Below are 72089 nucleotides of genomic sequence, written 5' to 3'. Positions count from 1 at the left end.
TTAGTCTTTCAATAATATATTGCAACTTTCATATTATGTTATATTGATTTTGCATGCAACTTTAAATATTTTTTACATTATTATTTTTAAACATGTTTTTCTTTAATCTGCCACATTTTTCTATAATCCCCCCAAATTCTGGGTATCTTAATTTAAATTTGCCAATTTTTTATGATTGATTATTGAATTAGACAGCATTTCTCAGTGAAAGAGAACAAAAACACCAACATATAGTGATACAGATAGTATCACAGATTCAAACATAAAAGAGGGACATTTGTTGTAGAATTGGTTCACACCATGATATAGACCAAAAGTTTCATGATATTTGATCTTCAATCTGGAGAAACAGAGGATTGTGCTACTTTTCCGTCCAAATCTGGCCTGAGAATTGATGGCCAAGAGCAGGAGGTACATACTAAAGTTAAGGAAAGAGAATTATCACTTCTCCATGTTTTTGTTTTATTTGATCCCTCAGTGGAGTGGATGATGCCTGCCAACATGTTGGAGGATAGATCTTCTTTAGTTAGTGCACTAATTGAAATGTTAACCTCTTCTAGAACCGGGCCTACAGACACATCCATAAATAATGTTTTTTTTTACCCACTTTCTGCGGATCCCTCAGCCCAGTCAAGGGGACACAAAGAGTAATAATCACAGCTGGTTTTAATTATTATTTATCATTTAAAATATTATAGTTACATTTATTTACATCATAGGAGTTATTTTGCCAATGAAAAGAATCAGAACTGAAATAATCTCTATTATTTATTCTTAGATTCAGTGTTTTAGTGACTAACGTGACTCTGTTGCAATTTGCTCAACATTTTCCTCTCATCTATGTCCCATGGATTTTCATTACTCTACTACCCATCCTATCACTTCACACTACATCTGATTTTAAAATGTTTTGTAAATGTTTGTTTCTCATTCTCTAGAATTGTAATTACTTTATTTTAACAATAAATTCGTTTTAAAATAGATATTTATAGTTTATAACTATTTAAATTTTGAAGTATTAAATTAAAAAATAGAAATATATTTATTATATCTATTCTATTAATTTTAATAAACTTTGAAGCACTATTCCAACAAGATTATTTTAAAGTATTTTTTATTTTTTTACTCAACCAAATTTTTTCATTGTTATAAGTAACATTACATATTAGATAACACATGTTATACTACAAATGCAAAAATTGTGGATACAGGGTTCCTGCCTTTCTGGAGCCCAGAGTCTTGTACAGAAGCATTGAATTTTTGTCTCTCTAAGGCTTCTATTCACTTTTTTTAATGAACACAAGGGATAATTTGAATCTGTTAGAACTCTCTGTGAGTACCTTGGATATACCTTTCTAATGCAGCTGTGTATGTACCATGAAGTCATTTTGTAATTTTTCTATTTTCTTAGGCTGTGTATGCAGTTAAAGTGATTATTTCATCCAGAGGAGTAAATCAATTCTTGTATAAAAATTTAAATGATTTATGTTGTATTTGGCTTCAGAAGCAAATCAAATACAGCAAAATGTTTTTTTATAGAAAATTAAAAATAAATCCTGAAACAATTCAATATTTATTCACAAAACATACATATATTTTACTATATACCATGTGTCAAACAGAATTCCAGCCACTGAGAATAAAGCACCTAATAGGACCAACAGCTTTCTGCTCTTCTGAAGCTTGTGTTAAAAGTAAACAAGAGCAAGAACCTGTAATACTACCGATTGTAATGAATGACACACAAAAAAGCAGGGCACCGGATGCTGAGAAAGAGAATGGAGCATTACTTTGACCAAGCTGGCTTTAACAGTGACTTGAGAAGATCTATTTATAAAGTGATATTTTAGCACATAAACAAACCACTGCACCATGTTAAAAAACTTTTGCAAGCAGAAAGAAAAGCACGTGTAGAAAGTCCGAGGAAGGAGAAAATCTGGTATATTTCTTAAATAGTCAGTGGAGCAGTATGACTGGGTTAGAAAAATATTAGGAAAGAAGAAGTTAAAAAAAAAAAAAAAGCTTAGCAGTGTAGGAGGGATGGGCAATGTAAGCCATTATAAACTTGGACTTTTTGCTGGGTGTATGACATGTCATGTTACCCCAGTGATTTGGGAGGCTAAGGCAAGATAATTGCAAATTGAGGCCAGCCTCAGCAATTTAGGGAGTGAGACAGAGATTCAACAAAAAAAAAGGGAACTGGGGAAATAAATCAGAGGTAGAGTATCCCTGAGTTTGATTCCTAGTATCAAAAATAAAAAATAAAAAAGAAATAATTGTAAGAAGAGAGAAAAGAACAAAAAGCTCAGACTTTGTCTAAAAGTGATATCTAAGGACACTGGATGGAAAAAGAGAAGAAAAATGCTCTGAAATTCACTTTGAAAACATGACGTGGAAATCAGACCTATAATAGACTTCAGAGAAACGGGAGTTTCTCTTCTTTTAAGAGACATCATTATACTTGAGGAAAATGACAAAGGTTCCAGGACTAAAATAGTGATGGTGGAGGTTATGGGAAGGACTTAAATTCTGAATTCCTTTCAAGGTAGACATCACGAGATTTGCGAATGGACTCAATGGCCTGTGAAACAGAAAGAACAAGTACAAGAATGACTCTAAGATTTTGCTGCAGGTAAAAAGAGCAATGAAGTTGTTATTAAAACAGGAATAGCTTTACAGGAGTGTTAGGATCTGTAAACAAGTCAGGATGGCGCCTGGCATTTTGCCAGAGGGAGTGGTTTGTGAAGTAATGCCAGGGAGCCATTAAGTGTGGAGATTCCTTATTGGTTGACTGCTGTATCTAGTTTATGTTAATTAAGATAAGCTGTGTGGAATGTATATATACCCCTCCGGTCCTACAATAAACGGCTCCCAGTCCTGCTGTATCAATCTACACAAGTTGTTCGTCACCCCCAGGTTATTTTGCTGCAGCCAGACTGCATCACAGGAGATAGGTTTGTGATGGATGGTGGGAGGAGTGGTAGAACAGAGGTTTCAAAAGTCCAGTATGGAAAATGTGAAGCATGAGAACCCTGGGAGATTTTCAAGAGGATATTTCACTTCGTCAGATGAATTGAGGGTTTAGAGTTGAGAGGAGATATTATGACTAGTAATAATTTTTTTCTTCGTCCACACATAACAAATCTGTATACTCACATGCATTCCTATGTAGACAAGCATGTAATATGATACATGACATGATAGTTATTATTCATCAAATGTCACTTCGTATGCCATAATTTTAATTTACAAACATAATCAGAATGAGAAGCAAATTTTAAAGAACATTGCACTCAGTTAATAAAAAAAAACAAGATTATAGTGTATTTCTTCTATTAAAATTGTGTGTTTGTGTATATGTATGTGCAAATGTGTTTTGAGGAGAGTGCTAAGAAAATGAAAACATTTGTGTTAATAAAACACTTTAATAAATATAGCCATCTAAAATCTGTTAACTAATGCTCTGTTGGACTTTGTCATTCTACACATACATTACCTGATTTTTTTCATGTCTATAAAGAATTTATATAAATATAAAATCTGTATTAGTTTTATTTTCTTTACATTTTTAAATAAATGAGTACATTTGATGTAATAAATTTAGTCAGTTCATTATATACAATATTTCTGCAACAATTTGAGCTTTCTGCTAAGTTCTAGGAAAGCACTTCCTCAGTTCAGTTCAATATTTAATTTTAAAGTTTGGTTGAAGCTTGGTAACTCTTTTTTTCATGAAACAGACAATTTAACCTAGATTATTATAAATTCCTCATACTTTTGAAATATAGAAACCCTATTATTTTTCCTGGAATTTTGCATAGGTGAATAGCAGTGTGGGTGATGTGTTTGTGTGTGTGTGTATATGTGTGTGTGACAAGCACAAGCACTTGTGCATATTTGCATGTCCCCAGACTTTACTAAAAAGGAAACAAGAATAAAACTTCAGTAATATTATGTATTTTACTATAAAGCTTCTAGATGAATCGCCATAACACCCAATTTCATGACTTCTGACATATTGAAATGCATACTTAAATAAGCAATGAGTAATTATAATATTGAAGTTCTTATCAGTCTAAAAAAGGCATATCAGTACTTCCTTAGTTTAAAATGATCTATAATCTTTTGATATCAAATGGATCCATAAAAATCCAATTTTAAAAATGGAGCCCAACATTTTTGCCAAGTACAGATTCATGCAGCCTGTGAAACAAGAGAAAATTCTTTGACTCAATAGGTCCCAGATTGAGGACTTTAGTGTTGTTATTCTATAATTTCTTTGAAGTTATTATATTAGCAGTTTTAGTATATATTATCCCACATAGAGACACAGAGACAGGGATTTGATGACAGGAGTGGTGTCTGGATCGCTATTACTCCCTAAATTTACAGAATAATTCTGGTTTTTGATAAATTCTTAAAAGAAAAAATAAAGAAAACAAATGCTTATTCTATTAGTGATTAGCATTGTGGGTTCTTTGTTTCAAACACTTTTAAATTCAGCCTGCTAATACACCTACCACTTACAGTTTGTTTTTAGGATTATGTAGTTTAAAATGTGTTTATTTGTAAGGCCTAAGTATATTTTTCTTAACTGTTTTTGGTAAAATTAAATGCAAATAAGAATAAATTTTTCATTTTAAGACATATCTACCTTTTAAAGAATGATAATTTTAATATTAAGATACAGTGAAAAAATATAAAGGAATTGTCAAGTTTTGTGTGTGAAAATAGCATGACTTAATGACAAAAAATAAATGAAATACACTCCTAGTTTTAAATCACTCTAATATCTGTAAATAAAAACCAAATATTAGAAGTTAAGATTGAGAAAATAGTATTTGAAAGAAAAATAGACTCTCACTGACAATGGTTCATTGTACACATAAAATGTGATTTCATATCAACAAATGTAATGCACATAATTCACTTTATTATCAATTAGGAAACAGGAATATAACTACGTCTTTACCTCATAAAGAGTTTTTTAACACTCCTAAGGCAATTTTTTCCAACCAAAGATGCATATCATAAAAGGACTTTTAATATATAGATGTCCTTTCCCACAGAGGAATAATTCCTTAAGGTTGTACACATGATATGTCCCCTAAAGATTCAATATAAGAAGTTTTAAGAAATTATTGGATAAAAAGATTACTAATTTTCCTAAAAGATTCATCTATCAATCTATCATTGCTGAATGGACTGTGTGAAGATAGAGAGCATCTTAAGAGGTGGGACCTACTTGGAGGAAGACTACTTGGAGGGTATCCCATTGTAGGCATACCCTTGAAGACTATATCTGTTCTGCATCCCTTCTCTCTCTCTCTCTCTCTCTCTCTCTCTCTCTCTCTCTCTCTCTCTCTCTCTCTCCTGCTTCACAGTTTTCATGAATTGAGCAGTTTTCCTCTGTCACACCCATCTCCCATTATATTTATGCCTTGGAGCCAGCTGACCTGGGCTGAATCCTCTGAAACCATAAGCCAAAATATATGTTTCCTACTCAAAGTTGTTCTTGTCAAGTATTTTCATCAAAGTGACAAAAAAGGTAACACAAAAATTGGCACTGAGATTGGGGCCATTGCTGTTACTATAACTGAATATGTTGTTTGGAAGTTTTGGATCTGGTTTATGGGAGGAGTTTGAAAAAATTGGGAATGCTGACTAGAAAAGCCTTAAAATGTTGTAAGCAGAGTTTAATGGGCAGTTTTGGAGAAAGCATGGAAAACCAAAATGCTGATAGAAATGCAGACATTGTACACTGTGCTCATAAGGTTTCAGGTGTAAATGAGACCTCCACAAAGAATTGAACTATAGAACCTTCATTTTTCATTTTGTGAAAGAATTTATTTACATTTTGTCCATCTCCTGAGACTTTCTGGGAAGCTGAATTTAAAGATGATCTACTAATTAATCTAGTGGAGGAAATTTCAAGGCAGCAAAGCATTCAGGCAGTGGTGTTGGTGTTGCTGGCACCTTCTAGACAGGCTTACTGTTAGAATCAGGACCAAAGAACAGTATAGAAAGACTAAAAATCTGGAAATTTGGTCAAAGCATCTTGTTAAAAATTGGGGCCCGGAAAATTGTGTTTGCTGAAGTTTCTATTCCTCCCTTTTGGAATGGGAATATTCACTATGTGCCACTGCATGGTGGAATCAAGTGCTTTTAACAGTGGCTCACATCTAAGAATTTGTCTTGACTCTCAAAGGAACGTTGGTAATGGGATTTTTGAGTAATGCCCAAACTCTTTTGATTATGGGGACACTTAGGACGAAAAATCTTTTGAATTATGAGATGGACACTATCCTTTTGGAGTTAGGGTTTGAATAGTTTGGATAGGAAGCATCCACCAAAGTCTCATGGTGGGATTTTTAGGAAATGATTGGATCATGAGGGTGCTGACTTAATCAAAGGATGAATCCAACATAGTTGAATGGACTTCGCAGAGTTAGCATTGTAGGAGGTGAGACATAATCTGGGGAAGTGGTTAGCTTAGGGCATATTCTTGGGCACCATATTTTCCCCATCTTTGTCTCCTCCCCATTTCTGTTTCTTTTTCTCTTTCCCAGCTGCTGGAGTTAAGCACTCTTTCTCCACCATAGCCTTCCACCATGATGTTTCTGCCTTGGAACCAGCTGATCAAGGACTGAAAAGGTGGTCCAAAATGAATATTTTTTCTTCACATTGTACTTGTGAGATAATTTGGTCATAGCAATGAAAAGCTTACTAATACCAGTAACTTAAATGACAAAACAATTGATTATAAACATGAGAAGGATACTCAAGAACTAACTTGTTCGTTTTGTTCATGTATAGTGTGGGTAATCTGATAAATTCTAGAACAAAAGAATACCTGTGGAAAAATTATGTGATTATTGTAATTTATCTATGATATAATTTCCATTGAAAATCTGACTCATGTTAAAAAATCTATTTTGGAAAAAGTGAATGGAGTAAGGCACATTGGACAAAAATAAAAGTACTTACTATTAGCAATACAAAGAAATAAAACAAAAAGCAGTCAAAATGATAAAATATGAAACTATTTTATGCTTTTAATGAAAATATAATATATTTTATGCAAATCTATGAGTTCAATTTTTGTCACTATATCAAATAATAGTGTATTAATATGTCCATGAAAATAACATATACACAATAGAAAGCAATTCAGTCATAAAATGATCACATCATATAATTTGCAACAATGTACACTGAACTGAAGATCATTATGTGAAATAAACCAGGAACAAAAAGACTAAGTACTAAATGATATCACTCATAGGCAGTTTCCAAAAATGTGATTCTCTTGCAATTTGAGAGCGGAATGATGATCACTAGAGGGCAGCGAGAGCAGTGTCCTACAAGGAATGGTAAATATTGGCCAATGGGTACAGAGTTATAATTAGAGAACAGTAAGAAGTTAGGGTATTGTGTTGATTGGTAGGGTGGTAACATGACCAGTACTCTTCACAGAGCTAGAGAAAAGAATTTTGAATGTTTCTACCATGACAAAATGGTAACTTATGTGGAGATAGATACATTTAACCTGATTTAATTAAAAAAAATATATGCATGTACCAAACATTATATCATACTCAATGAATACATTATTTATGTTTTGTTTGTTAGCTAAACATGTTTAATGTAAAAATTCATCTAAAACAATAAGTATCTTTGAATAGAATAATAAAGATCTGAAAAAGAAATGCTGAGTTTTTTTGCCAGAATAAATAAATAACTAAATATACTCCCAATACTAAAAAAAAAAAAAAAAAAAAAAAAAATCAATTTTGATATTGGGCTAAGAATAATAAATAATTTAACAAAATAGAAGAGAGAATTCAGGGATATAATTATCAGCTTAAATGTAGACTGGGAATATGTGTGTGCTATATATATGTCTACTCATGTGTGTGTGTATGTGTAAAAAAGTATATATACATACATTTTTATATATATATAATTTATATTTTAAATGTGAATTTCTGTGTGAAAATGCTGTTTTGATTTGATTTGTTAAGAAGAATCTAATAATAAATATAATGCTGGCACAATTGACTACATATAAGAAAAAAATAAAGTGAACATAAGCACATTATAAAAATTAGTTTCAAGTGGATTAAAATATTTAATGTGGCAGGGCATGGTGTTGAACACCTTTAATCCCAGTGGCTCAGGAGGTTGAAGCAGAAGGATCACAAATTCAAAGCCAGTCTTAGCCAAAGAAAGGTGCTATGCAACTTAGTTAAACCCTGTTTCTAAATAAAATACAAAATAGGGCTAAGGATGTGGCTCAATGGTCGAGTACCCCTGAGTTCAATCCCCTGTTTTGCCCAAAAATAAAACACTTAATGTAAAATCAGGGCTGTATCTTTAAACTATGTAGAGGCTTCAAAAAAAAAAAAAAAGAATTAAGGGACATTCTTAAGAATACATAAATACTAATGATATATAAAACAAATGTGAGACATATATATTTAATTTAAATGTCAAACTTTCAACAGAAAAAGGGAACCAGATGACAAGTAAATGAATAATTTTGGGGGAAACACTTTAAGTAGAAAATAGAGGTTAATGTCTATAAATAAATATCAAAATTTAGCAAAAAGGTACATATATATATATATATATATATATATAGAGAGAGAGAGAGAGAGAGAGAGAGAGAGAGAGGCAAGCAAAAAAATCATGCAAATGTATATCAACAAATTAGATGTAATTCATATTCAACAGAAGTATAACTCTAAGGAATAAATGAGCTAAAAAGGCTATCACTATAGAGTAGTGGTACTATAATATTTATAGAAAGCATAAAATTTAATATTAAGTTTCCACATGACATTAACTTAATGTTATGGTTCGGATCTTGTCCTCAAGATCTCATATTGTGAAACTATGATCCCAATGCACCAAGGCTCTGAGGTGGGGCTTTTAAGCAATAATTAGAACTCTTATCTCATCATTGAATTAACCTATTAGCTGAATGTACTTTAAGGTGGTAATTGTAGGTAGATGAAATATAAGTAGAGGAAGTAAGTCACTGGAGGGACAAGTATCTGTCATTTGGATGCATCTGTCATTTGCTCCTTCCTCCCTTTTTCTCCTCTACGAGACAGCTGTGAGCTGCACAGCTAACCTCTGTCAGGTTCTTCTGCCATCATATCCTGCTTCACCTCAGATCACAGCAATGGAGTTGGCCTACCATGAATCAAATCTCTGCAACCATGAGCCAAAATAAACTTATCTTCTTCTAAATTGTTCTTGACAAGCATTTTAGTCACAGCAATGAAAATATAACAAACACAGAAACTAATACTATAAAATGCTGTCATTCTTCTGACATATCTCATCATGTGGTTCAAAAACCTTTCAAACTCTTCTTTTGGGAGGAGTTTGAAAACAAGTTGGTGATCCAGTCTAGAGAAGCCTTAGAATAATGTAATTAGTGCTAAGTGGGCTATTCTGGTTGGAGCTCAGAAGACCAGAAGGTCAATAAGAATAGGAGATAAAGACTGTGCTGATGATGTTTGAGATAGAAATGAGGATTCTATTGGAAATTGCCAAAGACTCATTACATTCTGGTAAAGAACTTGTACACCTTTCATCATTGCCCTGAGATTTCCTGTGAGGATGAATTTAAAGGTGATTGGCTAATAAATCTGTCTTAGAAAATTTCAAGACAGCAGAGTATTCCAGCAGTGGCATGGGTATTGATGGGTCAGTTTTAAACAAGCTTATTGAGAATTGGGAGCAAAAGGAACAGAAAGACAAAACAAAACAAAACAAAAACTAGTAGTTTGACCTGAAAAGCCCATGTAAAATTGGGGCCAAGAAAGTTGTGGCCACTAAAGGGAAAATGATTACTTTTATGAAAGGGAAGCTTAGTACTTTGCACTCTAAAAATAGGAAGGAGGCCTTGATAGAATCTCAGGAATCAGCAAGGCCACACCTGTGGCTGTCACAAAAGTGCAAAAAGCAAAGTACCTTTGAAAGACTTTATTGTGAGGAGCAAGTGCAGCAGCACACTGCTCATAAACAGAATCCCAGGAATTTGTTTCCCAGAATTTGTTTCACCATGGTCAGCTGCCTAGCAACTCAGAGGTCACTGCAGCCATGGTTCAAGAAAGCCTGACTGCATCTCAAAACTATCAAAAAGTCCTTTGCTTTATATTTGTGGAGATGGTCTTGCAGGAATGCAGAATGTTGGAGTTAAGTGGTCATGAAGACTTCCATTGAGATTTTAAATGAAGGTCTGAGAATTCAGATAAAACATAACAGGGTCACAATTCATGCAGGCAAGTCCTCAGAGAGCAATGAGTGAACCTGTGAGAGAGTATCTGAAGTTAGAATGTAGAGGTCAGGGACTAAAGATGTCAATAATGTGGACCATCCGTCAAGGAAAGCTGCCTCTTGTAGACATAACCAGCCTAATAGGGAGACCATATGGGCTGCAATCTGCACAACCATAGCAGTGGAGCTTCTCAAGCCCTTTAAGGGTCCACTTTTCACCACCATAGGCCCCAGATGGTGGATTTGGAGCTATAACACTTAGTATTTGCCCAGCCAGGTTTTGGACTTGCTTTGGTCACAGCCCTTTTTTTAATGCCCCTTTGGGAGTGGGCATATTTACTCTTGCTATTGTATATTAAAAACATATAACTTACTTCTTTAAAATTTTTACACAGACTTTGCGGTAAGTGTTTGCCTTGGGTCTTGGGAGAGATGTTGAATTTGGACTTTTGAGCATTGCTGGAAATGTGTGAACTATGGGAACTCTTGGAAATGGACCGAATGAATTTTGCATTGTGAGATGGTCATGGTCATTTTGAACCAGGGAAAGATCTGGTTTGGATTTCTAATTGTGCCCAAACCTCATATATTGAAAGCATGATCCCCAGGGCAGTCACTTTCAGAGGTTAGGCTTTTAGACAAAGACAAGACTAATTTGCTTGATTAATCAATTGATAATGGAAGGTACTACTGGGTCATAACTGTAGGCGTGTTGGACATAGAGGAAGAAGTAGGTCACTGAGGATACTATCTTGAACTACGTTTGCCCATTCCTCTCTTTCTCTGCCTCCAGGCTTCCATGATCTGTACAGTTTTCCTCCATTGGGCCCCTCCACCATGATTTTCATCCTTACATCTGAGCAGAACAATGAAGTCATGAACTGAATCTCTAAAACAATGTGCTTAATATAAACTTTTCCTCTTCTAGTCTTGTTAGATATTTAGGTCACAACAATAAAAAGGTGATTAATTCATTCAATAAAACCATGCTTGGAAACTTTAAAAATAAAAGAGCAATTGCTGCTACACATATCATGGTAGGAAAAAGAGAAAAAAAATAACTGGTAACTCAGCGTATACCAAATAATAGAGGAGTAGTTGAAAAAATATAAATACTATTCACCTGTAAGAAATAATGTACAAAATTTATGGAGATTATGATGGCAGAGTAGAAAACAAGCTTTAAGTACTCCCTCTTCTGCAGTTCAGAAAGAGAAACATCTGGAGAATGGTGAGGTGGGTGACTCAAGGAATAAAATGAAGTCCAATGTTAGACTGAAAAAGACTTGGAGAGACTCAGAGATTATGGTTACTGAAATATGGAGCCAAAACACAGTTCTTTTAACAAATAGTGCTAAGGAAACTAGACACCTATGTTTAGAATAAGGAATTTACACTCCTAAGCCTTAAGTTGTACAAAAGTCAACTCAAATTATATCAAAAACTTAGATAACATATATTGCCAGTTGGACTGCAAATTGATGCAACCACTAAGGAAAGCAAGAAGGAAATTCCTCAGAAAACTTGGAATCGAACCACCATTTGACCCAGTTATCTCACGCCTGAACACATACCCAATGGACTAAAATCAGCATCCTATGGTGACACAGCTACATCAATGTTTATAGCAGCTCAATTCACAACAGGTAAACTATGGAACCAAACTAGGTGCCCTTCAACAGATGAATGGATGAAAAAAATGTAGGAGATACACACACACACACACACACACACAATGGCATATTACTCATGCATAAATAATGAAATTATGGCTTTTGCCAGTAAATGAATGGAACTGGAGTTTTCATGCTAAGTGAAATAAGCCAACCCCAAAATACCAAAGGCCAAATGTTCTCTCTGATATGATGTTGCTAATAGACAATAAGAGGATGGGTAGAAACGAAGTTCATTATATTAGACAAATGGAAATGAAGGAAAGGGAAGGGGGATAGAAATAGGAAAAACAATAGAATGAATTGGATATAACTTACCTGTGTTCAAATATGAATAAATGACCAGTGTAACTTCATATCATATATAACCACAAGAATGGAAAGTTATATTCCATGCATATATAATGTGTCAAAATACATTCTATTGTCATGTATATATAAAAAAACCAAAAAAATTAAAAAGACTTAAATAAAATAAAATATCAGAAATAAAATAAAATACCAAAAATTTTGCAACCTGTAGAAGAAAACTGTGGAATCATCTCAATATATGGGTATAATGATTTCCAGAATTAAACTCCTATATCTCAGGAAATAATAGCAAGAATTGATTAATGGAATGGAATCTAATTAAAAAGTTTTGACACAGAACAATACAATTATAGTTTGAAGAGTGAACAAACAGGATTGGAGAAAATATTTGTCAGCTACTCTTCTGACTGAGGATAAATATCCAGAATATACAGTGAACTCAAAAGACTTAACACTGAAAAAATATAATCTATTGAGTAAATAGATTAACTGAACAAACACTTCTCAAGAGAAAAATGACAAATGACCAACAAGTATATGAAAAATGTTCAACATCTTAGCCATCTGGGAAACACTAATCAAAATTATATTGAAAAACATCTTGTATTTTAGAGGGAATGTTATTTGGCATAGCAACTATGGAAATCAGTATGGAAATTTCTCAAGAATCTAGAAATTGAACTACCATAGGATGCCATTCCACAACTCCTCTGTTTTGATTTGAAATCACTGAAGGAAATCAGCATAATTTAGAGATGAATGCATACTATTGATTATTGCAGAACAATTCTCAATATCCAAGTTATGGGGTCAGCCTAGATGTTTGTAAACAAATGAATGGATACAGAATATGTAATATATAAACAATAAATTTTATTTAGCTGTAAAGATAAAAAAATATTATACCATTTGCAGTAAAATATATAGAAATGGAATGCATCATATTAGTCAAAGTAAGTTGAACTCAGAAACACAAGTATTGTGTTTTTTCTCTCATATGTGGAAGCTAAAAGTAAAATAAAAATTAAAAAGGATATCATAAGTGTAGAAGGGAGATTATTAGGATAGAGAATTGAGACAATGGAGAGGGAGGTTTGAAGAGTGTGGGAATTATTGTGGAATGAGATCAATCAAATCATGATCTACAATTATATGGATAGGCCATGATGAAGTCAATTATTCCAAATAATTAATAAGTACAATTTTAAATAACAAAATTTATATTTCTAAGCCAATCTTCTTTAATCTGCAATCTGTTGTTAAATCTGTAGTAATCAGAATTGAACAACATACATGTAACTTTATAAGATCCACTGTCATTATTAATAATCTCTTGAATCTTAGCAGATGAACATTTCTAGCTTACTTTAGTTTTTTATATACTTAAACACCAAAAAATGTAAATAAATTCATCTGAAGCTAGATTTCTCACACCTTGAACTTTCTTTTTTTAAATTAATTTCTTTAAATTTATATATGAAAGTGGAATTCATTACAATTCATATTACACATATAGAGAACAATTTTTCATATCTCTGGTTGTATACAAAGTATATTCACACCAATTTGTATCTTCATACATGTACTTTGGATAATGATGACCAACACATTCCACCCTCATTGCTAACCCCATGCCCACCCTTCTCTCCCAACTCATCTGCCCTATCTAGAGTTCTTCTATTTCTCCCATGCCCCTTCTCCCTACCCCACTATGAATCAGCCTCCTTATATCAGAGAAAACATTTGGCATTTGGTTTTTTGGGATTGGCCAACTTCACTTGGCATTATCTCTTTCAACTCCATCCATTTACTGCAAATGCCATGATTTTATTGTCTTTTATTCCTGAGTAATATTCCATTGTATATAAATGCCACATTTTTATTTTATTCATTTGACTGAAGGGCATCTAGTTTGGTTCCACAATTTAGCTACTGTGAATTGTGCTGCAATAATATTGATGTGGCTGTGTTTCTATACTATGCTAATTTTAAGTCCTTTGGGTATAGACCAAGGAGAGGGATGACCGGGTCAAATGGTGGTTCCAAGTTTTTCAAGTTTTTCTCAGGAATCTCCATACTGCTTTCCAGATCGGTTGCACCAATTTACAGTCCCACCAGCATTTTATGAGTGTGCCTTTTCCCCTATATCCTTATCAACATTTATTGTCGTCTTTATTCTTGATAGCTGGCATTCTGACTGATGTGAGATAAAATCTTAGAGTAGTTTTGATTTAAATTTCTCTAATCATTAGAGATGTTGAACTGTTTTTCATATATTTGTTGATACTTACAATAATTGCTTATCTATTGCTATTTGGTATGGATATTGAGCTACCATTTTTTACATTTGCTATCCTGAAAACCATTGTAAAATCTTTATATATCTTGCTTTCAATACATTTTTATGTAGTACCTGCCAGGTGACAGATAGTAAAATGGGCATCAGAAACTCATGAAATAGAAAATTTGAACTATAAATGAATAAAGTATTTGACAAATAATATAATGCTGTCTCCCAAACGTAAATTAAATTCTTTCATATAGAACTGTGTTCAAAATCTCTGAAGCTTTATTTTATTTAATATCCATTCCAGCCTATTAAGTAGGAATTATCAACATAGCTATTTAAAAATGAAAACCATGATTCTGTCTGCCTGAATCTAAAACTCTCTCTCCTAATTAGGAAATCTACAGAAGAGAGTTTAAATTTCCACTGTTTTATGTAAGATAAATGGTATTTGTGGCATATGCTTGGAGTACCAACTTCACAACTGGATTAAATTCGTCTTACTTTGTTTCAAATCAATTTTCTTGATCTAAATGATATTCTCTTGGTTTATTATAGATGTGATAATAAATTGCATTGAGTTTCTACTTGGAACAAGAGAAAAAATAAATAACATGCATCTGACAAAATAATAATATGTAGTTTTCAAGCCATAAATTTGACTTTTTTCTAATTTATTTAGAATTATAAGCACTTTTGGGGGGAGGTCAGGCTATCAGGAATGTTGCTGAGAGTGATGGAAAAAAAGTTTGCTCATAAAGTATACTATTGCAATATTATATTAATACATTTACATAAATTTTAAATATATGCATATAATTTGTAACACACTTTTAAAGCAGTATTAAGTTCATCGAAAAATTGAACACAAACTACAGAGAGTTCTCACATATTTCCGTCACTGATGGTCAACACACACAGCCTTTCATCAGCATCCTCAAACAGAGTGGTATACTTATCACAATTGATAAATTAACATTGACACATCATCCTGCACAGTCCATTTTTCATATTAGAGTCCATTCTTGGTGGTGCGCATTGAATGGAATTGAGTGAATGCTTAATGGCATTTATTCACCATTACAGCACCAAACCAAGTAGGTGCATTGCCCTCAAACTTCTTGCCTCTTCATCCTTCTCTCCAGTTCAACCAATAGTCTTTTTACTTTCTCCATAGTTCTGCTGTTTTGAGCGTGTAATATAGTTGCAACATTATAGTTTACAGCATTTTTTGAAATGCTTCTTTTATTTACATACATGCATTTAAATTTCTTCATATATTTCCATGACTTCATTGCTCATTTCTTTTTAGTGCTGAATAACATTCCATTGTCTGTGTACTAGCCAGGTTTTGTCTCTGTGACAAAAATACATGACAACAATAAAGGGTTAAACTTTTATTTTACTTCACAGTTTCTGAGGTTTTAGTCCATAACCTGCTGGGTCCATTGCTTTAGGCCTGATGTGAGGCACAGCATTACATTGGAAGGCATTGCCAGAGAAATCTCATAGTGGCCAGAAAGCAGGGAGAGAGGAAGGGCCTGGGGACAAAATAGAGACCCCAAGTGAACTCCATCAAGTAATCATCACTCTAACAATGTTCCATCTCCTACAATTTCAACCAGCTCCAACTTTCATTATCAAATTATTAATCTGTCAATGGATTAATCCACTGGTAAAGTCAGATCCATCAAGATATAATCATTGCCCTACAACCCTTCTGCATTGGAGAATACATGAATCTTGGTGGGGTGCTTCATACTGAAAATCTAACAGTCTGCAGGCAATTTATTTCTCCATTCATGTGCTAAAAAAGGCACATCTTGGTTGCTTCCAAGTTTTGGAAATTGTCAATAAACCTATATGAATGCTAGTGCTGTACCATATGTTTGTCAGCTTTTGGTGTGGCCAGTATTCTGGATTTTTGTCATTGTAATAGATTTATTCTAGCATTTTGTTTTAATTCACAACTTTTGAAAGACATGTAATGTTGAGCATTTTAATGTGCTTATTTGACAGATGTAGATCTCTTTCACGATATAGCTCTTTAGGCTTTTGTTTATTTTTTAAATTGAGTTGTTCACTGTCTCATTGTTGAGTTTTGAGATATTTTTGTATTCTTCTGTATTTTGGATAATTGCCTTTATAAGATAAGTCTTTTGCAATACAACGTTTATTAAATAATATATACTCTTGTTTAAAAGGCAGGGATTGAAAACCTTCAAATATCACTTTTTCATTAACTTTCCTCAATTTAATTGAGCTACACTCAAAAAAGCTGATGACTTAATTCTTAATCATTCCCTGAAAGCATCTTGGAAGAATTGGAACTAGTTAATCACATAGTAGTTTTCACACTGGACCACTTTAGCATCATGGTGAAAGAAGTCGTCATTAGCTATTTTTTTTAAAAAAATGACATAAACATAGTATTCTTATGTTCACCAAAGCATAAAGCTCTGGAAAATTATTAATTTGATTTGTATTTCATTATTTTAGAATAAAGAGAGTTAATTTTTTATCTGAGAAATAATTTATGATTTTTAAGAATGGTAGACAACTTCTGATATAGTTGATCATTTGAAGACTAGTCTGGATAATTTCTTCTGCCTTCTTATTATCTTTAATCAGCCACTTGAGTGTGATTTGATTGAGTAAAGATACTTTTAGACAGAAATATATAAGTCTCTTTTACAGAATATCTTACTATACAGATTATCAAAGCATTGAAATTTTTAGTTTCCCCAAATTTTGAAAAATATAATTGAAAAGACATGATTCAGTGCTGTGAAATTCCTTGTACTTTTAGCAGTTTTCTGATGTGTAAGGAGATATGTTGTATGGTATATTCATATAAAGAGGTTGCATTTCCGTAGCTAATCACATAGTAGTTAATCACATATTAGCTTTCTGGATCAAGTATGTGTTGGCATTTCTTTACACCATGAATTCAAGAGTGAAATAAGAATGCTGTGAAGTTGAGGAACTTTTATTTTCGCACTTACTTTTACTTTTGATATTCAGAATACTTTTATGTCTCTTTTTCCTTCTTTCAGTCTCTCTTCGATCCATCCTTTTTATCCTTTATTACATAAAACTCAGAGAGCTTCTTTTGCAGAAATATAATTAAAAATAAAATCCCCTAAAGAACCTACCCAGAAATTTAGTAGAAAAATAGTTTTGTCACTGAATAAACATTGAACCAGAATGTGATGAGCAATACACACAATCCTCTGAGATTGCAAAGAGAAATCTCACCTTATATAGCTAGCAGACATGTCTATCACATAATTTTCTTATAACAAACAGTAACTAGTCCTCAAGTAAGAAGACCTAACAGCATATACTAATTTTCATACATATTAAATTTTCATGTAAATTAGGCTGATTGACTTCTATGTTAGCTAATTGTCTTTTACAAATGAAATCAATTTCTCACATTTTTTATTAAAAAGAGTTAGATTTGCAGCTTGGCATGAGCCACTAGATAGGTGGGCTCCTATCCTCCATCAGAATACAGTAGGCAGGGTACCATCTTCTCTTATGAATACATGACAAACACAGCGTTTCCATGTCCTTAAGAAAGACATTACAATATGTAAGATCTGGCAAGAGGCTTATCTAGTTTTTCAAAGTATTTATGCTCATTTTTGAAACACAGAGATAGAATTTTCCTAAATTAAATATCCTGAGAAAAGGAAGTATGGAGAAATCTTTTATTCCATAAAAGACAATTCAGCCTCCTACTTTAAATTTAGGTTTTTCCTTATATACTTAATTTCTGTAAATGGATTCAAGGAAGATTGTATTGACCAATAACAATTAGTTTGCCTTGAACACTATATTCCATATAAATATAAAAATGGCATTTTCTGAAATCTATGTGTTAATTTTATAAAATATCATTCTATATGCTAATATTGAAGGAAAATATATGATATTTATTTTATTTATTTAAATATGATCATAGATGGTCAATAGGACTAATACAATATTCACAGAAAAAAATACTCTTATGGTTTATATGTTAAATATCCCCCAAGCCCCATATGCAGAAGGCTTGATCCCTAGCTAAGGAAGATTTTAGAAGGAGGCACAAATACTAGTGAATGAAGCATAGTTGGAGAAAATAGGTCATGGCAGTCATAACTCAGTCCCACACCCACAACCCCTTAGCTACAATGAGGTGAGAGGTATTCCTCTGCCATACCATTCTACTATGATATTTTTGCCTTGCCACTGATGGATCAAGCCAAATATGGTATGGATTCTCAATAATAAAAAATCTAAAAAAGACATTTTTTTCCTTTTATTCTGTTTTTCTCCGGTATTTTTGTCACAACAATGAAAAACTAACAGAGAAAATTGGTACCAAGAAGTGGGTCATTGCTGTAATTGTACATTACCATGTAGTTTAGAAGCATTTGGAACCGGTTTATGGATAGAGTTTAGAAAATTTTGAGAAGCAGTGATGGAAGGATTAGAGCATTATAAGCAGAGATTAATGGGCAATTGTGATGAGGATTCAGAAGAACAAAATGCTAACAGAAATGAAGAGAGTAAATACCAACTTCATGAAGTTTCAGATAGAAATAAGGACTCTATTGGGAACTGGAAGAGGGGGCAAGGGACTTGTCTACCTTTTGTCCATTTTTTGAGATTTTGTATGAAGCTAAGTTCATACAAAGTTGAAAGTGACAGAATCTGATGAAGAAAAATTTAAGGGAGTATGATATTCAGTCTGTGGAATAGTTATTTTTATCTGATTTTAGCCATATAAAAATGGGAATTGGAAACAAAAGGACAAGAGGATTTGGGGAAAATGAACACAAAACAAACAACCTTGTAGTCTGGCTAGAAAAGAAACATGTAAATTTGTAGCCAGGGGTGTGTGTAGTTTCTGAAAAGATTAGTGCTATTAAAAAGAGACCAATTTCTTTTCATTCTGACAATAGGAAACATAGCAAGAAACCACTTCCATTCTGAAAGGTAGGAAAATGTAGAGTCCTGTATAGGATTTTTTTCTTTGATAAGAGAGCCTGGGCCTGTCTTGCCTATACATAGTTTTTTTCTAAGGAGTTATTTTTCCAGGATTGATTTTACTCTGTTTAGTCACCCAGGCACTCTGAAGCCTCTGTGGCCATGTTACAAGTGGGTCTTGAGACGAAGACAGAATTTGTCATCATCTTTATAGTACTGGTTTTGCAGTTATGTTGCTGAAAGAGTTGTGGGGTCATGGGGGCTTCCAATAAAATTTCAAAAGAAGGCATGGGAGGCAAGGTAGAATCTTCCAAGCTCATTGTCCCCAAAGATATCCTCTGAGAGAGCAATGCATAAAGCTATGAGGATGAAATTAATGCTTAATTGGAGATCTAGGATGTTAGAGATTTCAAAAATGTGGAATATCTGCCAAGAAAAGCCACAGGTAATGAGAAAATCCATCTCAAGAGAGAGGTCACATGGGCTGCAGCAAGCAAGGCTGTAAGAGTTAGGCTTCCCAAACTGATTGGAACTCATATCATATCACTACAAGTCCCGGTTGCCAGATATGAAGCTGTAGGATTTAAAATTTACCTGAGTTTCAGTGTTACATTATTCCCATCTTTTTTTGGTCTACTCCTATTTATCTCTTTTGAAATGGGAATATTTGCTCTATGCCATAGTAGGTTAGAAGTTTACAGATTGTATTTTGATGTTTATGGGCGATTATGGTAAAAAGTTTGCTTGGAGACTCAGAAGATACTTTAAATTTGTTATTTTGGGTAATGGTGGAGATTTTAAGACTGTGGGTACATCTGAAGATGAAGTGACTGAATTTTGCATTGTTAGAAGGGCATAATCCTTTAGGGTCGGGACTGGAATGCTACAACTTAGATCTGGAGTATCTCTCAATGGCTCATGTACTGGAGGCTTTGCAAAAGCTGTGGGTGCTACTGGGAGCTTATGAAAAATTTATAGAGTGTGGATCCTGCTGGGAGAATGTGTTCTAAACAGCAACTCTCTTCTTCACCATGTCATAATGTTATGCCTCATCAAAGACACAAAGTGATAGGCCAAGTGACCACCAACAGAAACATCTGAAACTCTCAGTAAAAGTAAATCTTTCTTATAAGTTGATGTTCTCTGATATTTTTTCACCATGATCAAAAGGTGATGAACATAAATACTTTGTTTTCTAAAGTAAAAGAATTACAAACATCTTGGAAGGTAATTAATGACCTCCTCCGAAATTTTTTCTTGTGTTTTCATTAGAAATCTTAAGGATGACTTGAAGGCACAACTATGATGATAATATGATATTTAATTAAAATGTTTCTAAAGAATGATAATTTTAATCAGTGATTTTTATATGGATGTAAGGATGTTTAAAAGGAAGCATAAAAACATATGAAAAGTTTCATCAAACCACATGTTTATACCATTCTTCTACTTTATGGTGCTCTCTGTCATTCAATGAATTTCTGCTAATTGGCTGGCATGCATACTTATTATCAGAGTCTTTTAGAAAATATTTAAATATTGAAATGCTGAATTTTATTGAAATTAACTGATTTTATGTGCAGTACATGTCATAAAAACAATTATTGCTAGAGAACAAAAAAACAAATTCAGAAATAAACCTGAATAAATATAAGAAAATATAATTTTAAACATCTTTTCTAGATACCTTAGAATTTAGTAGAAATTAAATCAAACACAAGAGAATAAAAACTTTGATTGAGAGAAGTGTAAAATCCTAATGTCAATAAAGTAAATTAATAAAATGAAGAAAGAGAAACAATATGTATGAGATATGTTGGAATAGAATTTTAAAGAAAGTAATATGGTTAAATTTAAAGAACTTGACTCTTCTCTACCTTCATTGCGTTCATTCCTGTCATTCTTTGATTTTCTTACCATAATCCATGTCACAGCAATATTTTCTACTCTGAACTCTGTGATGGCACATGATAGAAAGCACAGATTTGCCAAGGGTTTTGTCAGGCATTTCCCACTTGAAGAAGCACCAACATTGAGAACACTGGTCACTGTGTCAGTGATACTGTTATCTTCTCCAAGGGTACTACTTCAAATGTGGGAAATTAATGGCTTTCATTTGGAGCATACTTAATGTACATACTGTGCTTTACGCTTTTCCAAAATCTCCCCAAAATATCTCTGAGACACTGGTTGTATCATCAATTTTTATCAATGTATAGGTGAAGTAATTGGGGATTACCCAAGATCATAGTGATAACAAGTGTCAGATCCATGTCTTGGGTCCATATGTTGCCAGACCATGTGCCCTGTGCTGCTTTCACAGGAGTTATATTTTCAAAGTCTTCACAGGCTGTATGCACATATATCTTGAAAACTGATAAAACCATTCTCACCTCTTTTGACACTCCAGCTCAGTGGTGCTCTCCCTTGAGGAACATCTGACTCCACTGATTTAAGTCCCAATACATCAAAATGTTAATTACCTCCTAACCCAATAATTTATATCATATATCACTAATGAAGCACATCATTTGATTTGACTTTTATTTCCAGTGTTTATCCTTCAAAGTGAGGCATTTAAAGTATACTAACAACAAACATGTGAGATATCCAATATTCTCTCTTCAAAATTTATTTCCTTTATTTCACTTTTCCTAGAAAAACTCTATGTACTACCTAAAAGAAGAATGGAGGCCATTACTCCCCCAGACATGTCTGAATCCTTATGAGAACTCAAGCATGTTCAAGCAGGTTGCACAAAATTTTTGTAGATCTCCAAAATATTTTGTAGTATAATATTTAATGTAATGATATTACTACTTTAGTTATAAATTGCTACTTAAAGAATATTTATCTTTAATAATTTTAGTTCACAATTAAATAAATTGTATAATTGTCAACATTGTGCCCAGTATTTGATGAGAATTTAGAGGATTACAAATATATGATTTTATTTGCTAACAACCTCTTCCTGATCTCTGGTAACTGATAGTCTAATTTTACCTTTTATGAGGTCAGAATTTTTAGATTCTACATATAGTAAGAAGAAAGGGTTTTGAATATGCTGACATAAAGAATGATAAAACTTTAAGCTGAATTACATGCTAATTACACTGCTCTGATTATTACCCAATGTATACATGAATCAAAGTATTGAGTTGTACATCATAAATTAGATAAATTTGCTACATGTCAAACAAATAAATTAAAAAATGTAAAGTGATATAGATTTGTTTTTATTCTTTTAAAATGTAACTATACATTTGGTTTTGTTCAGATATAAAAGTATAGTGTGTACAACATGTTTTTGTCAAAAGCATGAGTAAAAGTACTAGAAATGCAAATAATTTAAACTAACAAGTCAATCTTTCTGTTTTGTTAACTTTTTATAAAACTCTAACTCTACACATAATATTCTTTTATCCCATTTGCCTTCAACCAATGTTAATTTTTATTGTCTCATTCCTACAAATTATCCTATGCTTCTTTTACCATGAGTGTTACTATTTAAGTCTTTGCAGACATGATGTTTAGACAGAAAATGGATGTAAAAATTTCTGTTAAGCTAAGACAAAAAGAAAGATGATATATAATTTTTATTATCCATATATTTAGAAAGAAAGTGAAAGACTTCCTTGGAAGCTCACCTGGTATGCTTTTAACACCAAATTATCTAGACTCCCAGAAATTAGGAAATGTTTTACCTGCCTTTTTTTTTTTTTTTTAGGATCATGAGATAGGAATAGTAATTGTAGAACATGAATATTCAGGTCTTAAAATTCCACTTCAGGAGAGAGAGAAAAAAATCTCCCTATATTTTTTGGTATTCAGAGTTAGTTTGGCGCACATCATAAGAGATGGCCAGAAAGAAGTGAGACCTTTCAATAGTGGTGGTGTAAAAATTAGGGGTGTTATCCTTTGCTATGTGGTAAGACAATAAACGGCAGACATAAGGTGATCTGAGAAAAACTTATGATGGGCTTTATACAATGCAATTCTTGTAAGTCGCTTTTCATTGAACTTTCTTTCTATCACAGACTAATGCAAGTCTTTAGTATTGTCATCAACCCTTACTCCATGTATGTGTGTGTGTGTGAGAGAGAGAGAGAGAGAGAGAGAGAGAGAGAGAGAGAGAGAGAGAGAGAGAGACATCAGTGGTACTTTGGGACCTAAATCTGTAGTAAGTTATAAGAATCCAACATTCTCTACATCCAACTTTTAGCTCAGCAAACTGTCAACTGCATAAGAGCCAAAAATAAATGTGACATGGGTTGAAATAAAGAAGCATTGCACCAAAGGACCACAGAAATTTTGTTGAACATTGATGAATCAGATTACTGGTAAATTGTCAGCACTGGCTGGCAGATAAAACTAAGGAGATTACATTTTTTTCAGATGAAAATAGGGTGGGTGCAGTGGAATGATGACTTCATGATTTGGGGTAGGTACATCTATATTTCAAGAGACTCAACACGGAAAGTATATGCAATCACTTTCTATAGTAATATTTTTGTATCTTCCCTGTCTGGAAGGAAGTTAATATGATGAAGTGGCTAAATTAAAATAGCATGAAAAGATGCTAAATAATAGGATTATAATAACACATAATTCATTCATTTATAAGGTAGTTTTACCAATGTGTGAAGTAAATTGGGTAAACAAAAATACCTGGGTTAAAATAACACCAGGCCAGTGAATGAACATCAAATATTAATATTTACTTATTTTGTGACACATTTTTATTATAAAGCATCAAAAACTTAGATTTCAGTGGCTTACCAGAGTTGTTCAAATATTGTCTTAATTTTAACAAGAGATAAAAGATTTAAATCCATATGCACCATTTATTTTTCAATAACTCATTTTATTTAAAAAAATCAGCACCAATTTTTATTACACTACATACAAAATCATGGAACAATATCTATAAGAACATTTTTGGCAAACTGAGTTTGAACTTACTCAAAATGAAAATAAAGGGGAAGAATTTGTTTATCAGTTACTGATATTTTGCTTTATCTATGCAAAGCTCAAGATTATTTTTTAAAGTAAATGTCTAAGATTGCTAAGTGGTAAGAAGTGAGACAGGTTTAAAAAAAATGACTATCAAGTTTGAATGAAATCCAGCACCTATTGAAATGGCTAACCAAAGAGCTCAGTTTTTTAAGAATAAAGCAAATCTTAAATATACCACTACTGGAACTATTGTCATGTACTCTTTTGGTTTTTCATCACTATTTTTTTTAGGAAATTTGCCCTTTCCAATTTCATACAATTTATCTGTAATAGACAGTGAGGACATCACAATTTCCTTAAAGTCAGATGCACTCGGAGGAAGAGAACATGCATGTTTGCAATGTTTCCCACATAGTCCAAGATGAGACAATTGGATATTTCTGTGTAAGTTCTGAGTATATATATGTTATTTTACATTCCAATTATGTGACCCAATGAAAGTGTTTCATCAAGGTATCATGAAACTGAGGCATGTTGTCAGTTATTAGTTATACGTGGATATTATACATTGATACATACATATTCTTTCCTATTGCCATTCATCTCTTTATTTGAATTGTGAGATACTATTCTATCTTTCTGTAAATTTTCTGACTGGAATTTCTCAAAGACCATTTCTGTTATTAAAAGTCTGATAGCCTTATCTAACAGAAGATACAATATAAATATGTTGCCAGAATGCAGAAGAATAAACTTCAAGTATGTTCAATCTTTCATGCACTTCTTATGAGTTATACTACCAGCAATGTATTATCATGGAAATGCTAACCAAAATTATAGTTTCAAAACAAGTATGAGATGAGACTTTATTGAAAGCAAATGATTGATTTTCTGTCTATATACATGTGTCTATCATTAGTCATATACATATGAAAATAAACATCTTATTTTTTCTTTAAGAAAGAGGATATAGCTTTATGATACATTGGGAATTGAAAAGTAATTCAATTTTCATAAGTGGAGATGTTTGTGTAATCTGAATGATCAGAGAAACAGACTCAGAAAACCTTGCACCACTGCTAGCTTTTTTCTTATTCTAGACAACTTTCCAAGGTAGGGTATCTCATCTAACAACATTTAAATTAATAAATTTTGTATATTTATTTAAGAAAATACTTTTAAACATTTTTATTCTGAAATAATAATGTATATAGTAAAATGTAAATCTAAAATTTTGAGTAACTACAAGTAGGGAATTATATTATGAAGGCGTCTCCTATATGTACTATCCTAGTCCTAAAAAAAGAAAAAAAAAATTATCTTTTCCAAATTAAATTGGGCAGAAAATTTCTTTTATAATGATTTAAAATTTTTTCCATACTTAGATTTCTTCCAATTTCTTTAAAAGCTAATGTCATTATGGAAGAATGATGTATTCAGCTTCTCTTCCAGGGCCTCTTTCAGGCATTTTCTTATTTCATGACACATTTTTATTATAAAGTATCAAAAACTTAAATCTCAGTGACTTACCAGAGTAGCTCACATATTGTTTTAATTTTAATACAAGATAAAATATTTAAATACAAATGCACTACTTATTTTTTAATAACATTTTTTAAAAAAACAGAGCTAATTTCTATTATACTACATTCAAAATCATGGAAAATTAATTACAGCTGCATTAATTTATTTTTATTGCTGCTGTAAAAAATTACTATAAACTTAGTATTTTAAAGTATTGCAAAAGTTCCAGAGGTTAGAAATCTTCAAAGTGTCTTATGAAATAAAATCAAATGTCTGCAGATCTGTTTATTCTGAAGGCTATAGAGGAGATTCTGTATTCTTCAGCTTCTAGAGATGCTGGCATTCCTTGTTTTCTGTGCCTTTTCTTCATTTCAAAGTGCATTATTCCAACTCAAATCTTTTAATCAGCTCTCCCCATTCTTATTCTGATATTTTTTTCAGACTTTCACAAAGATCCTTGTGTTTATATTGGGCTCATTCTTCCAAACAAAAGGTTCTCATTTTTTAATTGGTTCTTTTTAGTTATACTTGACAGTAGAATCTATTTTGATAAGATTATACATGGATAGATGCTATCTTATTCTAATTAGGACCCCATTCTTGTGGATGTACATGATAATGGGATTTGCCTAGGGTTTTTTATATGTGTATGTAGGAAAATCATGTAAGGTTCATTCCACTGTCTTTCCTATTCCCTTCTCCCTCCCTTCCCTTCTTTCCTTTTTGTCTAATCAACTGAATTTCTATTCTTCCATTCCCCCTTTTATTGTGGATAATCACTTCTAGGGAATCCCTTTTTAAAAAGTTCACAGTTAGTGGATTTTAAAACTAATTTGAGGAAACATTACTAAATTTGTGCTTTTTATCAAATTTTTAAAAAATGCATAGCAAAAAAAATTATCAAAGAAAAATTCTGTCATTTTAATTCCATTTAAACATCTCTTTTGTTTAAGCTATATAATATTAATCTTTGTAGGTAAGAATGTTCCTTTGTGCAAAAAGGGCTGTTGAAAGGATCAATGGCATGGCTATTGTAGGCATCAAAATAACTGTAAGGAAAAACAGAAAAGTTAATATGCACATAGACAGTTAGGACATCACATCTTTCCTTAAAGTCAGATGCACACATAGGAAGAGAAACATGAATGTTTGCAATGTTTCCCACACAGTCTGAGATGAGGCAATTGGACTTTTTCTGTGTAAGTTCTGAGTAGATATATGTTATTTTTTTTCAGAAATTCATATAAAACTAAAAAAAGAAAAAAAAAGTTTCAGTATTTGCTAATATTAACCAAAGAATGATTAGAGAAAAAAGACTGTATTTCTAAGTGATAAGACAAAAAATAATAATTGCAAATCTAATAGGTAATTTAAAATATAAAGTGAAAATTTATTTTTAAGAAATGAAAATGAGTTAGGTTTTTTTCCCCTTAAAATTAAAGACGTGAGTTATTCATATTATTGTTCAACTTTAATTCCAGTGATTCAGGAGATTGAGACAGAAGTATCTCAAATTCAAGTTCAACCTCAGAAAATTAGAGAGACCTTGTTTTAAAACAATAAATTAAAAGATAATTCAGTGATAAAGTGCCCTGAGTTTAACTCCCAGTACAAAAAAATAATATATGTATATTAAGGTATAATTTACATAGGACAAGTAGAATTTTTATAAAATAAATTATTTTGCTCTACAAAATACATACAGAGGACAGAAAGACAAAGAAAAGACTGAGAGAAAATATTATCAAGTCACCTAGCAAGTAAAATACTTGTATTTAAACAATGCAAAGAACTCTTAAAATAACATTATGAAGCAATTCTTAAAAAACGAGGCAAACATAAGAAAACAACTAACCAAAAAGATATTTGAGCATCTAATAAGTTTGCAAAATATGTCCAACATAAATTTTATGAGGATCATAAAAATTACAATAACAACAAGATATGAGAACATACCCTCTGGAATGATGAAATCCACTTCCTCAAACCTTCCTCAAATCTCTATTGTGGTCAAGACTGAAGAAGCACAGATTTTTGTTTGTTAAAGATGAAAATTCAAAATTGTACAATCATTTTGGCACATAATTTGTTTCTTGTAAAGATAACCATAGTTTCACAACATGATCCTGGAATTGTATTTCTGTATTTAGCCAACTGACTTGAAGATTTATTTTGACATGAAATTGTGCACATAGATATTTACAGTAGATTTTTTCATAGTTAATAAAACTGGAAGAAAACATGATGTTCTTTAAGGTTTAAATGATAAAACACACTTTGGTACATTAATACACTGAAATATTAACTGGAAATAAGAGAACTGAGTACCAAGTTAGAAGAAAACTTATGTAAAATTTAATAAGTATTGGAAAGTGGGGGTGGGGAATAGTATAAAAGTTGTAAACTGTATGATTACATTTAGATGACATTCTCAAAATGGAAAAATGATAGCTACATTAATCTAAGCAGTAGTCATCATGAGTTTGGAGAAAAGGGTAGTGGGCTTGTTAGTACTACATGAAAGATTTGTTAGTACTACTTGAAAGATTCTTGAGTTCATATAAGTGTGATTGAAATCTATGTTAGTGTGTCAGTGAGCTATTGCATAGTCTCCTAACTAGTCTCCTTGCCTCTGGACCCTTTCATTTTTCATTTTTCTTACATAGGTAAACATTTATAGACAAATATGTGATTGTTTTAGTGACATGATTATGAAGTCACTAAATCTGCTGCAGCAGATTCTTGGTTGTACATAGAATCAAATCTCAACCTCTTCATCCCTAACACCCTATCTCTCTTTCCTCTGTTATATTTTGCATCAAATTCACTTTCAGAGATGTTAACTCTTGAACTTCACTTAGATTGTTGCATTACTCACCCTTTCTCATTTCTTTCATTTTACCCAGGATGTTAATCAACTCCAAGTCTTCCTGTTGAAATACTGTGTTGCTTCAGCATTACTAGTGCAATTTTGTTCCATTAATTTTCTTCCTGTTCTGAAGTCTTACATGTCCTTGGTGGTTTTCTTTTGACAATATATAATCATTGTATTACCATTCTTATTGGTTTATAATCCTTGTGAGTATGAAAAATGCACATGGAAAGTAGATCATTCTTTTGTACTTTTCAGAAAGAATCTCAAATGGAAGAGATACTGAAGAAAAATTAAACAATATTATGAGAGTTCCCATTTTTTAATTTATCATGTTATGAAGTGAATTAAACTGTGGATAAAATTGCTTCTATAGCAAGATGCTTTATATTGGCTTTAAGAAATGTTTATGATGAAGGTGGCTCTGATGCATGCTTTTAACGAAATAACAAAATAGAGTAATACTGATACAAAAGAGATTTCATACATATGTATGTATATGATTCATTTATACTAAATTTTGTGATGTGTACAAGGTTTTCATTTGGAAACATCTTTTGCCTGTAAATGTGTTTATGTTACTACATTATTTGTTGAGTAAATTTTCTTTGCTTGATTATATTGCCTTTTCACTTTGTCAAAAGTTAATTGACTATATTTATGTAAATCTAATCTGTAATCTGTTCTTCTGCTCTCACCTATTTATTCCTCTCCAGTTCCACATCTTTAATACAAGAGCTCTATAACATGTCTTTAATTTGGAAAGTGTCTGTCTTCCAACTTTGATATCCTTCAGTATTATGCAGGCTGTTATGGATCTTGTGCTATTCCATATGAACTTTTGAATCAGTTTGTTACCATCCAAAGTAACTTGCAGAGAAACTGATTCAGATTGCTTTGGAGTCTATAAATCAAGTTGGAAAGAACTGACATCTAGATGATATTGATTCTTCATATCCATAAACCTCTTTTCTACTTATTTCTTCTACTTGTATCATCAAGGTCTTTTAGTTTTCCTTATTTTCCTGTGCATATTTCATTATATTTATACCAAATAATTTTGGGGGGGGGGTTACAATGTAAAAGGTATTTATTTTAATTTTTTTAACTTTCATTTTTTTCATTGCTGCTCATAATTACATTTAAATTCAGAATTAGGAGATAATTGATATTAAACATAAAAATGAACATATTATCTATTTCATAGAAATTATCATGCTTTACACTTTTTCTGATGCATCAAATATATATTACAAGTAATTTTCTGAAAATAGTAAGAGTATCAATAAAATTAACAAACAAAACATCGGTAAAACTTCTAGTATCTCCTGTAGAAAACATTCATGGATATCAATGATGTTTCGTGAAGGTCAGCACCAGCTAAGCAGTACTTACTAAGGATTTGCTGACAATTTTTCCATGATGGCATCCCTCAAATATTTCAAAATATTTCCAAAATAGTTTTGTAATTACTTATAGAATAATACATATTTAAATTTTTGTTGCTAAATTTTTAAAATATAGTAGATATATTTTATTTAAAATATCATTAGTTTTTAATAAAATATAGAGATATTTTTAAAATTATAATTGCCTAATCCTTAGGTCCATTTCATCTGGTGCTTATAATGATTTGTTAATGTGAATCCCCACATAATTGCGGGCATTTTAAAAAATTATTGAACTTTTAAAGTCAATCACTGTTTTAATCAGTGATATGTTTTTATAATCATACTCATATTGATTTGAAAAAAATGAAATAGTATGCCCTCAATTTGTGAGGAATCTCTGTGGGGTATATGTTAATGGAAAGGTGGAAACAAAATTTTTTTCAGACTATGAGCCATAGTGTCTGCATAATGAAAATAATTTTCAAGTAGCACAAAAAGAATAAAAATATTAAACAAATAAATGTACAATGTAGTTCTAGGTATTGATGAGGGATTTTAAAAATACACTAAAAATGCAGATTAGTTGGTAAGATTTTCAATTTCGAGGAATGTTAAAATAGAGATTTTTGCATTGTCTTTTTAGACAACTAACATTATATAATATCTATATAGTCAGTTCAAGAATAATTGGAAAACTTGAATTGTCTAATGATTAACCACAGAGTTGTTAATTTACCAAAATCTCACAAGATAAGCCCATCCCATATAGCTTCATCAAGGAAAGAAGACACTGACAACCAGAATCTAATCTCATTCCATCTCAGGTTTATACCATAAATTCTAAGAATAAATGAGCTTGTGGTTGACATAAGACAAGGCTCTTGATAACATTTACTGAGTAATGATGGAAGAATACACCTGTCAAAAATATTGTATGGCCTGTCACGATAGGTTGTTTTACTTCTGTACAGTTAAAATGCAATTAAAGAAATGGCTCTAATCTAACAGCTCAAAGGCTGTTTCCTGCTTAGTGGGGAGTGGAAGAAAAAGGGACATAAAAATGAGTATTTTTTTTCCAGAATTTAGGGGGTTCATATACCCTTCAAACCCTTTGTTATTATTATAACAATGTATATTCTTATGGGTTATTAAAGATATCACAATCCATGTGGGGGGGGGGTTGCAAAATATCCAATATATTATTACTAAAATTCAATCAAATTTGCTGCTATATGTAATCAATTGTTCTATAGGTAACTATATCAATGTGAATTTAATAACTATTTTGATGATTGCACAAATGCCAAAAATATAAGTAAAAAAAAACCAAATATCAGTTTGAATCAAATTTTTACAAGCAATGAATAATAAAGAAATATTCTATAAATTAACATAAAATCATCAGAGCAATTAAAATAATACACAAGACATGGAAATTGAAATATTGAGATAAATTATATTTTTACTAATTTAAATATTTCAAATAAAATGGTAAATGTAATGAAATTCTATGGTTGAAATGCAAAAATGCTAGGTTTATCACAAGAAAATAAGGTTACTCTAAATTAAAAGCATTGATTGGTTTGCTACATTGATTTTTACCAAGATTAAAAAAAAAACATCCTCATGAACTTATAAACAACATATGAAAAAGTTTATATTTTATTAATATAATTTTGTAGATTTTTTTTCAATTCTTCTTTTGAATATAATTAAGACAGGAACATTTAAATGATATTTGGAATAATCAAGAAAAATCATGCCAAAGTTAGAATAGAGGTGATTCTGAGTTATTTTCACAATTATATTGTTTGGGGATGTGAGAAATTAAATTAAGATTTAACAAACCAATTCACAAGTGGAGAACCAAGCATCAATTTTCAGTGCAAACTACACTTTGATACCTTGTCCATCTTCTGTTCGCTGGGCTGGACCTGCATTGAGGAACCATTGTTTGGTCTTCTACATGCATTGGAGATAGAGTTCTGCATTCAATGAACTTGAAAAGGAAAATGAACTGAGATTGGATCCCAGCAGTTGCTGAAGACTGAGAACCTGATAAAACAGATTCAGCTCTGAATGATCACAAGAGTCTCTGCACTAGGAATAACTGTGTTGACTTTTCCTCTTCAGGTCATCTAGGATACCTGGAAACAATAAATCATGGCTCTAAACTGATAGCATACTTCAAGTCTGGTAGGAGAAAATGAAAAGCTCTGATGTAAAATAATTACAACTGATGTATCAAATTACTTATGTGATTATTTCAGTGCAATGTTTTGAGCAGAATCAAAGACAGCTACATAAAACGAAATAAGTCAGAATGAGAAGAACAAGTTGAAGACAGAAATAGACGCTAAGGCACTTTAGTTAACAAAACTATGAGATGCTATCTATAAAACACATCATTATAGTGTTTTCCAGTCATTGTTAGGAAAAACTAACCTTGTTATTTAATCTGAGTCTTTGATTTAGAGATTGTATTTTCTAAGAGTGGAAACCTACATAGAGTAATTTTATTCTATGTATGTATATTTTGTCAAAATACCTCCTACTCTCATGTATAAGTAAAAATAAAACATAAAAATAAATTACAGTTGTACATTTCATAATAAAACTGTAGAAAATTATTGAAGAAATAACTTTTTAAAAAAGTCAGAAGTAGAACAAGAAGAAAGCCAAATTGGCTCCAACAAGAGACAATTAATATTACAACTGAATTCTCAGCCAAATTGATAAAAGACATCAATGGATCTGTCACTAAGTCCTATGTGCTGAAAAAACAACAACAAAAATATTCTTAATGAAGTAGTGAAAAATAATAATTTTTAAGAAGTGATGCTTATAAATAGCTACATATTAGATAAGAAAACCAAATGACAATCACTATCAAAAAAATGAATATTGTAAAAAATTTCAACACTATTCCACTGACAGAAGGAAGCTGATAGCATACAGAAACTTGAAGTGCAAAAACTTAAAAGAGGAAATCAATATCAGAGTAGCTATGAAAGTCAAGTAAACACACAGCAATAATGATATCTATTTCATTTTATTGCTGTGTATATATGCGTGACTGCATGACCAATGTGATTCTGCAACCTGTACACTCAGAAAAATGAGAAATTATATCCCATCTGAATCAAATGTATGATATGTCAAGGTCATTGTACTGTCATGTGTAACTAATTAAAACAAATAAAAAAATTTTAAAAAAAAGAAAGTCAAATAATATGTTACTCATTTATATGAGTAAATCTAAATGAATATCCATTGTGAATTAATATTAATTGTAATTAATGAATATTAATCAAAATAGTGTATTGGATTTAAACATATGCATTTATAGAATTAAAGCATATAACATAATTGGCATATAATTTGTAGGGTATGAGTGGAATTAAGGTCTTCAAAATAACTAACAATTTTGGAAAGGAAAGTCAAGTTAAGGAAAGTATACTAGTAATTCAGAGATTTGTATTTTAATTTTGTGGTAAAGAAGGGTCACAAATAATCAAAAGAAAATATCCTAATGAAACAGGAAATCTTTCACTTGAAATTTAGATTAAATAAATAATGGCACATCCTTTCATTTCAGTTCAACCTGATAGCTTAGAGAAGAATGGCAAGAATATGAAATAAATTATAATGATGGAATGGGAAAAATATTTCGCTATTATCACCAACACATTCTAGGCTACTAATAGGTGATAACGAAAGGATGGATTCTTGTGGACTTTAAAAGACTAATATATAGAATTTGGCTCATTTCCATTGGTTTCTGTGGAAAATAGGATGGATGTTCCTTTTGCAGCTTTTCCTAGGATACTGTTCTACTGTGTCACCATCAAAAATGGTTTTACTGTGACTAACTCACTGAAGTAGGAATTAAAAACAAAATCATTTGAAGAAATTAAAGTCAAATTTTCAATAAGTCTCACATTTAGCTATTGAAACACTTAACACGGTTAAAGAGAACAAAAGAAAATCAAGAACTCAGAAGGTTTCTGAATGCTGGAATGATTTATTTTTATAAGAACTACATGACTATAGATAAGATAAAAATGGCCACTGAAAGAGAAAACATTACCATTTTTATGAAATATCCTATATAGGAAAGGAATCAAGGTTCTGTGAATCAGGTTATAGTGTTGAAGATAAAGAGGACTTTCTGTTGAGGTAGCCCATGCTGTCTGGATTAATGACTGTTTGACCCCATTACCTTATGGAAAAGCATCAATATGGCTCCATGAAAAATACAGCCCTGTACGTTTACTTATGTTTTATTAAAAATAAAAATAAAGTTGAATAATATTAGAATGGAGTAGGAAGTTGCAGGTTGGTTCCTAATTTTTCTACTTAGTGTTCATGACAGACACAATTTCTGATTCAAATTCCTGCTTGTTTAGGGATGAAAATTCTTCAAATGCATAATATGCAATGAATATCAGGGTAAAAATTAAATAAAAGGGTAAGTGCTTTATAAATTACATGATTTTATATCTGAAAAAATTGAACAATAAAACTTTTAAATAAGACAAAATAAATCACTATATCTTTTATTAATTATTACTTAGATTAATAATGTTATTAGTAGAGCTTTTGTTAATGTAGAACTATTAATATAGCTTTACCAAGCTAAATGTTTCTTATAATGCTTTTCACCATTTCATGTCACATTTGTGATTTTTAAAATTCATTGATTCTCTGTACAGAATGTCTTAAAAGTGTGAATTTTTGTCATTGAAAATACAGGTTGTGCAATGAAACATATATGATATAAGTAATATGAGAGGGTCAGTTGTGAATTTTAATTCAAAAACCATTGTGTTATTTTTTTTTACAATGACATTGCAATAGTAGTAACATGGTTGAAATAATAAATCAATATAATTCAATACTTTTACTCAGAATTATTATGTTCATTTGTATTTTTGTGATTTTGATTAGTAATGGGTCATTCAAACCTCTAATGCTTTAATATAAAAATGAATTACATATAAGTTAATATATATATAAATATTAACGTTATAACTATAATGTTATAGTTAACAGGCATATAAGCTTATTTACTTTAATTAACTGAGTTAATTAATAGGTACATAAAATTATTCTAGTCACAGAAATGTATTTTATGACCAAGATATGATCCCTATTATTTCCTATCACTGTTTAAAAACAAAGAAGTTATTTTAGGGGAATTTAGATAGGAGAAGGAAATCTTAAAAAACAAAACTGATTTCCGCATTGGCATTATGGCAATTTGGATATTTTTATAACTAATTGGAGAGGAAAAGGAGATGGCTTATTTAGAAGAAAAATGAAAAAGTAAAATTGTAATACTATATGTTGCTTAGAAATATCAATTTATATATCTATCACTAATCTAACTTTTTTCTATCATCTATTCTTATCATCATTTCGCTCCATGCTAAATCGATGATTTACTAAACAATTTCTTCCCATTTACCAATGATAAATTTCATGTACGCAATGTTTTTTAAATACACTCTTAACCATGTTAATTGCTGTCACTACCAAGCTTTGATCCCAGTATAATTTGGGATACAAAGTTGTATTAGGAAAAAAAATGTTATATTAGAAAATACCTCTATTATGCTAATCTAACTGATTCCTCATGACTTTTCCTGAAAAATAAATAAATAAATCTGATCTTATTTTTTGGAGAAATATTTTATGATTCTAACATAGTGAATCATAGGACTAATTTTGAGGTACTTAAAGCAAATCATTAATTTAAAAATTTGCTCATTCTTATTTAAATCGAGATTGGGGAAAGAAAAATATCAAAGGAAACAATAAAAGATCACTTGACATCCAATTGCAACATATGAATTAATGAAATTGCATTGCTTATGACTGAGGTCAAAATTGTAATTTAAAAATTTTTAAACATAGTATTTACTTATTCTCTAGCATATAGTTGTATTACATTTTCATTTGTAGTCCATCTATAAGTTTGTATTTCTATAATGTTTACACTATGCAGGAAAGATTTCATGTTACCCAAAATATCATTTAAAATTTTAAGTATGTTTTAATGATGTGACTAGAAAAAGACAAAAAATAAAATAAATCACAAATGTAAAGAGAAAAATTTAAAGCTTTATATATTTTATATATTATGTGCATATAATTTTGGAATAAATGCATTTAAATAATAAACCAATATTAGAAAATTAAAAAAAAAAACATGAATAGATTTTTGTTAAAATACAAATAATTGTGGAATAAACCATATTTGTTTCAATGAAGGATAATAATAACAGAGCTAAATAATATATAAGAAGTGCTTTGTATACTCGATAAAATGAAGCCAAAAGGAAAAAAAAAATGACAATATTATTTGAGAGATTCCAAATTTTACCTATAATCTTTTAAATAAGTTACAAAATGGATGTAGATATAAAACAAGTTACAAAATGGCACGAATTATGATACATACTTTATAAAATTCCTTGTGCATTTGTGGCCATATGTGGCAAGAAGAATCAAACATTTATTAGCACTAACTTCTCTCAAGAAAAATTAATCAGAAGAATAAAGACCAGCTATGTCAGAGTTGTCTAGGGTATACGGGTAAAGGACAAGTAGCAAAGGTCCTTTTATTCTGAGGGGAAAAAAAACAAGGTTTGACTTGGGAAATAATTCTATAACTAATAATTATAGAACACTTGCTATATTATTGGCATTCTATTCATTCGTTTCAATTCTTATTTTTTCAAGTTTTAAACAGCAATCCTGTCAATTGAATAATAATAGAGATGAGAAACCAAATGCAAGCAGATGTTGTATAACTTGCCCAAAGATACAAAAAAGTAAGTTGTAGTGTGGAGCTTGGATTCAAAACCAGTTTGTTGTTATTTTTCCAAAGCCTTTTAAACGTATTCTTACCAATAGCAGGAAGGAAAATAGCTATATTAAATAGATCTGTAACATAAGCCCACAAAACATTAATATAGCAAAATTTCTAAAATAAGAAGTGGTTTTATATTTCAGTTTTCTTGAGTTTAGATTGCAAAGTAAGTAAAAAATATTTTTTTGAAAATTAAAACCAAAAATAAAATTGTATTGTGAATCATAGTTACTGAATTTTACAATTATTCTTCATTATCTATTTACTACATTGGTGAGACAAATTTTCCTAAATGTCATATGTGTGTTGACCAAATGAATGGTGATTAAGTTAGAAAAGAAAATAGCAATATTTATGCTAATTACTCAAAAGTAAAATTAGAAAAGTCTTGATTCATTATACAACTTACTGAGGTAAAATGTCCATCTCTGTCACATTCTATGTAGTCTTTGAAATGAATTGGTTTCTTTCCAACTTTACCCACAAAGTGTCAGGTGAACAAGGAAAACAAGGCAAGGCAATTATAAAAATAAAATGTATAGAAATATATGCATGAAAAACTGTCACATGTATCAGATAATATATTAACCTTTTAAATATGTAAATTCATAATCATACCAATAGTCTATGTTGTATAAAATTAATTTACATTTCCTGTGAAAATTATTGCAGTCATTAGCCTAATAACTTATTGCATCAATACTCTTATTACTAAAATTATAAGTGCATTGAGTATACTCTAATTTTTAAAATAAAAAAAATCAATTATTTAGTAGTTACTTATATTTAAAAGTGATTTACCACAAGAGTATCATGTCAAATTCTCAGGGAAATAGTAATAATAGAAAGATGTTTCACGTTACACAAGAAAAGGTTTTTATAAACTGCTTTTATCAAACTCATTAAAAATTCACAAGACATTAGGAAATGTGCACTATAAATGAGTACACTGAATTATTCTCAAAAGTAAAAAAAAATTATTTCATCATGCATAAACACAAAACTGTGTATCTTTTTGATTACTTTATATTTTATTATTTTGAATTTCTCAGTGTTCTGAACATAAAAACATTCTGAATAATTATTTTATTATTAAATGTAGTTCCCTGGTTTTAAACAAACAAGATAAATAACTGTGCGTATTTGCCAATGCACCAGCAAATATTTTTATGGTAACATATTTGAATGTTTTCTTTCCCGAAATCTAAGATTTTTCTAGGATACTTAAACAATGAAAGAATATCATGAACAACTGGTTTAAATGATGATGCTTACTACATAGTCACTAAATCTGCAAGGGTTTTCTGGCATTAGATCTCTGACAACTTGGTCTTTTGAGGCAAATGTTTCAAAAGTAGTTAATGATTAAAGATCAGTACTATTAGATCTATGGAAGTTTAAGCATTTACCACAGAGAAAACATGATATCAGGTCTTAGATTGCTCACTCTAGGAGAAAATAAATGAATGAATAAACCTTAATACCTTATGCTTCAAACTACAATGCTTCCAATGATTTCCTCTGATATAGTCTTAATATATGTCCTCAAATTCATGCATTATAAATTTGATCACTAAGAACATAATGTCATGAAGTGAGACCTCATGAGGGCTATGGATTAATGCCACTATAAGAAATATTTGTGCTGCTTTTCTATTTCTGCTCTTTCTCTTATGTAAGAAATTGGCATTTATCCTCTCTTCCCCTTCCAACTTCCACCATGTAAAGATGCAGTAAGATGGTCTATACCAGATGTCAGTGCTTTCAACTTGAATTTTCTGCCTCCAGTGATGAAAGAGAATAATGTTTTTTATCCTTATAATTTATCTCATCTTTGGAATTCCATTTTTAGCACCACAAATGAACTAAGATACTTAGCAAGTGAAAAGAGGTGACATATCATGTTAGCCTCCCATTTTTCAACTTAGGGAATTGATATCAAGCATAAAAAATATGTATCTAAGATCATGTTATGTTTTAGATAAGTGCCCTCAGAAGGTTCATTGGTAAAGTTTAAGAGGTGGGGCCTAGTGGCAGGTCTTCAAGTCATTGGGGAAGCCCTTAAAAAGACTTGGGAAACTCAAATCTCCTTTCAAATATTGCCCATGAGGCAAGCAGTTTGCTTTTGCCATACATTCCTACCATGATGTTCTGCCACAAGCACAAAGCAAAACGACCAACCAATCATGGACTAAATTGCCAGCCAAAACAAAACTCTTCTCCTTGTAAGTTGATTACTATAGGTATTTATTAAGTAATATAAAGTTAAACAACACAGATAATTCAGCCAACTAGTAGTGGAAAATGTTGTAGAACTGATTTCTTTCCAAAATAATCTGTTGTATTGATTATGTTTTGCTCCCTTAAAATTCATAAATGAAAGCTCAAGCTACTAAGGTGAATATATTTGGATATATATGGTTTCAAGGGAAAATTAAATGAAGTCATAATATTTCTCCTTCATTCAACATGGCTGGTGTATTGATAAGAAGAAATATGAGGGATGTGTAAGGATGAAGAAGGACAAACACAATGAGAAAATTACCACCACAAGTAATTTGATTTCTCCTGAGAACAAAAAGAGAGGACCCACATGTATATGTGAATGCATAGGCATATATCCTCTCTCTAAGCATATATCTGCAATATCTCTCTATATTATATCTATGCATATTCTGTGTGTGTGTGTGTGTGTTAGTGTGAGGGGGTATATGTTTCGTTTTTACAAAGAACCATAAACATATATTATGCATACAGATTCATGAATAAAAAAGAGGCTTTAGAAGTGTTAGTTATTAAAGAGATTAATCAAGATTTGGTGACAAATTTGATGTAGAAAATAAATTAGAAGAAAGAGCGTTTTAGTCAACTATTTCAGGGACATCATTAAAAAACCTGACAAGAACAATTTTAGACGAGGGAGGAAAATGTATTTGGGGCTCACAGTTTCAAAGGTGTCATTTCATAAATGGCTGACTTCATATTTCTGGGTGCTTGGTGAGACAAAATACAATGGTAGAAAAGTATGGAGGTGGAAAGAGGAAAGTCAGGTTATGGCAAAAGGAAGCAGAGAGCTTCATTCACCAGGAACAAAGTATAAACCCCAAAGGCACACCTCCAGGGAATTACCTACACCATCTACACCCTGCCTGACTATAGTCATTGCCCAGTTAATCCATAGCAGTGGGTTAATGCATTTATTAGATTAAACTTCTCTTAGCCCAATCATTTCACATCTAAGCTTTCCTGAATTTTGTCATGTATGTGAGCTTTGGGAAGACATCTCATATCTCAAACATAACTGGAACCAAAGATAACCCTCAGGTTCCTGTAACTAACCCATTTGGTGGAGTCACTGATAAAGAAAAGGAGAAAACTTAGAGATAAAAAGCATGAATATTTCATCATGCACAATAAGAATTCAGCTCTCCCACCATACTTCGAATCACCTTTGTATTGTAGAATATTCTAGATTAGAAAAATGCCAAAAAAATGGCATTTCAGAATGTTAACATATGGTAAGAAAAAATGACATGTATACACCAATAACATAATTAAATCTAAAAATATTTCTCAACATAGTCCCAATATTTCAGTGAATTTCATATTTTCCAAAAAGATTTATAGAACACATCTAACATTATAAAACAGAAACTACATTTTAATGCAATCCAGTAAACAGACTTTTTTTTTTGTAAAGCGACTCATTACATTTTTTTTAAATGTGAAAATACTTTCCAGTTAAGTCAGTATTCATAAAAATAGTGGCTTACCCTGAGTTACCCTTTCAATACTTAATGAAATGAAAACAAAAAGAAAAAAATTCAGATTTTTAGCAAAAAGAGAATGATAATTAAAGGCTCTAGGGGTATAAAAAATAATGAATCTGAATCACAAAATGGATTTTGACTGTCTGTTTGGAACTGGCTTAGAAATCTATCTATTAAAATATTATCAGGAGATTATTCTGTTAGAGCTGGAGAGGAATAAAAGATGTGAACACACAAAATTACAGCTTTGCAATTTCAGAGTAATTTAAAGTTGATACATTTCTTTTAATTTTTTTTCCTTCAAATGGTTTTTTTTCCAGCTGAAAACTACTCTAAATGATATTTTTTAATAGTGACCTCAAAGCCTTGAAATTATATGAACCCAACCATTTATATCCATTATTTCTGAAGTTATAACACAACCAAGAAACAAATTTATATCATATATTGTCATGTGAAGATATCTGGTTTTGCTACAGTTTAAAAAATTAGATTACAATTATTATAATACATGGTTTCTATCTTCAACCCACCCTCTATCCTTCCTGCATCTGGTAGGCACAATTAGATAATGTGTACTGAATGGCACCAACAGTAAAATATTCAGAAAGATGAATTGCTTCATATAAATTAAAGATGGTAAAACCTGATTAGTTCACTTTAGGTTAATGCATCTTGAGAGTCCCTCTGTAATTCTATGAGAAATAATACCTGTAGTTATACATTAGAAGTAAATTACAACAGAAAATGAATAGCATAGAAAATAATATGTCACTGGTTCATATCCCTTAAATATTGTGTTACTTTAACTTGTCAATATGGATTTTAATAGGTAATTTCAGCTCAAATAAAGCCTTATTTTTTCATCTAAATATTTAGAATTAATTTAAACTCTGATTAGTACTAATTTTGCATACCAAGACACTTCACTAAGATAATTCAACATTTTTTTGTAAAGTTATGTTCATATATTTTATTTTTATTTAAGTTAGTATTAATATTAATATTATTACCAGCCAATGTTGTACAAAACAAGCAAAATACATTTGCAAATGTATGCACTATTCTTTAGCTACATAATTAATATCATTTCCCTTATGGCTTGTCACAGAGTAAAGTCTTATTTCTTTTTGTAAAAGTTTGATTTTTGAATATGTTTACCTGCATAATTTTGTTGTGTGTGTATGTATATTATTATATATTATATGATACTTTAATTTTAAGCTATATTATGTCATTAATTATTAACCTATATTTTATTTTTTTATTTATATATGACAGTGAAATGCATTACAATACTTTTTACACATATAAAGCACAGTATTTCATATCTCTGGTTGTATACTCAGTATATTCACACTAATTTCTATCTTCATACATGTACTTCAGATAATGATGGCCAACACATTCCACCATCATTAATAACCCCATGCCCCCTCATTTCCCCTCTCATCCCTCTGCCCTATCTAGAGTTCATCTATTCCTTCCATGCTCCCACTCCCTATCCCACTATCAATCAGCCTCCTTGTATCTAAGAAAACTTTCACATTTGGTTTTTTGGGATTGGCTAACTGATTTAGCATTATCTTCCCTAACTCCATCCATTTACCTGCAAATGCCATGATTTTATTCTCTTTAATTGCTGAATAATATCTCATTATGTATATATGCTACATTTTTTACCCATTCATCTACTGAAGGGCATCTAGGTTGATTCAACAATTTAGCTATTGTGAATTGTGCTGCTATAAACATTTTTGTGGCTGTGTCCCTATAGTATGCTGTTTTTAAGTCCTTTGGATATAGACTGAGGAGAGGGATTGCTGGGTCAAATGGTGATTCCATTCCCAATTTTCCAAGAAATCTCCATACTGCTTTCCATATTGGCTGCACCAAATTGCAGTCCCACCAGCAGTGTATGAGTGTACCTTTTCCCCCACATCCTCACCAACACATTCTTACTAGAGTGAGAAAAATATTAGAGTGGTTTTGATTTGTATTTCTCTAATTGCTAGTGATGATGAACATTTTTTATGTGTTTGGTAATTGATTGTACATCATCATTTGAGAAGTGTCTGTTCAGGTCCTTGGCCCATTTATTGATTTGGTGTTTAGCTTTTTAATTCTTTATAAACCCTAGAGATTAGTGCTCTATCTGATGTGTGAGTGTTAAAGATTTGCTCCCAAGATGTTGGCTCTCTATTCACCTCACAGAAACGTTTTAGTTTGAGTCCATCCATTTATTGATTCTTGATTTTAATTCTTGTACCCGCCACAGGAGTCTTAGTAAGGAAATTGGAGCCTCATTCCACATGATGGAGATTAGGTCCTACTTTTTCTTCTATTACATGCAGGGTCTCTGACTTTATTCCTAGGTACTTGATCCATTTATTTTTATTTTTATTTTATTTATTTGTTTTATTTTTATCTATATTGATCCATAATTTTTTCAACTGTTCAATTAAAATGAGATTGGGAGAAGAATAAGAATTATAAAAAGCTGCAAAATTGACTTATAAAAGTCAATTCTGATATCTATAATATTTTCCTGGTTTAGAATACCAATTCATTTTGTTATTGTTGTTATTGAAACAGTAATAAATAAATTTGTAAGCAATTATTTAGAATTAATCATGATATTGTAAGGTTTAAGGGTTACATATATGTGCAGCTGCTAAATTTGACAGGTTGGATCAGATAGACAATGGCAACACTCTTTATACAAGATAGTGTTTATTTTAGTAATAATACAAAAACAAGGGAATAAAGCAAAGGTAAAAGGCAAGAGAAAAAAAAAAAAGAAAGAAATGCATCACTGACCAGGAGAAACACACCTGTGTTCATGCAGCTGGGGAGTCCTGGGGCAAACTTTCAGGGTTCAAACTGGAAAGGCCCTGGCAGAGGGTCCCCTCCACCCTGAGACTCCAAAGTCTTATTTCCAATGAGACTTAAATTTAGAACAAAGAAAGCACCATTCCAACAATCTATGTGACCTAGTAATACCCACAAGGACACTTCATCCCCCCAGGGACTGACCAGATCCCCAAAGGGAAGGAATGAGGACCATGAGATAGTGAATGACTGTGAGTTGCCCTGACTGAAGCAAACCCACCAAAAAGTCTGCATTATTTTAGATGTTCTATCAAGGATGTGCAGAGGTCTTGGCAGGCACATGAATAGGAAAAACCTTTAATATTTTCTTTAGCTTTTAGATGTAGAAATGAGAAAATAAACCCAATAACTTGATGTAGTTCATGCATAAATCTGGAAGTAATTTTGAGTCTTATATTAAATAAATCCTATTATCTTGTCATGAAGAACAGATAAGTTAATCTCCCTGAAAACCCAGTTCTTAGTTTTTGCTCTTTAGACACTGGGATACTGACTAAAGATATTCCCATATGTATTAATAATACTTTATTGGTGGGATTTTTGTTTATAAATAAATTTCACAGGCAATTATAAATTTTAAGTTGACCATTCAATTTAAAATCTATGTGTGTGACTTGTGTTTGGAAGGAGACTTTAAATAATGATTTTGCAGAAAACAGTGAAGTGGGGAGAAAACAAAATGTTTGGCCACAGAAAAATATTTGAAATATTTTTGCTTTCTTCCTATCCCAAAACTAGGGATGTCCTATCAAGAAAACAGAACATGGGATGTATCCTGGGTGCAGTTGGGGACTCATGGCTTGGCTTCAGATGGTGGGATGTGTGGCAGGAACTTATTCTTTCAGGGAGTCATGACTGTCCAGAAATACCTGAGATACATGCCATGGCCGCCTACAGAACTTAGATCTAAGACCATTCCTGGGCAAGTGAAGTTTTTTAGTGAGGTTCAGACACATCTATACTAATTTTAATAATGCCACTAGAGGCCTGGATGACTACCACTTAACCCAAATCTTTTATGATGCTCAAGTACATGCATGATCACTACTTGGAAATATATGAATGGTTTATGAGAACGGATGATGATGTTAACATCAAAGGAGATCGTCTGGAGTTTCCTGATGAGTTGAAATAGCAGTGAGTCCCTGTTTCTGGAGAAGACAGGATGAGGCACTGAGGAAGAAATGGGGAGACAGGCCCTTGAGCCTGGTGAGAAATTCTGCATCTGGGGGGTGTTTCAGAGAATGTTATCACACATTGGCAAAATACCTCTGGGAAATGGACACTATGCACGCAGGAGCATGAGGGAGAGGGAATTGTGTCCTGAGTTTCATAGGTGTATATTGTTTAGGGTCCTATGAGATGCAACCGTTTCTTAAATGAGAATTATGAACAGAAGAAGAAGGATTACATCAGAGATATCCGTAACAGTGAGATTCAACAAGCTATCCTGTTCCACCTGAACAAAACCCCACCCTACCAGTATGGACTGGGTAGCTATATGCTCAGTTGCAAAATTGCAAGGCTAAGTCATTGCACAGTACAGCTCCACCGAGAAATCATCCTGATGTGCAAATACGGCAATACAGAAAATCAAGAAGAGGACCTCCGTTGGGGAATCCCCACTTCTTTCCAAGTTTTCAGGCCCTTGAATGAGAGGAGATACTGGAATGGGATTTTCTGACAGGGAAGTATATGTATTTGGCTGTGGAAAGTTAGCACCCCTCCTCCCCCGCACTCCCTCTCCTGAGAGGTACAGACTCAGCCCAGAGGAAAGAGAGGGAAGCCTTGAGTGGCACCATTGTGCAGGTGATGGAAATGATTAACACCAAAACCTGGAGGTGCAGCATCTATTTCAAGGAGATCCAGTATGGTTATTGCCCAGTGAACCCCAGGTATGAGATACAGTGCATTTTGGACCTGCTGCTTCTGTACAAGAAGCACAAAGTGACGAAGGTGACAGTTCCCATGAGGAGGCATGGTAACTACAACAGACTTTCAGTAAGATCCAGTTTGTGGAGCATAAGGAATTAGACATACAGGACCTGGCCAATGGAATCAATCAACCCAATCTTTCCTATTCAATTCCCTGAAGAAGCTTGTTCTGTTCCAGCTCCCTGGGTCCAATAATGAGCTCAAAAAGATTTTGTCCTCTGTACATTTTTGAAATGTTGGTGAAATTTATGGTAAACTTGGGAAGACATGTCTCACCCCAAATCAGAATGTCAAACACATTGTTCTTCTTTTCAATTCAGACTCCAAACCTGATAAGACAAAACAATTTGAACTGATGAGAGATTATAGCATTAAGTACTCTAGAGTTGACTTGCAGATTTTGCTGGGTCCCTAGAATTTTCCAGAGCACTGGCCCTTGCAGTGAGATCTTCCCATTTAATAACAAATCTTTGCTCTTCTTCTGTGACTTTGACCTGGTATTTACTATGGAATTCCTGCAACAGTGTCGAGCAAATACAGTTTTGGGCCAACATATTTCCCAATCATTTTAAGCCAGTATGATCCAAAGATTATTTATTGGGAAAGTTCCAAATGACAACCAATTTTCCTTTTACTCAAAAAACTGGCTTCTGGAGAGATTATGGGTTTGACATTACTTGTATTTATATGGGACATCTTGTCTATGCGTGGCTTTGAGGTTTCCATCTAAGCTGGGCATTGAAGGATATGGACCTCTTCAAACAAGGTTCTCCATGTAAGTTAAGATGTTCTGAAGCCAGGAGGTAAGAGTAGTGCATACATAATATCCAGTCTTCTTTGACCCCAATCTGGATCCCAAACAATACAAAATGTGCTTTGGTCTGAAGAATCAAGATATGGGTCCATATAGCAGTTAGCTGAAATATGGCTGGATAAAAATGATCCAAGTTGCAGTAAATCATTAATAGTGGTTCTGTGCATCTCTCCTGAAAAAAGAAAATATTTTAATTATCTAATTTATTTTCAAAAATTTTTTTTTGTATGATAACTTTTTGAAGTCTATGCTAGGAGTCTATGCTAGGATATATTTTTCCAAGTGGTTTTCTTACATAGGACTTCTTTATGATTGAGCTTTTTGAACAAAATTATGACCACTATTTGTCTTTAAACACATTTTTTGACATTATGTATCAGACCTGCTTAATTCTGACTTGAAACATCCCTGATGAACAAACTTCTTTATATTTTTGTTTTTGTGTTTTCATTTCCTTTCCTGGCCTCTTTTTTATAGTCCTATGGCAGAAAACATGACCATTCCTATGAGACATGATTGTATCAAAAGAAACAGAAAACCAACTCTCGTAAATGTTGTGTTGTGACTGTTAACCTTTCATAGAGTTTAACTTTCATTTTTTTTTAATAGGCGTTTTTTCTTTTTTAAGCCATCTGACGTTCTAGTTATAAAATAAGTAAATGTGATAATATCTGTGTCATCATCAACTTCAGCATAGCTTTCCATTGTTTTTTCTTTCCCCCACACTGTACTCTACCCACTGAGTTCAAGTAAGATTTTATAAGCAAGGGGAGTGAGGACTGCCTGGCAGAGCCAGAGCTTTGGAAGTTCCTGTTATGCCTTCATCTAAATAGACCTGGCACCACATTACAAGAAGCATTTGGCATTTCTCTCTTGCTGACACTCCTTTTAGAGGGCAAAATATAAATATTTAGGACAACAAAGAAGAATTACTGTCATGATTCTAATGTGTGCAAGCTAATCCAACAGAAACACCCTAATGAAAACTTTGGGGGCTGTGTATTTGGTTTCATTCATTTTGTCCTATCTGTGTTGTGGAGATGGTGAGTTCATTCTTTAATTACTGTTTCTTTTAGCTTTGGTATCTGAGTGCCTCTAATTTTTTTTAATAGCAATTGTTTAGAGCTCTGCCATTTCTTGAGTACCTGTTAGTATGAGTATTTATGTATACCAGGTGCGTGGTTAATATGTTGTATTTGCAGTAAACACATTGCAGTAAAAAGAAAAGAAAAAAGAAAGAAAAGGAAACAGAACATGTGAAAATTGTATGCTAGAAACCAAAGTAAGGATCCATATGATCAAATAGAAAAGTATGGAGCTGACTCACATGTAGTTTTTAAACATTAGGTAGAGACAATGTTAATAATTGTAAAATATAAAAAAATACATCAATTCCGTGGTCCCATGAAGACTTCTATAAACAATAATTATTAAAGTGTGAAAAAAGAATGTTTCAAAATATTTATAACTATTCACAAAGCATAAAGAAATAAGAGAGTTTACCTTGAAAAACTGCCACTAAATTGTCGTTTATTGTTTTCTTGCCTCGGGAAGCTTCTACTCTCTCTGACCAGGCCATGAAGAGTCAAATAAACACAGCCCTATGAGTAACAATTGGCAGAGCATATAGTTTAGAAATTAAACAAAGAGAGTTCAATAGAGAAATCCTGGAAATAATCTGAATATATTAAGACATAATACTGAACAAACACTAATGCTCAGAGGAATTTCCATAGGTTAAATCAAAAACCCAAAGACCAGTCAAAAAATTGCTACTGATGAAGTGATACCAGGTACTGGTGGTTGGTCTTTGTTGTGTTTAAATGTAATACATTCTCCAATGTTGTTCACTTTGTAAAACTCAGAGGACTTACGTAACTAAATTTTAGAATTATAAATATTCCTAAATCCAAACAGGAAAAAAAAAAAGGAAAAGACGACTAATAATAAATAAACAGTCTTAAAACTTTTGTGGAATAATGTCATGGAATCCAATGACAAAAAGTACTTATGTTTTGAAAAGAAAAGGTACGTAAAGAACAGACAAAACCAAATATTTAAAGAAATATTGTCCTAATAATTCCCAAATATCGTGGAAAACATTGATATTGAAGGCTAATTTCCAGAAAGTACTGAAATATGCATTATGAACATAATCTCCTTTTTATCTTGAAATTCTGCTTTTGTAATTTGGTAAGCAAAAGTCATGTCTTTTAATGCATTGTATATAGAGAGGGGAAATGCAAACTGACTCAGAAAGCCATGGTCGGGTGCCAAACAGGCTAATTATGAGCTTGTTAATTTTGACTAATAAACCACAAATCGATAAGAGGACAATAAATTGTTTGTACATGAATGTCATATAAATTATATGTGGGTATGTACTGAATAAGGTATGCTGTGAACTTCACATTCAGATACTTCTTTAAAAGTAACAGGTCAATAATGTTTAGCATTTAGTTCAATTTGGTCTGTTTTTAGTGGACATAAATACTGTGTGCATGTGTGTTTAAATTTTAAAATCCAGGTTAACTATTTATTATAATTATGTTACCATAAAAATATTTGCTGATGCATTGGCAAATACCCACACAAATTATTTACACTCTGTGTTTAAAACCAGGGAACTAGTAGTGCCTAGTATTAGATCCTACTGTGACAAGACCTAAGTGCCTTCTATATACCCATTCCCTCCTCTGTGCTTTCCTAACTGGTTTTGCTGGGACAGTCAGGGGACTAAAACTCTTCACCACCTTAACTCCATCACAAATCCTAGTGGCTTGGCCTTGCACAGAATTTTGCTAAAGGAACACTACTAAATGGTTTCAAAGAGAGCACCTGCTTCCTGTCAAAGGCCCCCTTTGTTTTATGTTCTTACTTGGAATATATGTAAACGTAAATGATATAGCTATATTGAAGTCACAAAAGAAAAATAAAATCTAACATAGAAAATTAACAGAGATAATGAAAAATAGAGCCTGAACCTAATTCTGTAAACCAGGTTTGTAGAATTTCTAATTATTTGCTACTAATTAATAGACCAGAACATGTTGTAGTGCATTTATCTTTACAACACAATGAGTTATCTTATTATGAGTAATTTTCTCACTGGTTAAATCTGACTTTCACTTTATTAAGTTTACACACTGATATGTTTTAGGAGACAAGAATATTTTTTAGATTAGTCCTTAGGCTTTCCAAAAGAATAGTCCTTTCTTTGCTCGTTTCCAAGGGTAAACCATTTCCACTGTCCTAGCACTGAGAGATAACTGTACTTAATTGCGGAAAAATCATGACTCAGAGAATATGTCAAAAGTAATATTTTAAACTAATGTTTCACTTTAAGCTTTCAAAAATGTCTGAAATACAACCTGTCATTTGAAAGAAAAATAAAATTAACTTTCCTTTTTCCAGAAAGGTAACAATTTTAATATGAGTTTTCCCTGTTTATGAAATTTCACAATGACAATGAATATTTAAAAAATCCATTTTTTTCTTACCAAGTAGTACAAAATTTATTATTTTTTTTTCGATGAAATTCAATTTTATATTTATTTCTGAGTCAGTTATGAAATTCATAGTTTAGTCCACTCCTGTGAAATGGAGATAAAAATAGGCCAAGATATTTGTAAGAATTAAATGGTATAATACAAAAAAAAAATACTTCTCAAGTAATTGGCACATCATAAATACTCAACAATCAATAGTTACATTACTCCTATTAACAATCCTTATATTGTTAGAATGTTGTGTAGGAGAAGAAATAACATTATAATCGGTGATTATCTTAAAGAATAACATAAATATATTAAATTTAATAATAATGTGTTATGACAATAGCTTTTCTAGAAGGTAATAATTGTCATTTAGTTCTTTTTTGTTGTTGCTGTTAGCTTTATTCCTTATGAATGATGTAGAAGTTATTGCTATTTCTCATATCTCAGTTGCCAGTTTAAAAACTGGTAATTTTCTTTGACTTCTTGTTCTCCCTTGTACTCATATATTCATTGAGTTACAGATCATTCATTCTGTGCAGTTCTAATCAACTTTCTATATGCATTGACAAAATTTATTTAAAAATTGAAAAAATTGTTGTAATTTTTTTCCAATACATTGGATTGTATGGTGTATAAGACAACATTAAGCTCTTGTTTTTATTTAATTTGGGCTAAAAGTTTAAAGTTCAGTATAATTTTTAAAAACATTGCAAATTAATTTGAAGCCTTGTTTAATAAATATATTCATTGCATTTTTAAAAAATATGGGTTTGAATAGTTTTTATATCATAGATTCTACGATTCTGGAAATCCATTTTGGAATTAACATTATAGAATTTTCTTACTCTCTTATATGATAGGATATTAAAATCATCCTATTTTGGTTATGAAATTATAGCTATCTCACATTTAATAATCAGCTCTAACATGAATGTAAACTTAAAGACTCTCAAGTGATGCCAAAAAGAAATTAGAAAGTATATTTATAATTATATAGTTCATTCATTAGAAATTATCTAATGATCAATGATGATCAAGCTATGTATAATGTTAGTATTTTGCAGTGCCTTATTACTGATATTTTTTATTCCATGTTATTTAAATTGTCATAATAGGAAAAAATCATGCTACACAGAATTTAGGTAAACATTTACTTTTTTAAATTATATAAACTTTTACACAAAGAGATTTTTCTAGAACAAATGGAAACACTAGTTCTGGATGTCTCTGACAGATAAAATCAAATATACAATAAAATCATATAAGACAGTGTTGTAAACTACATAGTTATAACTTTAAACTGCCTTATTCTCAAGATTATTTTGTCTACGAAACCTTTAGTTTTTCTTTAAAATATTTGTTAATTTTTAAATGTTAGAGATTTATAAGATAATTTATATTGTAAAATAGGTAGATAAGTGAATATTTTCATTCTTTAATATTTGTATGTGTTTTAGTAAGTCCTTTACACATATGTGAGCTCATTCTACTTTTCCCAATAGTAACTGGGGTTGATATTATTCTGATAATACTCATATTACATATGTGTAGCCTGATAAGTTAATTAAGGGAGAATATACTATAAAGACAAGTTTAAAATATAGGCAATCTAACTTCAAAGATATCATACTAACTTATTTATATACTATACTTTTAAACATATGACTTATTTGGGCATAAGAAATAGAATTATATTTCAGAATAAATTTTCTCATACCAGATCTGCTGGATATGTAATTTATTTTTATTTATTTTTTTTTTCTCATACCTAAAATTATTTTTTTATGTTTGAATCATAGTGAATAAGTATATGTGTTACTATATGTTATATATGTAATATTATTATATGTGAGTAAGTAAACATCTATAGATAGATGATTTCCATTACCACTCTCCTTCACTATTTTAGGAGAACTTAGACTATTAATTAACATCTCTTTGATTTATCCCTATTTCAGTTTGAAATTGCTGGTGATACAATAGATAACTCTGGTGCTACTGTGTTTTGGTTTAGATATTCATTGTCCTCCAAAAGTTTATGTTTGAGATAATACAATAAAGTTTGAAGTTTTAACCCAGTGCATTAATCCCCTGATAGGATTAACTAGGTGATAACTGTAGGTTGGTAGGGTATGATTGGAGGCGGTGGATCCCCAGAGTGTGCCTTTAAAATTAGTTTTTTTGTCTTCATTGAGCAGAGCGCTCTCTCTCTGTCTTTCTCTCTCTTTCCTGATATTATGTTACCAGCTGCTTTCCTCCTCCACACTCTTTGACCATGATGTCCTCACCTCCTCGTGCCCTGAAGATGGAGCCAGCTGTCTATGAACTGAAATCTCTGAAACCCAAAGCATTGAAATCAACTTTTTCCTCTACTTGTTCTTAACAGGTCTTTTGGTCACAGTAGCAAAAAAAATGGCTGAAACATTGTGAGGATAAATGCACTATATGCTGAGTTCTATTAATTTACTACAAATAACAGAAAGCCTACAATACTGATTTATAAAATTGAACTCAGAATCCATGATATATCTCACTATAACATTCTATGTTAACTTCCATGATGGATATTTCATGATCAAAACATGGCTTTACTAGCTACATTTTTTGAGTGCCTGTATCAGGATTCAAAGACTTCTCAGAAACTCTTTAATACTCCTTAACCAAAACTGTGCATGTGGCCAATCCACCATGATATATGATGGAGCCAAACAGGTAAATAGTTAGGATGAGTCCACTGTCCTTCCAGAACTCTGTTAGGAAAAAGAGAAGAGAGAATGGGAATTTGGAAGGGATAATACTGTTTACAATGAAGCACAGTAAATCATAATTGATTGCTAGCTATTTTTATCTGGTTAGAATTTGGTGATGGAGTAATTAGAAAAAATTTAATATTTAAAAATCAATAATTACAAAATATTCACATAAATCTTTGGAAATTTTAAATATGTTCAACCTGTGATCATTGATAAGAATTTTAACTGGGATTCAGTAAAATTTAATTTTTACATGTAGAATCAATTAAAAGGATTCTGATGTAATTTGAGTGGCTTCATAAGATCAATGTTAGAAGAATATCACTTACCTAGCTGTAATTAATACTATCAGTTTATTCCACCTTTGTGTTAGACAATCTAAACTTGTCATATGCCTTATAGAAAGAAAGGAATAAATTTTAAAAAAATATTTGAAGAATTATTTTTAATATAAAACATAATTATTTTAGGATAAAAGAAAAATGAATGTCTAGATGAAATGTTTTTATAAAGAAAAAAAAAATAAATTCCTCTGAACTCATTCAATACAAACATTTTCTTTTCAGCTTGAAAATTCTGCTTTTGTGATTTGGTAGAAAAAATTCATATGTCTTTTTTCCAATGTGTAGAGAGAAAGGAAAAGGCAGACTTACTCAGAAAGCCCTGGTCAGGTGCCAAACAGGCTAATTATGAGCTTGTTTATTTGGAATTACAAACTGGAAATCTTATCTGTAGGAGAAAAATTAATTAAAGCTGAGTGTAAATGTCATGTACATTATATATGTGGCCTTGCAGGCTGAACAAGGTATGCTGTGAACTTCATATTCAGATACTTCTTTAACTATAACAGATCTATAATATTTAGTATTTAATTCAAGTTGGTCTATTTGCTTAAAACAGGAATATTGCATGTCTGTGTTTATACTTGTATATGTGCACATAAATTTGTATGTGTGTGTATATGTGTGTGTATATATATATATTCAGAATAACTATCAACACACATTATAAATATATATATATCTGTCAGAAAAATGGGGATATACATGCTACACAACCAAATTAGTGAGAGTAGATTAGAAGAGAAGGTGAGTAAGGTTTCGAAAGTACTCTGGTTTTGTTCTTTTAAGGAAAACATCAAGTAACAAGTTGCACTGTGAATTGATCTATTGATTAGCTTGTGGAGGTGGTACAGAGAGATGGCACATTAATTAAACTTAGACTATGTTAATTAATCTTATTGCTCAATTTGGCTTTGTTTGTGTGTATTCATGTCTGCCACTGTGTGAGGGTGTATGTGGGAGGGTTTACAATAAGAATAGAAAATAGCTCTATTACCATTATTGTGGTTAATTAAAAACTTTGACAAGTTGAAATGATTATCTCTCCCTCTATCTTATTTTTCTTTTAATTTGTTTTACAGAGTTATTTACCAACCAGTAATGAAATAGTTGGTGGTTGTTTGAATGTATTTACCTTTCATAAACTAATGCTGTATAGTCAGTTATTTTTTATTAAGTTTCCAATCTTATTTATTTATTTATTTATTTATTGACTCAATGTCTTTATTTGTTTTTTTTGTGGTGCTAGGGTTGAACTCAGTGCCTCAAACTTGCAAGGCAAGTGCTCTACCACTGAGCTACAACTCCAGTCCATGTTTCCAATATTCTTGAGATAAAATATTCTAATTCTTACATTAAAAATATAAAGCAAATACAATCCTAAGAACAGGATTTATTTTGATGTTGCAGAAGAGGCTTTTCATTATATAAGAATAGATTAGATATAAAATAAGCAAAATTGTCCACATTTATTCTTTCATATCTGGAGGGAAAAAAACAAAAGGAATATTAAAAATTAATTATGCTTTTCAGTTGATTTTCTTGTAGAACCTTTTTAAATATCCCACTTTAATGACACATTAAAATGTCTGAAATTAAATGTTAAACAGACATTGATTATTGTAGGGCATGGCTGTCCGCTTCCTGGTCTTGAGGCCACACATGTGGCTGGGACAGCTCCTGGCCATCAGCCAGGAGGCAGTGCTGTGGGAGGTGATGGAGGAGGTGGACCACCTCCAGGATAGGTCCAGGACTCTTCCACCCTCCTGGACAGCTCATACCTTCCCTTATGGACTATGGGATGGGTGTACACATGAACTTGCTCCACCCCTCTGACCTTTATTCTGATTGGCTCCTGTGCAGTATATAAGTGGTGTGTACTTCTTTTAAATGAGATCCTGCTTTGCTGTTCTCCTTGGTATGTCTAATTGTCCTCCCGGAAGGGAGGGAGGGCTGGGCGGCTGGTCAACCTTTATCTCTCTTGGCTTGTCTTGGTTGGAGCATGCTTTTCCCGTTTCTCCTGCTGGTCAGGAGGAGACGGGAGCTAAAAACCCCAACAGATTATCCACTGTATTATTCTCATTTTGCAAGTGAACAAACAAATACAAAGATTTTAAAAGTAGAGCTGAGAACTTAATATATATCACCTATAGTCTTACCCAATTCATTCTAAGATGATTTATTAAAAATGATATTTAATTATCTAAACCTCTTTAAGAAAACTTAAATCATCATTTTAATTTTCTATCATATGAAGAAATAGAAGAGCATGCTGCCAAGATTTTATCATAATATTTTTGATACAATTTTTAAGGATATTCAGAATTTATCATAATGATAAGATTTTATTTATCCTAATTTTTCCTAGATTAAAACTTATATTGCATTTCAGTTTTTGCTTTCCCTATTTAAAATAATTTATTCAATGTAACATCTTTAATAAATATGATATTTACATTTTCTTTCCTCCAAAGTTAACCATATTTATTCCTCTTCTCAGCCTGTGTCACACCAAAATTTAGTGCATGGAAAAAAGCACTAATTGGATTCATAAGTGTGTTGTTTGGCAGTTTAGGCTATTGGTCTCATCTGGGGTCATCAATGCTAGTGGTAAGACATTGGTCAACTAAGGATCTCAACTTCTGGCTCTTGAATAGTTACTGAGGAAATGATTTCTCCTTATGTAGAAATTTCTCCTACATTACAGCACATGGTAGTGATAAATCAGGTGTGAATGACACCAATAATTAGGACAAGGCCTAATGTGTAAGTGATTGTCAATTCTGTGGTTATATGTCATGTTTGCTATTGTTTATTCAGATCACATGAGTCAGTACATAAGAATTCAATTCTCGAAAAGACTGGATAACCTGGGAGCTATTAGTGAGAAAATCTAATACAGTCTGCCTGTAACACCAAAAATATTTTTTGTTTCCCACATGTAAACTGTATTTTTTCCACAAAATCAATAAATAAAATTATCCTATACTCAAAATATCAGGCTCTGCATTGTAAATCTTGATACACTGTGCTACTAGAAGTGGAGGAGACATCATATTGACAAGATGTGTTTTCTCCTATATGAAAACTTATTATGTTGAGAGATAACCAAATAACCCAAGAAATGGTACCATTTTAAAATGAGGAAAAGGGAAAAAAATCAACTCCCAAATAAGCAATTCTGGAATATTTTGCACATTTCAGGGAAATGAATGCTCTGATCAAACCCCCATGGTGTTTTGATAACTCTTCCTATCTTCATGTACCCTAGCTCTATTGCCTTGGGATTTCCATTGTTTTGCTTTTTCATCCTTCTTAATTCTTTTTGGAGTGCTGATTAGAAAATGTTCTGCTAGAGCAACATTCATTACATATTTCTTTTACTTAGAGATGTGGTACCAGCAAATTTGGCGAGTTGAAAAGTCTCAGTACCTTTCAAGAAAGACTGCCAACATGTTTGTTGGCATAATTCCATTAAACATTTGGTGAGTTTTCAATGAATATTATTTCTAGCACTCTGTAAGTCAAAAGATCTGTTAAAAATCCTTTTGGAGAATTGCCAGTTTTATTTATTAACTGAAGATTTATTAGTTGAAAGATGTTAATTTAGGCTGCAGAGAACCACATCTCTTAAATCATTAGATTATTGTTTAATTGACAGTAAGAAGAACTGATTTTATTCTTTGGTAAGTCTTAACAAAGGATCTCACAGCCTTATCATTGGTTTGATGTACTCTTCTAGGTTGTATTTTATTTAGTAATCTTTTATACATTTATTTATCTTTGCATTAGTTTATTAGGCATGCTTTATCAACACTAAAAACTGTGTAGGTTTAACAGTAGAAGTTTATTTTCTCACATCCCTCCAGATTAGAAATCTGAGGTGGACATATTTTCAGGGTTGTGTTCTTCTGAAGTCTCTCTCCTTGGCTTATAGATGACATTCTTCTTCATGAGTTTTCATCTGTGTCTAAATTTCTTCTTCTTAAAGTGAAACAAGAAATATAGGATTCATTCCCAACATAATGACCTCTCTTAACTTCATTACCTCTGTAATGGCTTTATCTCCAAATAGATTCACAGTTGAGGTATAAAATGCTAAAACTTCAAAATAAGAATTTGGGGATGACATAATATAGATGATTAAAATCTTCATGCTAGAAAAACTGAAAAGAACAAAGGATTTTATTGCTTAACCCATCAGAAGTGATATCATAATATGCCTTAATTTTGTTTGCAAACTGCCTGTTACATTCTCTTTTTTTGTATTTAATCATAAAAATTTTAAAAAATTAAAAAAAAAAAAAACAACAGTTTCTCTTTTTAACATTCTGGCTGGTGATATATTTGATGAAATACAACAATTTAGATGATACACTTAAAAAAATATTTCAAATACAGCAGGCAAATGGTTTTTCAAAGGTTTCACCCCTGTATATCAGGAGTACAAATTTTACCAGATTTCTATAGCAATGTTCTTAATATTTTGCCAGTCTCTGCCTGCCACCTTGATGCAAAGTCATCACTCATAGTAGGATTTATTTTAAGTAGCAATTAACTTCTAGGTGCTAATGAGTAAGTCATATAAGGCTGCAAACCAACATACCATGGTATTTATTTACTTAAATCAATAATCATTTGTTATGATTATGATTCTTTCATTGTGGCCATTCTTTCAAGCTATATTCAATTTGGGTGTATTCTCCTTGAGTTGGTTCATTTATTTATCATCATTCTATGATAAGCTGCATGTTAGCTATGTTTCTTGTGATTCTTAGGTATCATTTTAGGGCATAGAGAAACTGGACACTTCTCTAAAGATTTTACAAAATTCTGCTCATGGGGGCAGAGTCAGAGAATTTAGAACAGCAAGAAGAATATCAAATGCCAATGCCTTAGCACTTTTCTGCAGTTTGATTGTGTGATGTTTGGTATTGTACCAGTGGACAAACAGAAGAGTTCATGAGGATAGTACAAACCAAAAAAAAAAAAAAAAGACAAAAAAGGATACTAACAAATTGGGATACTTTTGTGCAACATCTTATTGAATTAATTCCCAATTGATGACACTGCTTTCTATATCATGAGGAGAAAACAGTTGTACTAAAAAAAGAAAGCATTTCCATAAATAAGTATCATCAAATCAATGCAATCTCAAACATATTTTATCATTAAATATAAATGATAGAGAACTTGAAAAACTTGAAAATCAAATGATATTCTATGGTTGCAGCATGCAGCCCATGTCAATTTCTGCAAGTTCACTAAGGATGCCAAACATATACATTTTGTCCACTGTGGGACAATGTATCTAACTCCAAACATCTGTTCAAAAGACATGCAAAAATTTCAAGTAAATTGAGTATTTCATATTCAGCACTTATTTTTTTTACTCCTATGCTTTGTGCCTTACTGAATTTCCTATATAATTAGTAGTGATTTTCTCCTAGTTCATAGCTCAATAAACTCTGACTACTGATTTAAACTACAATCAATATGCAGTAATGGGCATCTGTTAATAAGGACATGCATAATCACAGGGGATGCTAAATCTGGTGACAATAAGATGACTTACTCATGGTACTATGGAAACGTAGTTTAGTATTGCTTCAGGAGTTTTTTTTTTTCTTTGTATAGCTCATCTGTGGGAATCTTTAATATCTGTTTTATTTTATAATGGCTATAACTAAGAAAGAAACATCAATAAGAAAACAGGTGATCTCATCACTTTATGTGTGCATTTTTTTGTTTGCCTACCTATTATTTTTATAATGTGTCTAGACAAAGAAATTAAATACAATATTACCATAAGTATGGAAAGAGTATTTTATACCATAAGTATAGATTTTACAATAAGTCTACATTTCAATAGATGATATGGATTCTCTCTATACTTCCTCCTAGAACCAAAAATGTTAGCATAATTCATAGGAATGATTTTTTTAAGAAGGACATATAACAATTTAAAGGTAAGCTTTAAAATCTTTTACCTATCACATTAGCAATGTTCTAACTCCATGGATAAGAATAATAAATCAGAGAAAAAAATCTCTGTGAGACTGTTTTATGATAATTCTCTCTTTCAAGTATAAGTTTTTCAGTAGCAGAGCTCCTTTCTAAGGGTATAGATAAAAGTATACAGTACTAATTCAAAATAGATATACTTCTATATTAATGAGTGACAGATTGTAGTGACTAAAATAATCCACCATTGGGATAGTTATGTTCTTCTGTTACTATTTCTCATGGTCAGGGCAGAAGTGGATATGCTGGAGGCTTGCGAGTAGCCTCGTATACAATTGGGAGTTTTATGCAAATAAGAAATCAAAAAGAAACTGTTATGGTTTAGATATGAGGTGTCCTCCCAAAGCTCATGTCTGAAACAATGGAAGAAAGTTTATAGATAAAATGATTGGCTTGTGAAAGCCTTAACCTAATCAATGGATTAATTCACTGATAGGGATTTACTGGTAACTGTTGACAGATAGGGAATGGCTGGAAGGAGGTCACTGGGGGCATGCCTTTGGGGTTTGTATTTTGTCTGTGGTCAACAGGGGTTTCTTTGCTTCCTTGTTGCTGTGTCCAGAGGTGCTTTCTTTCAATTATGACCTTCTGCTTCACCTCAGTTTTGTGCAGCAGTCAGCCATCTATGGACAAAAACCACTGAAAGCATAAGCCAAAAATCTTTTCATCCACTTGTCAGGTCTTTTGGGCACAGTGGCAATAAATGCTGACTAAAACAAGAACCAAAGGTCCAAAGTCAGGTATTTTATGGAGGAAGTGATATAACTCTTTCATGTCAACCACCTTAAAATTAAAATAAGTGGAAAAAATGTCAACTTATCAGATTACCAAGAGCTGTTAAATTGTAAAGCAACATAGTAATATCCACACTTAATTTTGATAGTTTGAGTATCTTAGACAACAGTGGAATTCTATTCACTTAGTTATTAGATATAACACCATAAAATGTTGGAATAAATTGCTTGTAAAAGAATCTGGCATTCTTAAAGTTGCTTAAGTGTTGAGAAGGAAGGATAAAAGTGGAAGAAAAAAAACTATTACAAAATATAATTGCACCTTGTGTATTTCTTATACCTATGAGATTGTTGAGTGCAAAGAGTAAAATAGTAATAATAATAATAATAATAATAATAATAATGACTATTATTAACAGAATAAGGTAATAATTGGTATAATTATCTCATGTCAGTAACAACAAAGTGGTACAATAGAAACCCAATTTCTGATTAAAATATTTCAAATTTCAGGTGGAAAAGTATCTTTGCAACATGATAAATTGGTTCGGAAATGAGAAAAAGCTCACATCAATTAAACAACACAAAATATGCATAATATCAGACACTGAGTCAATTGTCATTATCATCCTGATCTTTATGCACCTTCCATCTATATATTCATGACTAGAGGATTTATGGTTTTGATTTTTGTGACTGATAAAATCTTTTAAAAGAATTTAATTTCCTAAATTGATTCACTGTTTGACGAACTCATTGTTTCAGAAAATATTCTCTACATACACTCTGCCCAAATGCTGCTGTTTTGACTTATTGTCTCAGAGATTCTGTGCATATTTATGCAGCTGAAAGAATCATAGGGCATGTCCTTGATTTCACTCAGTGGCTCTGCACCTTTCTCCCTCCGTGTCCTCTTCCTCCTCTGCCTTTTCCTCTTTTGTTTTAGGTCTAGCTTGTCAGTCATTTTTTTCCACTTATTTTTCTCATTCATCTCTGTTATTCCTTTCTTCTATTTATCTGATATGCTAAGATTTTGTTTCAATGGCACTGGTGAATGAAGACAGCTTATTTTGAAAAATAATTATTTTATAGTTATTGCAATTGAGATATTTGACTTTGAAATCTGAAATCATTTTTTAAATTTTAATGTATATTTCATAATTATTAATATGGTTTGATTTATTGTGATAGTTTAAATAGCTATAATACTTATTAAGAAAGTATGTGCTAAAACAAATTGCATTTACTTAACCTTTGTTGGAAAAGTAATATGGAATTCCTCAGATCCCATAATAGGTGTGAAAGATGCCATCATTCCTTGGAAGAGAAATTTTACAAATATCATGCTGTGCTTTAGGAAGGTGATTCCTTGTGGAAATCAGTGTAAGGGCTGAGTTTGACATTTACGTAATAAAAAGGAAAACAGTATGGCCTGATATAGAATCAAGGAGACAAGATAGCATCAGCAGGTAATGTATGCTGGCAGACTTAGGAGATGTTCTACAGCTTCTTCAGTGTCTAGAGTTCAATGAGGGCCCACTGAGTCAGGTTATACTTATGCAGGAATATCAATCATATAAAACTACTAATATTATGTTGATTCTCATCATAAACATACTTATTTTTCTCTGGGATAACAATACAATTTTGGAATTAAAATTTGAATCTAGATTGCTTTATATTTCCTATAATATCCCAAAAGAATTTGTACTCAACCATTATCTTTGAACTCACAATTAAAATTTCTATGCTTTAAATATCCACATGCTCTTTATATTTTTTGTGCATGTAGTTATTACCAATAAAATGATTCAATAATTTCTACTGAACATTTCTCTCATTATATCTATTTTACAAGAAGCAATTACTATATTAAGTTCTTACTATGATACTATAAGAAAACTCTTTAATATAATTTAATTAATACAGTTGAAAAGTATATAAGGAAAATTGATGATCAGTCATAATAGAACTTAAATTACTGATTGTATGATGAAAGAAGCCCTCAAGTTTCCCTTAGCAAAGCTTATTATTCCCACTAGTACACTCATTTAACAGCTCATTCCCTAATTTTCCCAATATAATCAACTCAGCAGCACGACTATTAGGAATACTATATTGGAGAAATGGAAGTCAAAGCTAAAAAAGTTTATCTCATGGAAGTTGAGAGTAGAATGGTGGTATTTTGGTCTGGATGTGAAGTGCCCTGTAAAAGCTCATGTGTAACAAAATGAAAGAAAGTCCAGTGGTGAAATTATTGAGTTGTGAAACCATGAACCTAATGAGTAAATTTATCCCCTGATAGGGATTAACTGGGTGGTAACTGTAGGGTATGGCTGGCTGCAGGGAGTGGATCTCTGGGTGCATGCCTTTGGGGCATATATTTTGTCCCTGGTCTTCAGTCTCTGTCTCTGTTTCCTGTTTGTTTCAAGCTGCTTTCCCCTGCTACACCCTTCCACCATGAAGTTCGACCTCCCCTCAGGCCCAGAGCAATGAAATCAATCATCTGTGGATTGAGACTTCTAAAACCCTAAGTTCCCAAATAAGTTTTTCTACCTTAATTGTTCTTTCAAAGTCTTTTAGTCATAGCTGTGTAAAAATTTGACTGAAATGGGTGATACAGAAAGTGGGGGTTAAAAGTGGGGGAATATGTGGAGAAAGGTTGATGGATGGGTAGTAATTCATAGAGAGAAATAAAATGTTCTGGTGTGTTATTGCACACAAAAAGTTGGGCGTGGTGGCGCACATCTATAATTCTAGCTTCTGGGGAGGCTGAGGCAGAAGGATCATAAATGTTTAGTCCAGTCTTCACAACTTAGCAAGATCTTATTTCAAATAAAAAATAAAAATGATTGGGTATGTAGGTTAGTAATGGAGTACCCTTGGTAGTGTATATTATAAAATTAAAACTCTGGGAAAAAGGATTTTGAAAGATTTTACCTTATAGAAATAAATAACAAATTTTAAACAGATAAACCTAATTACAATGTTACAAAATATACACGTCTTTTTAAATATAATATAGTACCCCAACAAAATTGGGACAGCCTGGATTAAAGGTGTATGCAATCACACTGACCCCCCTATTCTTATTTCTTAAAGGCAGATGGGAAAAAAAGCAGTGGAAATACAAGTACTGAGACTGAAATGCTTTCTAGTTTACATATTACAAAAACTCAAACCTATGTTTTGTAACTATCTGGTGCTTACATAATTTATAAATAAACATAAGCAAGCTCTCCTGGCTTAAAAAAATTCTAGAAAGTAGAAAAGTAAAATATTTTCAAAATAAAATTTTTAGGTTTAAGTTTAACAAATTATGAAAACATGATAGTTCATTTAACACAATTTTGGTTCTTACAAGTAATTTATATGTACAGTCCAATTATTTAAAATTCCAGAGTTGAGTTTCTTAAAAACCATATCACAATATCAGCATTAAAACATTCTTACATGAAAAACATTGCCTTATTAAAAAAACACAATAATAAATTATCTAATTGGTTAAATTAATGACTTCATTTCAGCATCTAGATGATTTGATTATATTTAGCAGGCAATAAAATGCTCTGAAAAACTCATTAATATTCTTCAGATAAAGCTATAATAATTCTGAATATACTGAATATTTACATTATAAAAACTGAAAATTATATTCTTGATATTTTATCTAATGAACAAGAAAGACCTAAGATTTATTTGCTGATACATATTCTATTCAATTATATGCCATGCCAATAATTTATATGCAAATTGTTTATAATCTTAGTTAATAATAATATTTTTATCATTTGGAGTGCATTCCTTTGGTTTTAACTCATTAACATGAGTTTAACAGGATTATACATATGCATAATATAAAATTTAAATTTACTGATTAAATAACCACAAATATGCCTTTTGACCATTTTAACTTTTAAGAAGTATAAAATACTAAACTGAAATCTTTCTGAAATATCCTTAAAATTTACATTTCTAAGCTGGACAAGGAGTTATTTATTTTAGAAGCTGCAATTCACAGATGTTTAAGTCATACAATTGTTAACACTACTACACTTGCACGATACAATTGTCTTAAAATGTACAAGTGACTATTGAATAATTTTCATATAATAATCCATTGAAGTTACATATCTTTCTTTATCTATTATTATTTAAAAGAATAATATAGCCTTTCGGCCAAACCAATAGCACAATCGTAATTTACACACTATATTATTTATTATATTACAAACACTTTTCTTTATTTTTGTAATGAGTATTGAACTCAGGGGTGCTTAGCCACTTAGTCACTTAGCTACATTGCCAGCCCTTTTTTAAATTATTTATTTTGAGACAGGGTTTTGAGGCTGGCTTTGAACTCCTGATCTTCCTGTCTCAGTCTCCCAAGTCAATAGGATTACAGGCAAGCATCACCATGACTGGTACATACCATTTTCTGTGGTATTGATTACTAAAATATGAAAAACAATCTCTTTTTGTTTTTGTCATTCTTTGTAAATAATCTAATGGTAATAGATACAACAGTACTATGCCATGGTGCAGCAAGTACAGTACTTTTTAATCTAAAAAACCAAATAGGAAATAAAGATAGAATTATGAAGATAAATGAGGCAAAAATAAAATTGAAACCTTAGTAGATAAAGTAGAAAACTTTCTGTCAAAACCATGACAATAATAATAATGTTTCTTGACTGAAGAATTACTGTATGTTTTGGGTTAAAAAGTGATTAAGAAATAGAATTGACAAATACTTACTAAATGCTGAGACATCAAGCTCTCTTCCCATACTTAGTTTACATAGCTAGTAACAGCCAGTTCTACTTCGAACAATGACTTGGATGAAAATTTTCTTGGAAATCTATTTAGTTCAACAGAAAATAACATCAGAAATGGCCCAGTATATTACAATAAATTGTTTGGCTAACAAACCAAACTCATGATTTCAGAGCCTTCTTTTGGCTTTTCAGAAGCTCACCCTTAAACACATCAGAACTCATCTTTAGAAAGTACTAATATGAGAGAGATGGAAATAAGAGTCAAAATGAACAGTGGCCATCCATGCCTTGGATAGCACTCAGTAATAAAAATCAAACCATTTATTGATATATACAACAGTTTGGACAATCTCAGAGAATCACTGATGGAGAAAAATGAAAGCATCCTGAAAGCTTATATATTGTGTGACTCAATGTATATAATGTTCTTGAATTTATATAATGCTCTTAAAAATCTATGAAAAACATAGATATGGTGATAGATAAGTGGCTTCAGAGTTTGGGGACAGAAAGGCAGGGTCTGGTTGTGGGTGTTCAGAGGTAACACAAAAGAGCTCTAGTGATCAACATTTGGAGATCATCATGATAATCAGGGTTAGACAAAGCTACAAAAATAATAAAGTTGCACAGAACAAAGCACACACACATATATGCACCCACGAATATTTGTAAAACTTGTTAAATATAATAAACTCTGTTGATTATACATGTAATAGATTAATATTTTTATAGTATATTATAATTTATGCAAATGTTAATCAGGAGAAACTTAATGAAAGGTGCATGAGACCTCTTTATACATTTTTAAAGCTCCATGTGAATGTATAATTATTTCAGAATAAAAATTTTTAAATATTGTAATATATTAAAAACTAATTAAAACTTTTGGAAAATATAAATATATGTTCTCCAGAAAAAAAAAAAAAAAAAACACGTATGGAAAATAGAAAAATAAAATTTAAAAATTAGTTCAGGAAGTTTAATAAATGAATAAAAAACTAATGTACTGAGGAAAAAAAAAAAGAGAGGAATATTATTTGAAGGAACAACCTGCACAATAGTTTAGATTTTCTGGTCCCAGAAATACTTTTAATTACTGCTCTCCCAAATTAATTCTAAATTTAACACAAAGTGGGTACCAGGAAGTTGTTTGTTCTACATAAGTTGTGGTAGGCAAATGTTCTGGGGACCATATCTGGCCCACCATTTGTCTTTGCGAAACCTTCAAAAATAAAAAAAAATATTTTGAAATATGATTTTAAAATAATATCAATTAAAATCATGCTATAATCTTAATATTTATATATATATATATATATATGTATATATATATATATATATATATATATATATATATATATATATATATATATATACTTTGTAAGTATCTTCAATTTTTCATTTTGGCCCTTGATTTTAAAATAATATCAATTTAAACTATGCTATAATCTTAATACTTATATAGATACTTTATATAGTATCTTCAGTTTTTCATTTGGCCTTTGGTTTATCATCTGGCTCTTGAAGAAAGTATGTGCTCCAATGTATGGTTATTTTCCTCAGAAAATCAAACTGCCATTTCAAAATTAAATTCACACTAGTAGCATTATTTGACAAATTTATGACAACAAAAAAATGAAACTTGAAAATTTCTTGGAAAGTGAAATAGATAGTAGTTCTGAATCACTAAATGTTACAAACTCCAACCCAAATTGATAAACATATATAGTTAGTTATATGAACTCCCCAAAATTTGGTGTGAACCAAATTCATACGGGTCCTTAAAAAGTTTTTTTTTTTTTTAACATATTTAAACACATCAAATTCATCCAAAGGAAAATAATGTGTATCAGTTTATTTTATATGGGGTATATTTTAAATGCACACTATTTTATTATGGTAATATACACTACACAGAGCTAATAGATTCTTTTTTGGTCAAATACAAATTTGGTTTCTTAGTATTAATAATATGGAAAAATTGAGTTACAGAAAGCAACTAAACACATTGATATTTTATCCAAATACATTTGTGTATGTGATATATATTAAAAATTGATATAAATATTTGTAGTGATAGCAAGTGCTTCATGATGTTATGTTTTACAAGACAGTTACCCAGACCAGAGTTCCAGAAGTAGATGATCAAACAGGTTTTGGAATATACAATGTTTAGTATGGATGAATACTTATGAAAGTAAGAGTGGAAGAAGAACAGGGAAATAAAAAACTTGAATTGCAATGAAGTGCAAAATTGTCAGCTGCCCTTATACCAGGGTTTCTAAGAAAATTTGGTATGAAATAGAAAACTTATAGTGGTTCCTTAGCCCAGAAATATTTTTCTGGATATGATTTCTTAACCTCAAAGAAAGATTTAATGCTTCATTCAAAAATAAATTTTGTATGAAAAATATATTTTAAATAATTATTAAAACATTAACACCAAGATTCTGTGAGCTAGATAATAAAATCTCAGAAAAAAGAAATATTTTCTTAGAACAAATAAATTATGTACACAAGGTGGAATTGGGACAGTTAATAAAGCTCAGTGTTTTGAAGCAGACTCTTCTCTTTAATGACCTACGAATAGTTTTCTCTTCCAAAATCAAAGGGAAATTGAGTTTATGTATTTTACTGAAATGTTTATAATTATAGCTAATAATTATTATAAATATGTTGTTATAATTTTTATTGACTGGTAGTTCAATAAGCCTGAAAAGAACATTAACCCAGGTTTTGTGGAAAATTAACAAAACATCATGTATTCACTAGCATTTTGACTCAAAAATCTCAGTGTCCAAACAATTATGGAGCTTTCCATTTTATACCAAGAATTTTGAATAATTCTATATAATAATACTATGAAAATTTTTTCTTTGAAAAATTCTATCTGTAATTCAATGCTTTATTTATAGATGTAATATCATCTCTACATTCTACTTAAAAGAGTTTGCTGAAGTACTTTGATGCTTTGTTGTGAAACATGAACATACTTTCTTTATAATTATGACTTGAATATATTCAATCAAAAAAGGGTCACACTAGAAATTTTTATTTTAATATTCCATGATATTTTCTTCTGTTCCTTTTAAATTTTACTTCATGTTCCTCATAAATATGATTTGTGATTTTTTAAAAGTCAAATAGAGTTGTTTAAAAAGTCAAGTGGCTTGACAAGCATTCCTTCTTTACTACACCCATTTCCCAGAGATAGGGCTATTCTATTTGCTCAATAATAATATCAATTTTATTTTACTTTATTTTGCATCAAATAATTCACCAATTTTATATTCATAATGGAACCTCTCTTTTAGCTCTGACATTGACTGGCGGTTTCTTGGTTAGTACATTATGTTTTATTTACCTCCATCCTAGCTTGAATCTTATGCTTCCTTTTAGCACATATTTGCCTCTTCTATCACTTCTATTGTTTCATCTTGTGGATTATTTTTCTGGTTTTTTTTTTTGTTATTAATAATTAAACAAAAATTATTTAACGTATTAAACCCAACAAAATGCTTCTTTGATTTCTTCTGATGAGTCATCTAATAAGCCAACACATTACTCCCATCCTACCTATTATGTAAATTATTTGGGGGATGCAATTATGGAACAGATATTTTGCTGTAAAAAAATGATTAGGATGAAAATAACTAATCTTTGTAATTAAAGCAAAATCTTTTCAAACCATTCTGTTCCTCAGACCAAGACTTCCCACTGTTAAGAAGTAAATTACTTTGGAGACATTTTGGGGATCTAAAGTCTTCTTTGAGATTCATTGGGACACACAGAGTTCTCCATCACATGGCCCCAGGGAGAGCTTCACTTCAGAACAGATGCTAATGTTTCATGCAATTTAGCAGTGGATATGGTAATGAAACAATTTTATTTAACTTCAGTCTGTAAGGGAGACACAACCTGCATGATTTGATAATGTTCAAATTGAAACTGCCTTAAGGGTATGGGAATTGACACATTTCTAAAGTTGTTTAAAATTTACAAAGTACTCAAAATGTCTTTTTGTGAATAAAAATGTTCTTTACTTTTACCTGTATTTGAACTAAAGTTTTTATCATTTTTTTGCCATATTGTAATTAGTGTTTCAGAAGCAAGAGGTATTGTTTTACCCTTCTGTATGTAGCATGTGTTTTTATAAAGTAGAATTATCTGATAACAATACATGTTTTATAATGAAAAAACACCACAACTGAGGAACTATGAATATAATATGAAATTATCTTTTCAGTGCAATTCTTTAAAAATTGGCTTTTAGAAAAATGTATCTTGATAAATTAGTGGTTTTAAGTGACTGATGTTCACTTTTCGTGAACAGTAAAATTACCTCCAAAGTTGCATTACAGAACAGGCTAGATTTGGACTTCCAAAAAACACCAGCATATGATATAGCTACCATCAATTATCAGCATCTCATGACAAGAGTCCAAGTGTAAGAAGATCACACTAGTTTTTAGAAAGATTTTACAGTTTCCCATGACATCATATCTTTAATAAACATGATTAGTTTATTAAACCAGATCGTTAAACAGTTCTACCATCATATTCTGTCAGTTACTCAAACTTTTATTGTGTTTGCTAGCTGGGGTGCTGTCTAAATATTTTCTCTGTCATAAGAATAACAAGGGTATCCTGAAAAGATCTGAATGTTATAATTTGATTATGCTTTAATGAGGAGAAATAGGAACAAATTGTCATTTTAATTTATCAACTGGCAACAACACAGATGGCTGTCTCTAATAAGCAATCATGAAGAGTTTAAAGAAGGGACTGTTTAGTTACCTGAGCAGCTAGGGTTAAGCAAACCAAGAGTGATGTTACCATCTACAGGACAGAAGGGAAAACAAATGAAAGATAAGGAAGAAAGAAAGACAAGGAGCTAGAGCTTTACTAAAACCCCACAACACTTTTAGATTTCTGTGGAGAAAGGAAACCACTTTTAACCCCGACCCATTGCAGTCCTGAATTTTCTCTCAAATGGTGGCAGAACATGCCACCCCATGTATACTACTTTGGTGTAGGAGTTATTTTGAGATAAAGGCACTAGAAAAAAATAAAACATGCAAGAAATTCTCACTGGCTTTCTTTTTCTTCCTGAAAACAGGTGATGAAACTCAGGTGAAAGATGCACTTCTTGTACCAGGAACTAAAAAAAAACAAAAAAAAAAACAACATTCTTATCACCAGAGAAAGGGTGTTGAGGACCAGAGAAAACTCGCCATTAACCCTGTTCAACTAAACATTGTCTTCTTATCTCTTTTCCTTTATTAACCACTCAAGTCCAAGATCCTCTATGGCTTCACAGTATCACAATATACTAGTCTTGTCTCAGTATATATTTGACTCTACCTGTTTTTTGGGGTCTGCCTTTACAGATGGGGATTCATTTGCCTATAAAAGATGTACATTTTACTCCTTTTTATATATAATGACAACTTAATCTTCAGGCCCCCGGAAGATACATGAAGTGGGTAAAGATGTACCTCTCCTATAAAATCCCATGACACAAACACAGTGAGACAAAGAAAAAGAACCTTGTTGACTTAGTCTCTGAATTCAGCCTTCTGAGATATAATCAGGATGAAGAAGGTTAGAGGCTGAATCTGGTTAAAGAAAGATTCTGTAAGGAAGGATTGATATTTAGTCATTTTCAATATTTCTTCCAACTTTCCTATTTCTGCTCTAACCCTCCTGTGGTTCAAAAAAATACAGTTGTCCCCTTTTATTCATGGGAAAATGATTTCAGGACTCCATCTACATATAGAAATACTAAAATCTTCAAATGCTCAAGATACAAATAAATGGCATGGTATTTGATATGTATATGATAAATTTCATACATGTTCCCCTATATTTAAAATCATCTATACATCAAATGAAAATGTTATGTAAATAGTTGACAATACTTTATGTGTTAAGGAGCAATGATTAGAAAAAAAAACAACTTAGTACATGTTCAGTACAAATGCAATATTTTAAAAATAGATTTGATCCATGGTTGGTTGCATCCATTGATGTGGAGCCCACAGATAAGAGAAGCCAACTGTATACAATTTGAAAATTTGGCGTGAGTTAGATAATGCTGCTCTGTCCTCTAAAGTTCTAACTTGGCCATGGACAATATGTGCTCCCTATTGACCATGCTGGACTCCAAGCCTTGCTGACCTACACCATTGCGAATCCTGAATGTTTGTCTAAATTTTTCTACTACTGAATTAGAGGTTTCAGTATCTTGGTGGGTTAACCTATGTTGTCTTATCTGGTTCTTTCCATAGCAAAATTAATATTTTGAATTATTCAGGGTTACAGAGAGAAAACAGAAATGATCTGTACTGAGGATCTCTGGGAATCTCTCTTAAAATTCAGTCTATGTGGTACTTCATTGTTATAATTTTTGTTTTCTTTATAGGGATTCATAACAGCCTATCTAGGAGTATGAAAAAAATGTCTTGTCTCACAAATGAAATGAAATTTGTGATAGAGGGGTAGAAACCAGCCCTAATCCCTCACAGGCACTGAAATCAGTCCTCAGAACAATATTTCTATCCCAGAATGTGGTATCTCATAACCATCATCAATAGAATATAAAATAATATGCTGACCTTAGAAGAGAAAGGAACAGAAAGCAAGATGGTCCAATTCATATCATATTGTAGAAATACCTAGAAAAAGCTATGGACCATACAATTTGTAGTAGTAAAATGCCACAACACTCATCTAAATCAGTCAGGGTCACTGCAGGTGAATTGGGCTGGCACGAAATAATCACACAGACACAGAAAGTACCTATTTCTTGGGGTTCATTGTTGGCTTCTTTGCCCCAGCTCCCACAAGGTAGGCAAGAGAGGCAGGCAAAAGAGAGCGAGCACACCTAAAATCATCCTATTTATTGGGAGGAAGATATTTGAGAAAGTTCAACCGAAATAAGTCATGGTATTGGATTTCAGAGGGTTGCTTGGTGATGTTTTGTGGTCATCAGATTTGACCGACATCTTGGAAGGCCACATCCATCTCAGGTGCTGTGTGGGATCAAAGACAGAGCAAGCGAAAAGGACACATAAGTCACATAGCCCAGTCAGAGCAGCATCAGTCCAGTCCCCTCTTGTGCTCAGATGCTCATAGATCACACTCACAGTCCATGGCTGGCTTGCACAGCTGCCGCAGTCTGGCTGGGCACAAATGCCGCAGTCTGGCTGGGCACACAATCACGAGCCACCACACAGCTTGTAGATTCAAACAGCAACTCTTTATTCCCGAACTCACACCAGCCGTCTACAATCACGTTCTGGGGAAATCCACGTTCTCTGCCCAAATCCACCTCCACTGGGCTTCTATCTCCCAAAATATACTGTCTGAATCCCGTGAGAACTC

At 31.7% G+C, this 72089-nt stretch overlaps 1 pseudogene; it reads left to right on the top strand.

The window, feature by feature from the left end:
• Positions 1-44678: 44678 nt before the first annotated feature.
• On the top strand, positions 44679-54912 carry LOC114087793 (chondroitin sulfate synthase 1 pseudogene; annotated as a pseudogene).
• The last annotated feature ends 17177 nt before the right edge of the window (positions 54913-72089 follow it).

The sequence above is a fragment of the Marmota flaviventris genome, chromosome 8, assembly GCF_047511675.1.
Source record: "Marmota flaviventris isolate mMarFla1 chromosome 8, mMarFla1.hap1, whole genome shotgun sequence".
NCBI lineage: Eukaryota > Metazoa > Chordata > Mammalia > Rodentia > Sciuridae > Marmota > Marmota flaviventris.
The sequence above is the reverse complement of the archived record's forward strand: the minus strand, read 5'-3'. Positions and strand labels throughout refer to the sequence as shown.